This window comes from Erpetoichthys calabaricus, chromosome 17 (assembly GCF_900747795.2).
Source record: "Erpetoichthys calabaricus chromosome 17, fErpCal1.3, whole genome shotgun sequence".
NCBI classification, from domain to species: domain Eukaryota; kingdom Metazoa; phylum Chordata; class Cladistia; order Polypteriformes; family Polypteridae; genus Erpetoichthys; species Erpetoichthys calabaricus.
The window spans coordinates 97,866,785-97,938,873 of record NC_041410.2 but is presented as its reverse complement, the minus strand read 5'-3'; the positions used below and the strand labels follow the sequence as shown (position 1 = coordinate 97,938,873).

Below are 72,089 nucleotides of genomic sequence, written 5' to 3'. Positions count from 1 at the left end.
TATCTATCTATCTATCTATCTATCTATCTATCTAATCCTGCCAACTACACTATCTATCTAATCCTGCCAACTACTCTATCTATCTATCTATTATTATATAGTGCCTTTCAAATCTATCTATCTATCTATCTATTTTTATTATATAGTGCCTTTCAAATCTATCTATCTATCATATAGTGTCATTCATCTATCTATCTAATATCTGCCAACTACACTATCTATTATATAGTGCCTTTCATCTATCTATCTATCTATCTATCTATCTATCTATCTATCTATCTATCTATCTATCTATCTATCTATCTATCTATCTATTATTATATAGTGCCTTTCAAATCTATCTATCTATCTATCTATCTATCTATCTATCTATCTATCTATCTATCTATCTATCTATCTATCTATCTATTTTTATTATATAGTGCCTTTCAAATCTATCTATCTATTTTTATTATATAGTGCCTTTCAAATCTATCTATCTATCTATCTATCTATCTATCTATCTATCTATCTATCTATCTATCTATCTATCTATCTATCTATCTACTCCCAGGTTTTCTGTCTGTCTGTCTTTACCAGACTAAGGTGTGACAGACTTTTTGGACTTTAGAGTTCATCCTTAATTTTCAAGCCTCTGGTCCTTGCAGTTGCTTAGGGGGTCTTGACAGGTTGGCTTGAAGCTTCGATGGTCCTGTAGTGTACAGCCCTCACCCGGCTTAACCCTTGAATGACATGCCTTAAAGCGATGTCACATTACGTGACATTAGACTGTGTCACATTCAGCACTGAGTGACGCCTTTCAGAATGATTTGCTTTTTCTTATTTTCAGTTTTATCGACTCTCACCTTCATCATGCATCTCAGGCATTCTGTTATCTTGAAAAGCGTCGCTTTGTTATTAATTATTTCAGACGATGTTCCTCGGTTCTTGTTGGTTTTAAAGTTCACTTTTAAGTGGAGGACACAAAAGAGGAGCGTGTGGCTCTTGTCATTTTGAACTGAAATTTGTGTCCGCGTGTTGAGCTCATTACTTCGTCTCTAAATTTTTAATCTTACAGCCTCACATATCACACATGGCATAGAAGGCCACGGTTTCCTTCTCTGAGACTTTACTGCACATTTTAAACTGAAAAGCTTTTGCATTTAATGTTTTTGTTTTTTCATTCTTTTGACTTTTCGGCGTATTTTCATATTTTCATTTTGGTTCGCGTGATCACCTGTGGCCTCTGCTCTGTTTTTCCACTTTGTCTCGTCCCCTGATCTCATATTTTCCACGCAGCACAGGGTCTAAGGTTTCTGAATCTAACATTAGTTTTTGATTTTATGTCACAAAAGTTAGAAACTTTTAACATTATAACGCATCTTCATCTTTATTGTTTTGGGTTTTCATACCAAAAAATACTAAAAATTGCCAATCACAGCAAATGGTACGTTTGTAGATTCTGAACTTGTAAAAGGCTGCCCCTCAGTTTGGGCCTTTGACTTTGGGGCCAGGCCCTCCGGGTTGAGGCCTATTTTTATGGTCAGACTGAACAGCTGGTCCAATCATGGATGGATGAAAACACGCGAGGGATCTGACATACCTTCAATGATTACAAAGTGACCATTAATGAAGTGGGAGGTCGATGGATTCATTTTCATAAATAAGCGAGGAGGACTTTCCACAAGCAGACCTTGTCTGAGGGGCGCCTGATCGGCCCCTCACTTCTCGTCCTCGCGCTTTTCCACAGCATTTGTGTGTCATAGCAAGAGGAGCCACTAGGGGGCCGACGCTGTTATTATGCAAATGAGGCTTTTGTTTTGCAGCCCAATTAGTGGCTAACCGCTCTCCCCTCCACTTTACTACTTAATTATCGAATGATTGCTGTAAACAGCAGTGGGCCGAAGACACAGAGGGAGGACTCCTTCCCTGTCGTCCACTTGAAGGCAGCGACGGCACTTCATTAAAAGATAAACACTGCTGTCGTGAACCCCATAATATTAGGACAATATTTCCTACCTTAGTTCAATTATTAATGAGATTTTTTTTCCTCCTAGAGGTCTCTCATTATAAGGCTGAGCAGAGAGGAGCAGATGAAAGAAAGCAATAAGCTTGTAAGAACAACCGATGAGCTCATTAGCATCAAGAGACCTGCAATTCAGGGGGGACGCCGGGCAGCTTGTGATGGGGGGGGGGGGGGCAGGCTGCAGGTCTCTGCTCTTTGGTATTGAATTTAGACACACAGAAGTGTTCGGATATGCTGCATACGCGCAAATGCATACTGAACAGCCCCCTCAGTTTAGGACATGTGAGACCACCAATGGCTGTGACGTCATTTGGGGTCTATGGCTGGAGGTGTGAAGTCCAGAGTGGCGATGGCACAGGGCGATGTGGGCACATGAGGGCAGTTATGGATGGTGAGCGAAAGAAAGAAAGAAAGACATGAAGGCAGTTATGGATGGTGAGTGAAAGAAAGAAAGACAGACATTTAGGCAGTTATGGATGGTGAGTGAAAGAAAGAAAGAAAGAAAGAAAGAGAAAAAGAAAGAAAGAAAGACATTTAGGCAGTTATGGATGGTGAGTGAAAGAAAGAGAAAAAGAAAGAAAGAAAGAAAGACATGAAGGCAGTTATGGATCGTGAGTGAAAGAAAGAAAGAAAGAAAGACATTTAGGCAGTTATGGATGGTGAGTGAAAGAAAGAAAGACATGAAGGCAGTTATGGATGATGAGTGAAAGAAAGAAAGAAAAAAAGAAAAAGACATTTAGGCAGTTATGGATGGTGAAAAAAGAAAGAAAAAGAAATGTATGAGTTCAATAGCAAAAGAGAATGTACGACTTCAGTATGTGCTCCATAGCAGTAATCTTCTTGACACCGCGTGTGCATCTAACCAGCTGTCCTGGAGGATAAAGTCATCAGCTTGGAATTGCAGACATTAAGTTTTAAAGAAATACCAATAAGCTTCAATCTGTCTCCATTATCTCTGTCCATACAATGCATAAGGGTTGTCAGTCTGTCATGCGATTATTCACGGACCACTGGGACTAGAACCTTGATCTCGGTTTTAATCCACAGCTTATGATGTGATACGTGCTGGTGAAGTAAAAAAATAATGAGGCTAGCGTCAACCCCCCCACTCCACCATTTTTTTAAAGCAAATTGATTGAGAGGCTGACATGGCAGAGAGAAAACATGAAGAGCAGCAACATCTGCTGAGCATTAAGCAAATTGCAGAAGCTGATTATATGACACGAAGAAGAAAGAATAACTGCTCTGGTATTAGCTGTGTGTCAGGCACTTGGGGTGTGGCAGCTCGCTGGTATTTGCAAACTCCTCAAATGATTTGTTGCGCCAGCTTTGTACCAATGAAAAGGTGGCGAATGGTACAGCGCCCCCTGGTAACTGAGGCTGGCAACGGGGGTCCCAAAACAAATGTACCTAAAATGAGGTGTGAGAATGTAAAAATAATAACAAAAATAATGAATGCTATATCCAGAGGCAACATACAATTATTCTGAGCATCCAAGGAAAACCCTAACCCCCACATAGGGTTTTTGTATATGCTTTGAAATAATTTTTTAAAATGTGCTGCTCATGATAACCCAAGAACGAGGCTCATAATCCTCGCTCGTTTGATTTGCGACTGAATTATTACCCGAGAACGAGTCTCACGCCTGTTATTTGCTTCATGACCTTTATTTGATTTATGAATGAATCGTTATCTGAGAACGTGACTGATGATTTTCATTCATTTGCTTTGTGAAAGAATCATTACCCGAGAACGAGTCTCACGATTCTCATTCATTCGATTTGGTTGATGAATCATTTCCCCAGAAAACATTGCACAGTTCTCCTTTATTTGTTTTATGAATGACTTGTTATCTGAGAACGACTCTAATGGTTCTTATTCGTTTGATTTGTGAAAGAATCATTACCCAAGAACGAGTGTCACAATTCTCGTTTGTTTGACAGATGAATCATTTCCTGAGAAAATGTCGTACAATTCCCTTTTATTTGATTTATGAATGAGTCATTATATGAGAGCGAGTCTAATGGTTCTTGTGTATTTGATTTGTGAAAGCATCATTACCTGAGAACAAGTCTCACGATTCTTGTTCGTTTGACATGGCGGATGAAGCGTTTCCCAGGAAAATGTTGAATAATCCCCTTTTATTTGATTTATGAATGAGTCATTATCTTAGAACAAGCCTGACGACTCTCATTCATTTGACTCATGAACTGAATCATTACCCGAGAACGAGTAGCCCAGTACTCATTCACTTATTATTCTCTGGCTTATTTTAATTATGCATATCGAAAGGGTTGTGTCCTGACAATGTCATATGAATTATCAGCATATTAAATATAATATTGTACATATTATTAAAGTATCGATTTCCAATGTGATCAGAAGGGGACATCCCAAACCTTGAGTCCTACCAGATAGAATGAGTCAAAAGATTCGATTCACTTACACTGGAAGTGAGAAGGAATCCAATGACTAAAATGAACCCAACTGCCCCTCACTACTCCAGACCCCCGATCCCCCACAGGACGGCTCCCCCTATTTAAAGGCACCACAACCCCAAGGTTGAAGACCCTAAATGTTTAATTGTAGTCCCTTCCTTCTCAACACCCTGCCCGCTCTCTCTTTTTTGCGCCTGTGCACTTGGATGGTGGTCCTCGGTTTGTTTCTCGCTTTTGAGGATGTGTTTGATTTTTGCCCACCAATTCTAGTCACATCTCTCAGCCTGCTCTTTGACTTTCCTCTGAACCTTTCTGAAGTCTCATTTTTTAGGATGGCGCCCCCCCTCCCCCCCATTCCCGGCCCAGGGTCTCGAGGGCTCACCGTGGTGGATGTGCTGCAGTTCCTGCTGCAGCTGTCGCCCGCTCCTCCTTGACCCTGGCCACCTGTCGCACGCGGGTCTCGTCGATGGCACGCAGGTGGCGGTTCAGCTTCTCGTCTTCGCTCTTGTTGAGCCGCTCTGCGACTTCTAAACGCGGAGTGAAGATGAGCTCCCGCCGACTACACTTGAGGGCGTGCATTTCTGAATCTGGAAGAAAAAAAGAAAAAGCATAGAGTGGGGGGCCGTCATTCTGTGCTGCAGTGCAGACCACCAGGTCAGTCCGTTACGTTACTGTGAGACGGTCCATCTTGGTGGCTCCTTGTCTCTCTCTGTCTGCTCGCCAGCATGGCTTCCTCCTTTAAGGTCCGTGTTGCCAGCCTGATCCTACAACATCTCTTATCATTTGTTTTATTTTCTTGCCATTTGTGTACTCTGTGTGGATTTGGGGCAGTGGGTACCCTTGGAATGGAATGCCCGCTTGTTGTGGTTTGCAAATTTCTTTTGGTTAACTGTGCCTATAAAATGATTGGCCACCTTTTGACGTTTTCACATTTTATTGTTAATCAACTTTATTTGACTTTCTTGACTCTTTGATGTCAAAGTCAGTATCTCTGCCAAGTGGTCCGAACTGATTACAAATATAAAATACAAAACAACTGATATTTTTAATTATTCAAAGCAGACAGAAAATGGATGGACAGACAGAAGGAATAAATTCAGTGTGGCACCTAAGAAAGTGTTTGCTGAGAAAAATAATAGTTGGTCAAGGACGCCCAAGATTACCAGAAGGCTGATAAGATATTTTTATTTATCTTTGACTTTGACCAGTAGGGGGCATTGCAGCCCCCCCAAATACAACCACTACAACACAAATCCCAGTACAATAAAAAAAATGGTTCATTTTCACCACCAAAACCTTACAAAAGGCTTCACACACGTTGGGTATCCACAAATGTTCTTCTCCCTTTCTCTCTCTGATTCCTCCACATTGTTGTCCAGCTCCTCTCCCAACTCCGACTTGTCCAGATGAGGTTGAGTGGCTTCTTTTACCTTAGGCCTGGGAATACGTCTGTTGTTTGGGCAGCACTTCCAGGCTGAAAAGCAGGGACCTGAAATCCCTATGGCACAACAACAAGGCTGCCCCATGGGACTACAGCTCCCAGCATGCCTTGTGGGGTGTCCATACTGGTAGCACCATCCAGGGATGCTGCCACCTAACATGTAACCCTAATCAGTTGTCTCCTCTGGTACTTTTGAGCATACCCAGTTCCAAAGTGGCATCTTCTGCCAGCTTGCTGGCTAAAGCAGAGAACACCCTACCTTTCTTCTTGTTGGGTATCTTTAAAGAAAGAAAATCACGCCATGGTCTGAAGACGACATGAAGCGGAACGCATACGCAACCAGAGGAGGCCGCCTCTCATTCTCTTTCTCTCTCTGCTTCTCACTCTCACAAGTAAAGTCCGTCTCCAGTGATGACTTGCTGGCCACATAATCTTATCAAAAAGGCTGTTGGGTAAGAAGTGCAAATATTTGACAGCACAGCATATCAGCCCTGGGGTGTTGGAGACGACTCTCCTCTGAGAGCTCCTCCTGCCTTTAAATGCCAGTGGGGTCTTTAAAGGCAGGTGAAGGACAAAGCCAAGGGCATTTGATGGAGACAGAGGGACAGCTGCGTCACCCCAGTGCAGTCTCCAAGTTATTGGCTTTGGTCCGCTGTGACTCCTTCAGCACGGGAACAGTTCAGGAAAAGTCGCACTTCAAAAGAAGTTGGAAATCTATACTGTGGAGAACTGGTTTCTAATATTATTTCTTAAGAAAAGCAGCGGGGAAGCCACCAGAAGTAACTGGGGCCCAGAAACTGCTTATCAGACTGAGAAGTCAAAATCACTTCAACGTAAAATATTCACAAAAAGACACAGCTGTCTGAGCAATTTGGAGTCCTCCCCTCTGACAGCTTGTTCACTGTTTAATTTAATATGGCACTTCAGGTAGGTAGGTAGGTAGAGAAAGAGATAATTATGAAAGGCACTATATAAGTGACAGTCAGAGAGAGAGAGGACAAGTAATGAAAGGCAATGTAAAATTCCACCCAAAATAACATTATGCAAGAGAAAGAAAGATAGATATTCATTGTAATATAGTCGTCAGGATCACAAAATTACATAGATAGATAGAATAAAGCATTATATTAACCAACTGAGTGAATCTGAAGGACAATAGACAGGTATAAAGGGCATTATTAAATTCTAGATTTATAGATATTTGTTTTAGTATAGTTAGCAGGATAACAAAACTACATAGATACATATATAGATATTTTAGCGTAGTTGGCAGGATTAGATAGACAGATAGATAGGGCATTCTGTTAATCAACTGAATGAATATGAAGGACAATAGACAGATATGATGGGGATTATAAAATTATAGATAGATATTCATTTTAGTATAGTCAGCAAGATCACAACACTACATAGTAAAGTTGATATATTGCAGCAAATGTAATAAATGATACCTTTAATTAGAATGCCTTTTATTTATTTGACACAGACAGAGCAAGATTAAATAGATAATAGAAAAATTAGGATAGCTTTAACAGTTGCCTTTGTCTTACCAGAATTAGTACTCATAAAGACACATCCATGCTAGGTAAAAAAAAATGCGAAACAAGAATTTGGAATGTTTTAAGAAAAATCAATAGCTGGCATATGCTGCATGAGGCAATAATTTGTAAACCACAGCTCCAAAGCAGCGGGAGGCAAAATAAAGCATAGAATAATGCATTATATTAACCAACTGAGTGAATTTGAAGGACAATAGACAGGTATAAAGGGCATGATTAAATTCCAGATAGATAGATATTCATTTTAGTATAGTTGGCAGGATAACAAAACTACATAGATACATACATAGATATTTTAGCATAGTTGGCAGGATTAGATAGATAAATAAGGCATTCTGGTAATCAACTGAATGAATATGAAGGACAATAGACAGATATGATGGGGATTATAAAATTATAGATAGATATTCATTTTAGTATAGTCAGCAAGATCACAGCACTACATAGATAGATAAATAGAAAGGCACTATATAACACATAGATAGACATAATAGACAGATACATAGATATTAATTTTAGTTTAATCACCAGGATCACAAAACTATACAGATAGATAGATAGATAGAAAATATCTACATAATAGATATTTTTAAAAAAACATTTATTTGCAATTATATAACAGACCAACTGTTGTTTCTAACAAGTAAGCAATTACAGATTTGTTCTCAAAAGGTTTTGATATTTGTAATAAAAATGGTTTATCTTGAAAGGAATAAAAAGCATCTTTAATTCCCCATATCTATTTAAATTCTTCAAGATGATTTGTCATTTTATAATAAGCAATTTCCACTTACTGTACATGCTGCTGTGCTCTGCTGTGAATAAGAACTTTAAACATTAACCGACCATCAGTAGTTACCGTAGTTTGTTTTTCAATATTTTCAGCTTAACTTGGTCCAGCAAGAAGTTACATAGATACATTAATTACATATCAATTGCATTATTAATTAATTACATTAAGAGGCAGATATGAACGGCACCATACAATAGACAGACAGAGAGATAAATGAAAGGCACTATATAATAATAGATAACAGAAGATAGAGCGAGAGGGGGATATGAAAACTGGAGAAAGGCACAATAAACGTTTACTACATAACACCATTTATTTCTTCCTTTACAAATTCTTAGGTGAAATATTTATTTAGTTCATTTACTGTTTCTGTTTTCTTTGAGCTACAACAATCATTTCTGGGTTTCTATACTGAAGGGATTCGTGGTGATTAGACCCTGCCTGCATTTACAAGTTGACTGTTAGTAACTCGGTCAGCGGGCATTCTGAATTGCAGGTTATGCCCTGTGGGCTAACCAATGCACCTGCCCGTTTTCAGTCGTCTGTCAATGATCTCTTCAGAGATGTTCTTGGTCTCTTTGTCTTCGTATATACTGATGATACTTTGATCATACAACGTGTATAAGAACCCAAGAAAGACACTGAGATGATTTTTGTAGCTCAAGAGATGTCTGAGTAAATGTAAAAGAAATAGATAGATGGATGGATGAGAAAGACACGATATGATGTATAGATAGATAGATCAGTAGATAGATATGACACTATATAATGGATAGATAGAGAGATGTGTAAGGCACTAAATGATTGACTGATAGACAGATCGATAGAAATGGGAGGTTGTGTAAGGCACTATATATATTTCCGCTATACAATGGTATTTATTTGAGTTAAACTCATTCACCTCATTTTCCATCATTTCTCCTCCAGTATGTGTGAAGCTTTTCAATTCTCTTTTCCCCTTTTTGACTGGACAGGCGGTTTTCGTGTGTATCCCCGAGTCACACTGCTGCCCCAGATATTCTAAAGACTTTTACCTACACAGCACTTTTCAGTGCTGCGTGTTTTCACTTCAAAATGCGCCCGCCTTTACACAAATGAATGCTTTAACCGAAGGATGACCTGAAGACAGCCGATCGCCACGTAACGTACCATCTGACCTAAAGCACCTCAACACAGCCTGCGTACGCTGAGGCTCTGCACTCCCGCTGAAGCCTGTGAATAACACGAAGGCGAAGCCTGGCTGCCCGCGCCAACACGTACCTCACCAGGTGATTCCCCTCCGTCGTCTCAATCAGTGGCTCAGCTGTGAAGTGAGGAGCCCGAATGTGGCCAGCCTGCTCTTCCTCTTGCTCAAGTGGCGTGTGACAAGCGCAATCAGCCGATCAGTTGTATTCAAACATGGCCTGGCCCTTTGGCAAATATCTGGCCTTCCAGTGCAGAGGTTATCAGGCCATCCGTGAGACCAACTGCACGCAGGACGTTTGACTTTGTTGGTTTTTAACTCTTTTAAAGCTACGGTGTGGCACTTGGCATTCTGCCTTGTAACCTGATCTCTCCCAGTAAAGCGAATGCAATATGCAAACAACAATAAATGTGATTTATTGGACAGGGGGGCCATTTACGAGGTGCCAAAGGAGCACAAAAGTCTCACCTGGCCTGCACCTCATGTGATGCAATCCCAACAGGTACGCTCCATGGAGGCCACCTTACAAAATATAAAAGCATACAACAAGCGCCCCCCCCCCCCCCCAAAGCACACTTTATACTCTGAGGGTGCAAAGTTCACCCTCTCTCTGACCCCCTCACTCTGGAGCAGGGCCTGTCAAAGCCCATTAGGAGCCCGAGGCAGGCTATACAGACCTACATTGTTAGACCTTGATGACTTGTGGTGGTGGTGGGGGGTCTCCCCCTCGGTGTCAGGGGCACACACCCTTTCAGTAGCATGAACAGCACCCCACTGTGTACGTATCATGGACTTTAATGAATGTCCACCTTTTGGGGGTACAGAGTGCGCACACCAGTTACCGATGGGTAACGCCTTCCACTCAGAATCACCAGTGTTCAACGACCCCGGGGGTCCCCACTAGGTCACAAGTTCATAAATGGCGCCGCTCAGATGACAGCGTCCTAGGTGGCTGCCAATGTCGCCTAATGGTTTAACTGCATCTGCTCTGGCCATTGCAGAGTTGGTGCCAACAGCAGGAATCCATGGACCCCATGTGCTTTGTGCCAGTCGTCCAGGCTGCTGCTGCTGGTGGTTTAGGTTTTCGTGACTCACTTTTACCCCTCATTTACTGAGGCTCACTTGAGGCCACATGCATAACAACCTCCAGGTATGACCTCTGAATATCAAAAGGTGACACAAGACCCCGCAGATGAGCGGCAACACAACACGATGGGGAAATTGTTCTCTCACAGGACGTGGCACCGATCCGCTCTCTGTGTGGGTGTCCACTCTGCCGTCATTAATAAGAGATGTGTCTGTCTAATAAATCTTTAATTTGTGCACCAGACGAGGCCTTCCACAAAGGATAGGTGGCGCAAGTCCTTCTCTGGGCAGCCCTGACCCTTTAGTGGAATATTTACCTTATGGCGGGCAGCTGGAACCCTTACCCAGGCAGGACACCCATAGTGTGGAATGACCGGGGGGCAAAGTATTTTCAGGATAGAGTTGGGCCCCCCCTGGCTTCCAGGTCATGAGCATGGGAGCTCAACCCTGTTGGACCCCGTGGCCACCACCAGGGGGCGTATGAACCTTTCCAGGGCCTTATTTGGCTACACTTCTGCCACACCCGCAAGTCTGGTTGGAAGAAGCTTGTTGGGCACCTGGAGTCTTTCTGGGTGCCCTATAGAAAGGGGACCAGTCCCCCGGGAGGAAGAGGAGTGGAGGCGGATGGACTGGTGGCAGAGAAGAGAGGGATTGGGTTGTGAATTGGTGATTTGGGCACACTTTATTCTGTAAATAAGCCGGGTGTTGTGTTTGAACCCGTGTCCCGCCTGTGTGTGTGCGGGATGGCTTCACAACCTCTTGTCACAAAGGAAAGCAAAGCACAGAAACACTTCCTTGTTCATATGAGGACAAAACATGACATTCAAACAAAGGGGGGAACAAAAGACAGACTGAGATTCCGGGCCAACAAGCCTTCCGAAATTACGACACACACACACACAGCCAGTGCGGGCAAAGCTTGTCCTTTATCTTAAAAGTTACTATGACTTCACCCTACAAGATTAGTTCGGTGTTGTGTTTGACTGCTAGTCTTTACCTGTCAAGGTCCGAGTGGAAATTATGAATCTTATCTGCATGTTCATGGTATGGCATGTGGGCAAAGCGAGGCCAATAACTTGTTAGGGGCAACATTACATAAGACGTGTGTCTTGAATTTGAAAGCGCGTCCCTTTTCAGATATGTCGCTCAGCAGAAAGGAGTGCCAGTGCAGGGCAGCCGCTTAGAGAAGAATTCAGGCACGGACGGAGACTTCTGGAGGAGCCAATCATTCACTTGTGATGAAAGATGAGGGCCACTTGACGTGGCTTCAAGGAGAACAGGGGACCTCGGGTGTTGAGTCTGGTTAAGAATATCCCAGCTGTGTCCGGTGCTGGCACGCTGCCCTCAGAGGTTCACAGCAGACGCCCAGGGGTGACAAGTGGAGTAGCCAGGTGAGAGTGGCACATCCCAAGGTAGAATAGCAAGTAGTTGTGATGCTCAGAGAGAGAGAGAGAGACAGGTGCTGAGCACACACCGATAGTGCTTTGTAGCAAACCACCACATGACGAACCACCAGGACTGGGACCAGCGGGTGACACTTCAACACACCACATAACGGCTGGAGTGCCAATCCTGCCACCAACCCCCAAGTTCTCCCTGTAAGTTGAAGGACCTGCTTGCAGATTAACATCATACCCCGGACGGAGCAATTGCAGGTTAAGGGTCTTGGTGAAGGGCCCGACAGAGTAGAATCACTTCTGGCGTTTACGGGATTGGAACCATCTGGAGCAGATCCCTATAACCTCAGGGCCACCACTCCGAGTGCGCATAATTGCTTTGAGTGACAAAAGCATTCTGTTTATGATAGGCCAATGATATTTGTGTGACCAGAGGAGGCGCTCTTGAGCCATACTCGAACATAAGAGATTTGATAAACGAGTGAAGACCATTCAGTCCAAGCCCACGAGATTAGCTAATAGCTCTGCTGTCCCAATATCTCCTCCAGATACATCTTAGAGGTTGTCTGCTTCAGCTCCATGTCTTGGTAGTTTGTTCCGGGGTCCTACCACTCTTTCCTTCCTGGCTTCAGTTTTAAATACACTTGCCCTTAATTCCCCCCCGATGTCCTCGAGTACATGATTGACCCTTAAGCCAAACAGAATGTCACTGGATCTGCTTGATCAAAGCCTTGGAGGATTTTGAAGACCTGGATGAGGTCCCCACGCAGCTCCTCTGCTTGAGACTAAACAATTCTCAGAGTCTGCCACAGTGCGGCATGTCCTTACGTGGAGCCCAAATTAAGCCTAAAGAGACCAAAAATAAGCAAAAAGTGGGAGCTGAATAATAATAAAAGGGTTTTGGGGACAGGAGGGTACAAAACATTCAACAGTACAACAACGGGGCACAACAGTGATGGGCCTACCTACTGGGTATGGTGGCTGCAGTGGCTTAGCACAAAATTGGTGGGCCCTCTCCTGCAATAGCGAAATTTAATAAGCTTTAGCAATAAAGCACTTCCACAAGAGGAAAAGGTTTGGGGACTGTCCCCATATAAAGCACGTTGGACAAAAGAAAACACAAAGAGACTCTGGATTTGATCAAATAGCATGTATGGCAATTAACCATTGTAACGGACAAAAACGGCGTTTATATACAAGGACAAAATGGAGGACGGAAATGATTTGGCAAGCGACGACGTCGAAACTGTTGGACGGATATGCCGTCATCAAAGTGGGACCGGAAGTGAGGTAATGAAGGAAGTGATGTCACCATATGGAGCTGAAAGTATCGTCATCGGGAAAGTGACGTCTCGGTGGCCATCTTGGAAGCCGGAAGTAAAGTCTGTTTTTATTTTTCCTCTTTTTGTCTGACGAGAAAGAAAGAGAGAGGCGTTAGTACCGCACATCGACCCCTTGTCTGGCGATGTTTCGCTCACCTTTGGGCTTGTTGACTGCCTGCCTCCTAAGCGCACGTGTGTGACATCACATATTTAGTGTTGTTTTGTCATTTAAGGTCCCAGTTTTTCCCCTTTATTGTGTAGACCTTAACAAAATGTCTTACATTTCATACTTTTTGCCTTCCTTTGCTTCACTGCCTTTTGTTCCAATGCCCACAGGCAACAAGACAGAGCAATAGAACAAGCTGGAGAGAGACCTGCACGTTTAACTAAGTATTATAAATTGTAAATTACATTATAACTAGCACTATACAAGCAAACAGAATGTGGCTCTGCAAACCAAAACCATACAACCTGATAAGGCGAGACGTGTAGTTTCAGGTGGCACAATAAGTTGCAGTTGCATTCTGTTCTTCCTGGTGGGCTTATCATCTGCACAGGCCAAAGTAGCCTACCTGATTCAATATGGCTGCTGGGACAGAGTGGTCTTCTCTTTATGGATGGATGGTAAGAGAGAGAGAGTCTGACGTAGGGGGTAAGCCTTGTCTTATACAGACCCAACTTCTTTTGGTACACTTTTGGATTGATGGGTGCAGGCAATGACTCTCATCCTTCATCCAATCCTTATTCAACCCCAATCCAATTCCACTGAGCAATAGAATACGTCTACTTGTCCCTTCCTGGACCATTCATCAATGACAGCTCATGTGCAACCTCCTTCCCAGGTCAGCTACTGTGAACAGTGTGGGAGCAACAAACAAGCAGGAAAGGAAATTATCAAGCCCTAAAAACGCTCCAGATTGTTTTTGCCTCATTAGTGAAACTTTGGGGGTAGAAATTTGGTTTCTCCAGCTTCTCAACTCTTTTAAGACTACAAATAAAGACATACAAAGTATGGATCAGCTTACAGTTAGGTCCATAAATATTTGGACAGAGACAACTTTTTTCTCATTTTGGTTCTGTACATTACCACAATGAATTTTAAATGAAACAACTCCAATGCAGTTGAAGTGCAGACTTTCAGCTTTAATTCAGTGGGGTGAACAAAACGATTGCATAAAAATGTGAGGCAACTAAAGCATTTTGTGAACACAATCCCTTCATTTCAGACAGACCTCAATATGTGCGTCTCGGGAACTGCAGGTCTGACATTGTGGTCAGCGCCACAGGGGACTGTATTTTCTCCGGTCCTGTTCAGCCTATATACATCAGACTTCCAATACAACTCGGAGTCCTGCCACGTGCAAAAGTTCGCTGACAATACAGTACTGTTATCGTGGGCTGCATCAGGGGTGGGCAGGAGGAGGAGTATAGGGACCTAATCAAGGACTTTCTTAAATGGTGTGACTCAAACCACCTACACCTGAACACCAGCAAAACCAAGGAGCTGGTGGTGGATTTTAGGAGGACCAGACCCCTCATGGACCCCGTGATCATCAGAGGTGACTGTGTGCAGATGGTGCAGACCTATAAATATCTGGGAGTGCAGCTGGATGATAAATTGGACTGGACTGCCAATACTGATGCTCTGTGCAAGAAAGGACAGAGCCGGCTATACTTCCTTAGAAGGCTGGCGTCCTTCAACATCTGCAATAAGATGCTGCAGATGTTCTATCAGACGGTTGTGGCAAGCGCCCTCTTCTATGTGGTGGTGTGCTGGGGTGGCAGCAGAAAGAAGAGTGACGCCTCATACCTGGACAAACTGGTGAGGAAGGCAGGCTCTATTGTTGGCATGGAGCTGGACAGTTTGACATCTGTGGCAGAGCGACGGGCGCTCAGCAGGCTCCTATCAGTCATGGAGAATCCACTGCATCCACGGAACAGGATCATCTCCAGACAGAGGAGCAGCTTCAGCGACAGACTGCTGTCACCATCCTGCTCCACTGACAGACTGAGGAGATCGTTCCTCCCCCACACTATGCGACTCTTCAATTCCACCAGAGGGGGTAAACGTTAACATTATACGAAGTTATTGTCTGTCTGTATACCTGCATTGTTATCACTCTTTAATTTAATATTTTCTTTATCAGTATGCTGCTGCTGGAGTATGGGAATTTCCCCTTGGGATTAATAAAGTATCTATCTATCTTCTAATCTTCTTTATTTTAATTGACATGCTAAATTGTTTCATTTTCCCAAAACCTGCATCCAGTTAACAGTAACTCCGAGTTCTGAACAGCTCTGGGTCATTACGGTGATGCTCTGAATGGACCATCTTTGCTCCTCTTGAGTGTGACTGCGTGCGCATTCTTCTTTTGTAGAAATGTTATTTTTTGCAAATCTGCGCAGCAGCGAACTCTGATTCGTTATCTTTTTTACATTTCTTTCATTCATTGATCGACTTAGCCTCTGACGTCACAACTCACTGCAAGAACGCTGACAAGCGCACGTGTCAACGAAGGCGCGTGTTTCCGCTTTATAGACTTCCTACTTCCGTTTACCGCGTGCGTGTATCGGCGCCGGCGGGTTGCTGTGTTGTCGCGTTTGTTCATTCTGCTGCAGGATGGGTTCTCACACGGGGAGGACTTCGGCACTGGTTCTGCGCGTGGTGGCTGAGTGTCCCGTGAGCAAAGCGCGAGCCTGCGAGCTGTCGTTGCCCCACGGTCCTGTGCACACACCTGTGTTCATGCCCGTCGGTACGCAGGGCACGCTGAAGGGGATTACGGTGGACCAGTTAGAAGCGCTGGGCTGTGAGATTTGCTTGGGCAACACCTACCATCTGGGCATGAGACCGGTATGTGTCGGGGTCAGCGGTTTTAGCCGCTCGTTCTGTCGGACCCACGATTCCGGTGGTCTGGCGTTTTATACGGGGGGTGTTTAGTTATTTAAATGGTACAGATAGAAGACCCGCTTAGGTTAAGCTGTTGTTTGACGTTGTAGTTGGGCTAAAGTTACTCGGTATGACTTTATTTGGTTGTAGGGGGCTTTGTGTTCGGTTAAATTTGAGATGGAAATGGACTGAATACTTTATCTAGGGCGACCAGGTTTTATTTTATTTTTTTTTTAAAAAAAAAAGACGGTTAAATTTGAGATGGAAATGGACTGAATACTTTATCTAGGGCGACCAGGTTTTATTTTTATTTTTTTTTAAAAAAAGACGGTAGTGGGCTGGGGGCACACAAAACAAGACGTTTTCTGCTCTTTCTAATAATAAAAAAAAATCCCAGTTATGTTATTTCTTTTACACAATGGCAATCCCTGTTTTTTTTCTTAGTTTTGTGTTTAATTTTTTTAAGCAAAAAAAAAAAAAAACAGCTAATGAAATTACAGTTGGATTGGATTAGATACAATTTATTAATCGCAAGGGGAAATATAGATTGATACAGGGGCAGAAACGTAAAGCAAAGATAGAGACTAGCAGGGCAAGTAATACAATACATAAACAAGTAGTAAATGTATATTGTGCTGAATTTGGAAAATGAACTTTAAACAGTATCTGTATTTAGTTTGGGACATCAGAAGGAAGCCCCCAGAATTGCATGATAGCTGCAGGCAAAAAAGACCCCCAGCAGCTCTTCTTGGTACACTGTGGTGGAATGAGGCTTGTAAGTTAGGAGAGAGAATAGCTGATTGTAAACGTGAAGCATTTGGAGACCAGTTAAGTATTGTAATGCTCATGACCTTAAAAACATTCTTGTGTGCAGTCAGACCAGCAGTTGTCCATTCCATGGACCTGTCCTCACCGTCACCCTCACCTTCAGTTACAACTCCCTCTGTTTTACCAGGTCACACAAGATGGCCTCCTGATGTGCTCTTTTTTGTCAAAAGCTGTTTTCGTGTTTTGCTGAGGTGACATGAGTGTAAGTTGCATGCACCTTTATTTGCTGTTGACTTGTATGTGGTGGCCCTACAGAGTATTTTCAGCATCCTGTTCATTGCGTCCAAAGTCCAAAACAAATGTATTTTATTTTTCAACTCGTCTTTAAATTGCTTTCTTTGGAGCGCCTTTTGTAATTTGGTTTTGGTATTCAGTCGTAATGTGGCTTACTTAGCCCTGTCCTAGGAATGAAGGCATTACTACCATGCATGGCTTCCTCTGAATGAACCTCTTAGTGTTTTTTTTGGAACATCAAGTCGTGGTGTCTGTAAGTTCAGTGCGTCTATTTGAATTGCATGAAATGATTATTTTTTTTGTAATATTCATACCTGGTCTGTGTAATGAGCAATAAAAAATCCCAGGCAGTCTTAAGGATTTTATAAATTCCAGCCAGACCAGCATCTGAAAAGGGACATGTTTGGGTGGGGGAGCGAGGATGTCTGGTCACCCTAATTTTATCATAGTGTACGAGGTCCGCGTTGTTTCCCACCTTACATTCTCTGCTGCCAAGGTAAATTTCATCTTGTAAATTAGCCCAAATCACCTGTGGCACTTGGGTGGCAATCCAGGCGGGTGGTGGGTGCAGCAATGTGCTACCAGCACATGTCCCCAACCATGTTGGCATTATGTGTGACCGAGAGAGTCCTGAAGATTTGAGATCCTGGATGGCTGACAGTTTTCTTGATCTCGATCATAAAACAGAAGTGCTGTTAGATGGCCCTGCAGCCAAAGCTCCAGTTGGATTTGAAAGTTCTGTAAGCCTTAAGTTTGGAATCTTGGGATTATTTTTTGACAGTAAGCTCTTTTTTTGAGAAACAGATTCATTCTGTGGTCAAGAGTTGCTCTTTCTAGCTCTTTTTTTTGTTAATCTCCTGGGGCTCTTGAGAAAGTTACTCCTGCTTTTATCTTTTCTTGGCTCGATTACTGCAATTCTTTGTATTCTGAGATCAGCAAGTCCCCCCAATCTGCAGGTTGCAATTGGTCCAGAATGCTGCTGCTGGTGTTTTGGTTGAGCCAAGAAAGCTTGCCTCTGTGTCCCCACTGTTGGCTTGTTCACACAGGTTGCCAGTTAGTTTTAGAATTGGTTTTAATTTTGCTGCAGGATTTTATCGTGTTTCCCCAAAAATAAGACAGGATCTTATATAAATTTTTCCTCCAAAATATGCACTAGGGCTTATTTTCAGGGGATGTCTTGTTTTTCCATGAGCAAACATGTACATTTCTCTCTATTATAAAAAAAAAAAAAAAATCTTGGAAGGAGACGATACGTGATTTTCTCGGAGACACTTTAACGACCCGCAAGACAAGGCAGTGAGACAAAAGGACAGCTGCTACACAGACTTTTAAATGATCAACACGCAGCACGACGGTGACTGATCCGACCACATCTCTTTAGCGTGCGTTCAATGGCTGCCGTGCAGCACACCCCAGGGGGTGGGCGAGTGAAGCGAATCCATTTCCTTTAGAACAATTGCCCCCATCTGTCATGTCTAGCAATAGAGCTTTCCTTAAATGAGCACCTCTTGTCCATGTAGCCTGCTCGTAGTGCATTCGGATATCCAACTTCTTCTTTTTGCAGAAAGCAGTAAGATTTTTGCCCTGGGACTTCTCCACAATTCCTTTCTTGTACTCGACAGAATAGCTCTTTCTTTTTGCACTCATTTTGTCAGGGGGGGGTCAAAATTCCGGTATTATTTCCTGTTCATCTGTGTACATACGTTAGCGGTAGGCGTTTATCACTCATCCAAAGTCGCCTGTGCGGGATCGTAACTAGGGCTTATTTTCGGAGTAGGGCTTATATTACGAGCATCCTGAAAAATCATGCTAGGGCTTATTTTCGGTGAAACACGGTAAGTCATTTCATGGGCATATCCCTGTCTGTCGTATCTGAATTGGGTGTCTTACAGCAGCCATCCAGAGAGCTTAGATCTGATGGTGAGTTGTCTCTTATGGTCCCCCGTCCTAAGGGTGTCAGGACTTTTGCAGCCTCAGCACCACGTGTGTGTGGAATTCTTGACATTACTACATTAAGGAGGCACATTGAAATGAAATGTTTAAAACTAGAATGAATACTCATTTATTTTTTTCCTTTAGTTTTTCGTGATCTTCAGTGATACTGGTAATCGTCCCCTCTTAGTCAGTGGTTTGTTTCACTCTGCTGTGGGTTGTGTTTTACGTTTGATGTTTTTTATTTTTCGGTTTAATTGTTGGTTCTGTCGTATGCTTTTATTGTATGTTCTATGTCAGGGGTCTCCATCTCCGGTCCTGGAAAGAAACAGTGGCTGGCTGCAGGTTTTCTTTCTAACCCTTTCCTTAATTAGTGACCTGTTTTTGTTGCCAATTAACTCATTTTCTTTCCATTTTACTTGTTTGCTAGGATTTGTTTCCCAAGTCGTTCCTCTGAATCGCTTCTTTCCTTAAATGGCACCCAAACAGAAATCAAACGTGACGTGAGGGAGCCAACAGAAGACCAACTAAGTCAGGGCCTTTAACTCCACCCAGTAGCTTAATGAGGCACCGAGTCTCGTCGTTAATTAAACTCGTTCTTTAATTCCTTGGTTTGTTGCTGCTTTCATTGTGCCACAGCAGGCATTTCTGAAATTGTGGATTTTCTCTTTTCTATGAGCACTGGGGACCTGAGCAGATCGACATTCCTGAGACCTTCACCTTTCTTTATTTTCAGATCTTGCATGATGGACGCCAGTTGTTTTGGGCTTATTTTGCATCTCATTATTGTTTGGCTGCTAATTAAGGAAAAAGAAACACTTAAGGGGTCTGAGTCTTCAAGAACAAGTCAATTAAAATTAGAAGTTAATTAGCAGCAAAAACGGGTCACTCGTTAAGTAAAGGGTGAGTATGAAAACCTGCAGCCACTGTTGCCCTCCAGGACCAGAGTTGGGGACCCCTCTTCTTTGTAAAGCACTTTGGTTACAGAATCGCTGGTGGTGTTTTAATTGTGCTGTATAAATAAATCGACATTAACCGCGCCATAGTAGCTCATTGGGCCGACCAGGTAACACGCCAGTCCCTGCCTCTGTGCTTCAGTGCCAGTTAAGAGACGAGCCCCTGTAGATTCGTTGTAAATCAGGGGGTCCACAATCGCAGTACCACAGGATTTTGTGCTGGCCAGTTTCCTAATTAGAAGACGATCTTTGCTGATTATGAAGCTTTGTGTTTACCTCTCTGGCTGGTTAGTGCCTTCATTCACGCATGACACATTTTAATTACATTGTCGAGTTTCCTTTTCCGTGTCCATATGTTTGGCGGATATGTTTTCACTTCACAGCCCTTCTCTTTTCTCTCTCATTGGTTTCTAAACATTTTATTAGCACGGATACCTCGAGCCGCATACTCACTTTAGTAAAGGGGGCCCGTGTTAGCGGGAGAGCTGATGGGTTCTTTGTTATTTTGCATCTCCTTATTAAGTAGTGGCTGGGTAAGAAAAATGGGGAAACAATTAAAAGTGAATGCGGCTGAAATAGACAGTAAAGGCTTGTGAGTTGTCAAAAGTAAGTCAACATTTTGCTTTTGCGGAAATAATTGGTTTCTAATTAAGAAACTGGTTGAAGTGAAAACTTGCAGTTGTCTCCAGGACTGTAATTGAGGCCCCCTGCTCTACGGTTTTAATCCGTTTGTCTTGTGTGAATGAAAGCCGTGATGAGCCTTTTAGTTAAACAGCAAGTTTCAGTTTTGGCAGGGACTGCCTTTTCATTAGGAAACTGGCTGGAATGAAAACCTAGCAGCTGTACAGGACCATGAGTGAGGACCCTCTTGTAAAAAGGGGAGAATTGGGGGACTCCATTGACAGCGATAGCAAGTTGGAGTCTGTCAGCCGGACGGTGTGTACACGTCTAGAAATTCAACAGAAAAACAAGCGGGTCTTGGGCGCACCTGTGGTGCCTCGGTGTACCCTCTACATTCAGAAACATGCAAAGCAATTTCTCTTTTAAACGTTTTAGCATTTAGTCAGCCGTCATTGCTTTTAGCATTGCGTGTTGTTTTCCTTTTTTAATAGCAGTTGCCAGCTTATTTCGATTTCTAGGTTTTTGTTTATTTTTGACTTCTATAGTGGAACTCTTAGTTGCATGCACTGATGAACAGGCATCATGTCACCCTGCAGTTATAAAGGTGAGCGTGGGGACAGATCTTAGAGAGCCCCCTCTGCTTTGGTGGGGTTCAGACTTAATGTTTGTGCTGTGGCGGGTGGCCAGAATCCTAGAGTGTGGAAGGACCGGGGGGGAGAGAGTATTTGTGGGACAGTTTTCTCCCTCAGGCTGATAGAGCGCAGCCCCCTTGGTTTTCAGTGGGGCCACGGGTCGTGAGCGTGGGCGCTTCAACCCTGTTGGAACCCGTAGCCGCCACCAGGGGGGTGCGTGGACCTTTTCAGGGCCTTATTTGGCCGGAAGAAGCTTGTTAGGCACCTGGAGTCCTGTAAAAAGGGGCCAGTCCCACCATATTCAGGGGCTAGAGTCAGGAGGAAGGAGTGGACAATGCCTGAGGAAGTGTACTGGCGGCAAGGAAGGGAATGGACTGTGTATTGCAGTCTTGGTGATTGGTGCACAGACTGCAAATAAACACGGGTGTTGAGTTGAACCTGTGTTCTGCCTGTCTAGGGGGGTGGGGGTGGGGTCTTAGGGCGGCAGTACACGACCCTAGTGGCTTGCATTGCTTACAAAATAACAGCCAAAAAAAAGAGAACTTGTAAAGACTTGGAGAAAGTTGGCCATGTCAGCCTCCTTTTATATCAAAATGCAGTAAATGAGGATAACGTGTTTGATTAATGGCAAAAAAATAAATAAATTAAGAATCTGATCAGCAAAAAGAGCAGCAGCCACAGGTGTGTTCTGGGAGCCACTGCTTAGTCAATCGTGTTAATGCCTGCCATCCGTGTCTACACCCGGCATGCAGGCGGCCAGCCCTCGATTCTGCGGCTAAGTGCTTGGCATGTGTTCTGCATCTGGCAAGGCTTGGGAGCTTTCCGCCTGTCAAGGTGCTCAGACTTGGCTTCATTTCATGAATCGAAGAAGGAAGGAAATAATTACACGTCCGGGGACATAAAAAATAGGAAAGCAAAAAGTGGTACGGAATGATGCGGACAGGACTTCCATGTAAAGTACACTTTAGTGACACCACAGAAAATCACTGAGCTTCAGGTTTTACAAAGCAAGCAATTGTAATGGACAAAATACAGAATCGGGTCGATGAAATCTCTGTATATAAAATCCAGTGTCTGTTTGTCTGTCTGCTTTTCACGAGAGAACTACTTCACGGATTTAGATGTTTTTTTGTTTTCTAGAATTTGCTTGAACATTCCGGTTGATTTCCCGACTTCTCTCATCGTGCTAAGAATCATATTTTGCTTGTGGTTAACAATTTATTTGTACAAATCTGAGGGAGACGCAGCAGGCCGAGGGTAGAGGGTGAGGCCCTCCTTGCTCACTCGCTAGCTTCAGGGCATTCCTTACCTCCACTTTTCATAAGAGAACTACTTCATGGATTTAGATCTGTTTTTTTTTTTTTTTTTTTTCTTTCTAGAATTTGCTTGAACATTCCGGTTGATTTCCCAACTTCTCTCATCGTGCTAAGTATCATAGTTCACTTGTGGTCCCGATTTATTTGCGCAAATCCGAGAGAGGCAAGCAGCATCAAAGGGGAGGGAGCAGGACCCTCCTCGCTCACACACCAGCCTTGGGTCATGTCTTACATCCACTTAGCTAGCGAACGAGAGAACTACTTCACGGATTTAGACCAGGCTTTTTTTCTAGAATTTGCTTGAACCTTCCGGTTGATTTTGCGACTTCTCTCATCGAGCTAAGAATCATAGCTCGCTTGCAGGAGTGATATGTTCGTGCTAATCCAAGACAGACGCTGTGGGCCGAGGGGACAGGGAGGCGGGACCTCTGGGATAGGGAGCTGGGTGTTGCCCCCCCCTCACTGTCCTGTTTCACTACTGTGCGGGCGAAGCTGCAGGGGACGGCTAGTACAAATATAAAAATAACATTAGGTAATACTAAGTAACAAAGAATAAAGTGAGGTCCGATGGCCAGGGGGAAAACAAAAAAAAATGTGCAGGGGTTCGGAGGCCCCGAGACCACCCAGCTCCCCCTTGTGATTTCAGGTACACCATTCTTTTTAAATATTTATGGAGGCACACAAGGAAATGAACAAACATATAAGTGAACTGCGTGTTTGTCCTGCCAGAGCACATCCTGGATGGTGAGGAGAAACAAAGGAACGAACACAGCTCAACATGGACAGAAGCATAAACCCCCCCACCATGTATCAATTGCTTACGTCAGTTGACCCAAGTTGTTCATTTGATTCTCTTTGCTGTTCATTTTACTCTACATTTATTTTAATATGTCTTAAATATTATATTATTAGCCATCCCCCGTGTAGTAGGGAAACAGGACAGCGAGGAGGGTCCTGCCTGGCTCCCTACTCCTGATGTCGTGCTTCCTCCTCCTGTCAGCCCACAGCCTCTGTCTCGGATTAGCTTGAATACAGTACACTCCCTCTTAACCGGCCACCTCTGGACTGGACCCATGGCCGGTTGCCATTTTGGCCGGTTAATCCGACGCATACCTATTTTCATGTAGAAAAATATTTCTAAGGTATGTACTGTACCTCTTCGATGGTCCTGAAGAAACCATATCCACAAGGCTTCATCCACGATCTCGCACACAGGTTTTTTTCTTGCACAATGACTGGTCAGTGTGGTGTAGCGGGTCCACAGCTCAAGTCAAAAAGGCCACGTTTTAAATAAATAATCGCCGCACTCGCGGCTTAGTGAGTATGTGTGGCTGATCAGTTCCCGGGGAATTCGTGATGTGGGCGATCCCAGCTTAAGTGCACAGGTGAGGAGTCGTCCGCATCTGTAATTGTTCCTGGGAACTGCTAGTTGCCACATCTGATCCATGTCCCCATGATAAACAGAAGCATGAGGCAGCTAGGGGGAGAACAGGAAAGAACGGGATGTTAATGGAGAAGGAAGCAGATAGGTGCAGGAGCAATATAGCGAGTGAGAGCAGATTTGATGGAGCAAAGGCAGGCAGCTGGGAGGTGAGCCCCTGGAGAGGAGTGTTTGGCCGACACTCGATGGGGCTGAAGAAAGCGGTCGCTCCAGCTGAACGATCACGGAGCTGGAGTGACAAGTATTGATGATGACTGGGTGTCGAAAGGCAGCGGCAGTCGTGGAGGCTTTGGGCTGGTTTAGCCCCAGCGTGAGTGCCCTGGCCGCTGGGGAAAGAATCCAAGTCTCGGTCCGGATGGAGCCCGACGGGCCAGGGATCGGAGGGCTACCAGACTACTGTGTGGAAGGCAGCTGTACCTGCAGGTAGTGCAACTCCCCTGTTGTGAAGCCCGATGGGAGAAGCAGGGGAGCCGCCAGGTAGAAAGAAGAAGGCACCGTGGAAAATTTATAAAGGAATATGTAAACGGAAATCACTCTGAAAGTAGGAGCCAGGAAAGAAGGAAGTGCATACATATAATATAAAGAAGAACTCAGGATTAAAAAATAATTATTTTAACAGTCCGGTTAATGCGAGGCCAGTTAAGAGGGATTGTACTGTATATCACTCCTGCAAGCGAACTACAGTATGATGCTTAGTGCGATCAAAATCAACCAGAATGTTCAAGCAAATTCTAGAAAAAAAAAAAAAAACCCGAACAAACCCTCCTTGAACTTTGTAGAATCGAAATCTGAATTTTACTCAACAGTGATTTGTTTTTTTTCTTTTTTGACTTCATCTGCAAATGTCTGTTTACATGGAAGTAAAATCAAGGAGAGAATAGGCAAGTTCTAGTGGGTGGCAGTCTCGGCCAGGGCATATGTTTAGTGGGTACATCTTTACTGGGCACCCACAAGTGGTAAGGCCTCTGGTGGTTGTGAGGTTTTGTGTGGACATCTGGCAGCTCTTGGCATGCTGTGGAGTTCACTTAGTATTTTCATTTAATCTTTGAATAGGATATGAGATGAATTGGCTAAAATAAAGTACCAAATCAAGTTAAATAGCTTTGTATTTACTCATTTGATTAATTAATTTATCCCAATCCCAAGTTCTAAAGCTCTCCTAGCTTATCCCAGCAGGATCGGGTGCCATGTAGGGCTATAAACTATAATCGGGGCACCTCATGAACAAGTCAGCAGGTGAGTGCATCTCTTGTAGGTCTGTGGACAAATAGGGTTGGAGTGAAAAACGGCAACATGAGGTGACCAAAGCGGACAGTCAGGTGGTGATGTATTGTGTGCATGAAGGCTAGCACTGGGAAAACGTGCTGTGTGTGGTAGTGGGCTTGTATTCGGAGTTTTGAAAGAGAAGACAATTTACAGTGGATTGAAAATCAGTGCAGTCCATTGAGGCATAAAAATGTTTGGTTTGAGTGATGAGTCTGCTAGGAGCTTCTGAACACCATGTGCAGAAAAAAGGAAGTGGCGATCGGCTAATGAATGCTCTAGAAATTATGCTGATTTAGATGGCAGGCTCTGGTAATATTTAGCAGTTTTTCTAATTAGTTTTCAACTGTGGCCAACCTGAGGTTATGAATCCAGTAAGCTGATAAGGACAAGTTTAAGGGTGTCTGAAAGCGATGGATGAAAATCTTGGGCACGAACAGACAAGGTTGGCACGTTTTATGTAACAGGCACACATTAACAGATCAGCAGTAGCTGCAGAGCTCAATGTATGCTCGAGACGCATTGAGGGAACGGCAGCACTGACTTCGCTCCTGTGTTACACCCTGTTTTTAGGGAAGCCCTCTTCCACTCATATTATTTAAATATCCATTACGCAAGTGGGGTAACTTCTGTTAATTCATGCAGAGCCCAGTTGTGAACTAGAAATATGTTTTTTAATCTATTTTGTTTTCTCTATCTATAGCAGCAGTTCTCAAACTTCTTTAGAGTTGCTTGCGTGGCGGTCCCTTTAAAAATTGTTCGATGGTTCGCAGACCCTTTTATTAAAAATGTAAAAATGTATATTATTTCAAGAAAATTGGGGGCGCGAAATACTTTGCACAAGGGTGCCACATACCCACGGTGCGGCACTGCATAGGTACAGGCTGCTGTGAATAAAACATTTTTGACAATTATGTATTCAGAAAATATTACGTACATCTTAGTTATTAAATTTAAGTTAAACTTTTAGCTGATTTGTTAATTCCATTTGTGTGGAGGGATTCTGACTTGATGCAGTGGATATGGAAACTTGTTTTTTTTTTTTACCTCTTCTAGATTTTTTTATATTTAATCCTTAAAAACGTTTCTGAAGTCCACGAAATAAGGGTGAGGTAGGAACTCCGTCAAGTCTTTAATTTTTTTGGATTGCGCTATGCTATCTGGCGTTATCGTGATGGAGGAGGACATAATTTAATATTCGACATTCTTTATTTGTTGATTATTTAATTAATCGTTTTTTAATTAATCAAGGTTAATAATTATAAAAATATAAATAGTATAAATATGCAATCATTTGTCATGGTCCCACTGAAACCGATTCAGACCGCGGACCCCAGTTTGAGAACCGCTGATCTATAGTGATTATAGTGATAAAGTTATTGTTTGTTGTGCCCGCTGTATTGATGTAAACATCTTCTCTAGGAGGGTTAAAGGCCTAGAAGTAAAGGTTAAAGAAGAGTACTGTATTTAGACGTAATATGAAAAAGTCATTTTCTTAAACTGACTTGAAGTTACCCTTCTTCATTTTTTCTTTTAAGTTCTGACATCTAAATCTACACGCCAGTTTTATGGCCTGACAGTTCACATTCTCTCTTTTTTTTCTTCTTCCGTGTCTGTGCAGGGCCCAGAACTCATTAAGAAAGCCAACGGACTGCATGGATTTATGAACTGGAAGCGCAATCTCCTCACAGTACGTATTTAAAGAAGGTTTGATTTATATTTTTTATTTCAAAAGCAGTGAATTCTGTGAAGAAGAAAAGACTGCAAGCTCTCCTGAAGAAAGCAGGTGCATCAGTGGCAGTAATGCAGGAACTGAAACATTTGCCTGGCACCCCGCTGCTGCTGCTTTTGATGGTCTGCACTATTTTCTCATGCCAGGGGCATACTGGAAACGTAACATGACAAGGTCAAAAATCCAATGTTAACTTTTTAAGCTGATTTACACATTTTAGGTGTCCCCAACATTTGCCTGCTCTCTGAATGATTTCCGAGTGTCGGGATGCGTCTCTGAACACCATAACTCAGAAACGAACCACTCGAGCTGCATAAGACCTGGTATGGCCATTGGCATTGTGAAGTGCTACAAGCCTGTTGGTTTTGATCAGAATTGGTCCAGCGTGTTTTTCACTATTGAAATGCATTATACCAGGCAGTTGTGTATATGGGTGTGTTGGCAGATGGGTGATCCTTTAAAAGTGAAATTGGATTGAAGGGGTTCTCCTTTTGACCCCTGGCTATGTGGGGTCAGCTTATCTACTTTGCAGGACTCGATTGATAATAAATGTCGATAGCACATCGGTATTGGAGTGAGTACAGCAGAGACAAAGGAGTGAGAAGTAAACTTGTATGTACAGTGTAGCTGATCTGAAATGTGAAAGGCTGACGCAGCTTTTAGGGGCACTTTGAATGTGAGTAACATCAGAGTGACTCGGGCTTCAGAAGGTAGCAGCCACGTACTCCGTGCAGTCACCGCAAACACACACTCTGGAGTCTCGATGCGTCTTTCATTCTAATTTGAACACGGTGGTGGTGTTATACATTTCCTACATAGTTGAAAAACGGTGTGCTTGAACCAGGTGAGTGGGTGATATTTGGCATAAAAATGGCATGAATATGGAAATAATTGTAGAATTGTGATTTGTTAATTGCTTGGGGTTAATGCAAAAGCCGAATTTAAGAAAACGGGTGTGTTTTGCGTTAACGGTTTGTGTTCTGTCTTAAACTCAACTTTTACTGTCCTCCATGTTTTTCTCCCAGGACAGCGGTGGATTTCAGATGGTGTCGCTGATTGAGTTGTCTGAGGTCACTGAGGAGGGTGTGAAGTTCCGTTCGCCGTATGATGGCAAAGAAATCCTGCTTACCCCTGAAGAGTCCATCAACATCCAAAATGCTCTTGGTAGCCTACATTTATTACACGCTCCAGAAAGCCTGCAGTACGTTGGGGATGATGAGGCAGTGGGCAGATGAGAAAATAAGCCAAGTTAGCAATTGAAGTCACAAATCAGGTTTTCTCGTATGACATATTTTTAAAGCCAGTGGCCTGTGTGTATATATGTATGTACGTGTAGGGGTGTGTGTATGTATGTGCGTACGTACACACACGTTATATATATATATATAATTATGCACACACACACATACAGGGCTATTCAAAATGAAAGAGCAGATTTCAAAAATGTATTTCAAATAAACTGTAAGACAGAGATGCATTCTACACATCACTGGATAGAGGAAAGTTCAAAGTTTGGTCCTATGGTCCTTGAGGTTGCATGCACTCAACATGAAGCACCATGTGTAGCGCGACAAACATTAAAACGTTTGCCCGTGATGTGGATTTCTTAGAGCTCCATTCGAACACACCTCATAAATTTGCTTATGACAAGGCAGCTATTTGTTGAACCATCGACGGAATTCACGTTGGACTTGAACAGTGGACTCGCATTTGGCAAATGATTTCTCTTGTGGTGTTTTACTATAAACAAGAAACAGCTGGGTGGCATTCACTGGTACTTTTAAACTTTGAACTTTTCTCTATCCAGTGATGTGTTTCTGTCTTATACAGTTTGTTTGAAATACATTTTTGAAATCTGCTCTTTAATTTTGAATAGCCCTATATGTATGTGTGTGTATATATGTATGTATATATATAATATACACACACACACACACATACACATACATATATCTATTATATCTCTCTGTCTCTCTATATATATACACAGTGGAACCTCAGTTTACAAGTAGCTTGGTTTATGAGTGTTTTGCAAGACGAGGTAAAATTTTTAATAAATTTTGACTTGATAAACGAGTGAGGTCTTGCAGTACGAGTAGTATGTATACGCTTTGTCTGCTGAGCGTCTTGTGATCACAACTGAGCTGATGGTTCTCTCTCTCTCTGCGGGATTGTGGGCAGTCGTCTCCTATTCTCCAACTGAGTCGGCGTTACCTCATTCATATGGTCAACATCCGTACGAGCGTATACTGTTTACTACAGCATTGTGACTGTGCGTGTACACGCTGTGACGTGCGAGTCCCTGTCATGCGCCCCCAATACCTTCCAGTCCATCGTCCTTAAATGGTGTCGTTCAGGTAACGCTGGACCTTCATGCAAGATGGTGTCCCGCCTCATTTCCACTTGGAGGTCCGGCGTTACCTGAATGACACCATTCCATGAAAATGGATTAGAGGAGTTGGACAACAAGATCTGGCTCATCGTCTATGGCCTCCCAGGTCTCCAGACCCTTACGGCCTGCGATTTTTATCTATTGGAGTACATTAAAGAAAGAGTTTGTTCCACCTATGCCCGCTAATCTTCAAGATTTGTGACATCGAATTGAGGAAGCTGTGAATCAGTAACTAGGGACCAGTTGACTCGTGTATGGCAAGAAATGGCCTACCGTTTTGATGTCTGTCACGCTACACATGGTGCTCATGTTGAGTGTATGCAACCTCAAGGGCCACAGGACCAGACTTTGAACTTTCCTCTATCCAGTGATGTGTAGAATGCATCTTTGTCTTATACGGTTTGTTTGAAATACATTTTTGAAATATGCTCTTTCATGTTGAATAGCCCTGTATAAATGAGAGAGGTCATATAGGTTGGGGTCCCACCTGGAAAGTCTTATTTAATAAATGATGAAATTAAAAAGTGGAGAGAGTAGAAGGAGTTTCCTTCATGGAAAAAGAATGTGGCCACCTCAGGAGCCGTGTGGGTGCAAAGATTGAGGTCTGCTTCTGCTGCCAACTCTTTCATGCTGAACAAGGTGGAGGAGGAAGAACTGAAAGTGGTGCAGATGTGACCTCATTCATTCTTGAGGGCTGCAGAGACAGAGTTTGTGCCCGAGTTACACTCTTTCTATTGCCCCCTGTCATGGTAAGGCATCTCAGCGGGCTCACGTGTTTGACTGTCCATATACACAAACACACACACACACACACACAGACATGCGCATAGCACTGTCAGGTTGCTTAATGTCATGTGAAGAATTAAAGGCAGATATTGGGGCTTGCCGTCAAGTATTGTAATGATTAGCCCCCTTATTGCCTTATCCTTGCTCAGCCCAGTCATCTGTTTTTGTCCTCCTCTGAATTTCTCTTTGTTGCGATACTGAGCTGTGACGGTTTGCTCTGCAATTCTATAGCTTTCCTCTGATTTTTCTGGCATTGCTCAACGTTTCTTTGACGCCCAGCTGTCAAGCGCGTTCAGAGCTGTCACTTCAGAAACCACCTCAGCAGTACAGTTGAAAATTGCTTGTCAATCTTAACCTGATTCTTCTTTGTGCTCTTTGGTATGGATGCAGTCCACTAATTGAATACCTCATGTCTGTAATGAAATCTGTACCACCTTAATTCACATTTCCCTCATGCTGTTTTCAATATCCACCTTTCTGGTTTATGTGTAGAGATACTGGGCTTATGTTGTAAAAGATTCAGTATATAGTGTCACATTTTTCACTTCTGCTTTCAGCCTCGTTTTTTTTTCTTTGTCTTTTTAGGTTCAGATATTATGATGCAGTTGGATGATGTGGTGAGCAGCACGATTAGTGGGCCGCGCGTAGAGGAGGCGATGCACAGGTTGGATTTCCATCTTTTTAACAAGAGTCGAGTTTTAATTTTAAAAGTATGGGTGGTTTTTGCAGAACATCTATATTTGGAAGATTTCATAATAAGGAGACTTAATTACTGGCTTTAATTTAACTTGGAGTAGACCTTGTCTTTGGACTCTGAGCTTATTCATCAATTCATAATAAGCCTACAGCTACAGCTGCTTTTACTTATTATCTCAGATGATAATGGAACTTCAGTTATGGTCAATTTTTTTTTTTTCCCTCAAAACAATTTTCCTTTGTGCTTGTCAAGAGCTTTCTTAATGTCTAAATAATGTTTTTAAAAAAATGGAAATCAATTATGAAGTGCAAATACAGGTGCGAATAATTATGTATACTGTATATAGCAGCCACTAATTCTTTGCCATTCACTCATGAAGCTGCTGTATTAATATCCATTTGTCAGGTTTTTAAAAGCCACTTAAAAATAATGAGAACAATGCATTAAAGAGCTCTTCTGAGGCCCGAATGCACTCGTGTGTTCTAAACCCAGCAACAATAATATACATAGTTACTGAATTTCAACTTACTTTTCAATTCACGGTGCTCAGGAAAAGCCAAACAAAAGTCCATTTAAGCCAAGAGTTGAGCCGACAGCAGGAGTCGACCACCTTGCTAGCTGACGGCCCGCTACATATTGGTGAACTCAGACCTTTCTCGCCAATATCACGTGGATCCTTTGGGCCACAGCTTTGTAGTCTGCCCTTCCCTTTGGTGTGTGAGGTTACCGTGTGTGATTCCTTCTAGCGAGTCACTGCCACGTGGAACGTGACTCAGAGACTGAGCTGCGTATTCCATTTTTAATGAGTGTCTTGGGTAAATCACGAGTGGTCACGCAATTCCTACATGATTGAAACACTCTGCTTCATGTGCAGAGTAGTTTGGCTGTCAAAACAAATGTTAATCAAGTCCACTACCTCATTCTCTTTTCATTGGAATGCTGAGTTAGTATTGTCGTCCATATCTCTGCATTGAATATAAAGATGATAAAGGAGGCATAAATGAAGACGTAACATCAGTTGGGAATGTATATTCTGTTGGTCAAATTCAGGTTCCATTTCTGTTGCATATGGCTCTCTATTATGTTAAAAAAAAATCCCTAGATAAGACGTTTTCAGAAAGATAATTTCAAGTCCAGCGAGACGAGACTTTGTGCCAAGAGATTTAACGACGCCCGCGATCCACTCACCTCTCAGTCATAATAATAATAATAATTCATTACGTTTATATAGCGCTTTTCTCAGTACTCAAAGCGCTATCCACACAGGGAGGAACCGGGAAGCGAACCCACAATCTTCCACAGTCTCCTTACTGCAAATGTGAATGCTATTGTCAGACACAGTTCCTGTGCTCTTTTATAAATTTTTGCAGGGGTGGAAGTAAAAGACAAAGAGTAGAAGACAAAGTGGAATGTCGTAAACAGGTTCAAAAACGTTGGCAAACTTTGGCGCGATACACATGCGGAGCAGGTTAGAGATTATGAAAGTACTAAAATTCGAAAGTCTCAAAACACTGATAATAAAGATCACATTGGCGTTAACAAACGGAAATTGATACCAGAGTTACTCATATCTCTCTATTATAAAAAAAAAAAAAAAATCTTGCGACGATACAAGACTTTTTTTTTTTTCCTACAACGAGATTTTTGGAAGAGAGACACGTCCCACAAGACGGACAAGTCACGTCATACTTAAACCTTTGGAAGCATGTCTCGTGATGCACATGCAGAGCTGGTTAGAGATGATGGAAGTAGGAAAATTCGAAAGTCTCAAAAAACTGATAGTAAAGATCGCATTAGCGCTAACAAACGGAAATTATTACTCGGTGAAATAACGGAACTGTGAAAAGAGATTGAATATGTGGACACAGGGGATTTGACAGAAGTATGTAGATATTGTTCGGCTTTAGGATTTAAGTCGGAGACTTGTAGATCGTCTAATTTGTGTTGCCATCAGGGAAGAGTAGTGTTTCTTCCCAATGAAGATGCATATCCGGAAAAAATTATAGATTTATTTGGTGAAAGTGAAATCCACAAACACTACATGCAAAATATCCGAATCTACAATAATCTGTTCACGTTCGCATCATTCAATGCTCAAAACGTAGATTTATACGATTCAGGACCATACGTTAAGAGAATCTGTGGTCCCGCAACAATTAAAGCTACTACAAGTTTAATTTTAAAAAAAAACACAATTCGGTCAGGTTTATATTTATGAGAAGCGATGCAACATATTATCAAAAGAGTTAAACGATCAGACATATTAGAATTTCTACAGCCAGTAATGGATACAAATCGATATGTCCAAAAGTATCGCACTTTACATGAAATTTATCTGAAAAATCCGGACAAAGAAGTTTTCTTGGATTTCTATATGAATTGGAAAGATCACGCTCACATATATAATAAACCAACACGTGACGAATTGTCAGCAGTAATAGTTTTGAAATATGGAGATAACAATGACAGCGCTGATATTTGTGTTTATGCAAAAGCACAGCGCGATTCGTCGCAAGCGGCAGATCCGTGAAATGACTAAGCGCGTAGGGGGGAATGGCGAGCGAATCGAAGAAGAGGGGGCAGAGCCCCCCCCAGTCTGAATTTAATTTAGTAGCACATATAAAAATGGTCAAAAGTCCTGTCTGAAAAGATGTGATTCCATGTGTTGTTGTTCATACTCTTCTAAAAATAAGTGACACCGTAAGACCTGAGCTTCAGTATGAGCATAGCCATCACAAAACAATATACTGTAAGTAGTTTCTCCGATTGTATCATGGAGTTAAAGTGCTTTGGCTCTTTTCAAGGACTTTAATAAAGTCAGCGCTGCTAGTAAGTAAAACAGATGGCCACACGCAGGCAGGCAGTCTTGATCAGGAAGCCCGACATGGCTCTGTCAGGCACACAAGTGCAGCTGTGGGCTCCACGTCCTGTCATTTCAATGTGGATCTCTGTTTATATTTCAACGGTACATTTTGGGTAAACGTTGTATTTCACTTTTCATATATTTTAAATTACTGTGTGGCAACCGGGGTCTTCAGTAGAACTGCGTTTAACATGCTGACTGCCATCTGTGAGAATTCCCTGTTCCATGTGGCAACTCTTAAGTATTTTTTTAAGGGAAATTATGAGTTTTGCTCCACTAGAAAATGTGTTTAATTAGAATCTTGTGTGCTTGACCTCAAGGGGGCGTTGTAGCACCACAAACCCCCATCACAACTCCTTGTGTAATATAAAGGTTTACTTTCTCAAATACCTTTCAGTACCAGAGTGTTGTACCCTGTTAGCCATTATGGGTGTAGTGAGAAGTCGAGCAGAATGGCTCCTTTTATTGGCTAACTAGAAAGATTACAATATGCAAGCTTTCAAGGCAACTCAGGGCCCTTCTTCTGGCAAGATGTAATCAATTATGATTGACTCTTATCAATTATTATCAATTCTGAATGATTACATCTTGCCTGAAGAAGAGGCCCGAGTTGCCTTGAAAGCTTCCATACTGTAATCTTTCTTAGTTAGCCAATAAAAGGGGTCATTCTGCTTGACTTCTCAAATATCCTTTTGAAAAGGCTTCAGCAGTGGCATCAAATTCAATTCTTTCCTCTCCTTCTCCTCTCCTCCCAGATGAGCTTTGTCCATCCTCCACATCCTACTTGGCAGGATGAAGTCACACATCGCAAGTAACATGTTGTTTAGTTTGGGTTACTTTTGAAGCCATTGTACCAGGAATTTTTGTTTTCCTCCTAATGCGAGTTTAACGCTTTCCTCAGCCATCACTAAAAACAAAGCAGTGTGGGTAACTGATTGACAGTCGTTCATGTTTGGGTGGAATATCTCTTTGGACACCACTCCCCTCGCCCCTCTTTCTCAAACCCATTTAACAGTTTGTCTTGACGCACACTTGCAGTGCACCATCACAAATTGCTTATATATTGCTTGTTACCAGAGAACATCCATCTATCTGCAGATAATGGCAGGGAGCGACTGAGACTTGATACGCTTCCACCTCTTTCTGACCTTGTAATAGCTTGGTCCTTGACTAACTGCATTCTCATTTAATACGGCTAAGGCACTGGGCTTTAAATTCCCCCTTTTACCTCACTGTGTCGATCCCAAGCAAACTCTTCTCCTGCCTGTGCTGTGGCTGTACGAAACAACATAAAAATGACATCTGAACACGTGCCATGTATGCTGGTTTTTCTAGGTCAGCTTAAGCCGATGTCACTTTACACAGCTTTTAGTTGGACAGAATGTCAACCTTCTCGTCACCGGACCACGTCCGTTTACATGAATAGAAGTTTGCCGGGTGTGTCAAATGATGCGCCTACATGACGACTTTCTGGGACAGGGTCGCGTGATTGCCCCTTTCTCTTGACACAGAATACCATGCCATCTGTACAAAGGGTTTACAGATACAGCAAATTCAGCTTACGGTCTTGGCCCATTTTTGTTTTCTGCTTTTTCTCCATTCTGTTGCAGTACAAAAGAGACACTTTTCTGTTTGCGAGGTCTAAGTCGCCTGCGGGCCTCCTCCATCATCGCTGCAGTTTACTTCGTGTAAAAGCACTCGCTGACTGTCTGCGGTCACACACACACAAGCTCACCACTATGACTTAAGACAACATCAGACCTGTTTTGGTTTAGTGTCAGAGTTTAAACCATTAAATAAATGGACTTTGTGTATGAGTCATACTTATGAACAGCAGACGTGAAGAATGTAAGCAGCATTGTCATTTTTTTTGTTTTATATATAGATCTATTCGATGGTTGGATCGATGCATCAAAGCCAATAAAAACCCAGAAAGGCAAAATCTCTTTGCTATTATTCAAGGAGGATTAAATCCAGAACTCCGGAAAAAATGTTTAGAAGGTACGTGTTTATCTTTGTTTTTCATAGCTTGGATTATTAGTCAAGCACTTAAGTCCAGAAGCAACATCAAATTGAAATCAATTCAGCAGAGTGGAAGTGCAGTCCGCCATAAATATGACGTCAGTCGTGACACACTCACTCATCAGTGTCCCAAACTTGGGGAGGCCAGCATGTCCTTTTATAGATAGATCGATACTTTATTAATCCCAAGGGGAAATTCACATACTCCAGCAGCAGCATACTGATAAAGAAAATATTAAATTAAAGAGTGATAACAATGCAGGTATACAGACAGACAATAACTTTTTTTATAGCTGCTTATATAATTTGGTATTTATTTACATAATTTATTCCTGTTCTCATTTTTCTATATTAATGAGAGCAGAACACCAGAATGTTGAATGGACATGAAGGAGATTAGTAGAGATTAGTATTTTTTATTAAGTCATAGTGTCAGTTTGTTTGTTTGCTTAGTTATATGGCATTTGCTGTAGGAATCTCAACAGTAGTGCTGATGCGTTTGGTGCACCATCTGTTGAAATGTATTTATTACTACATGCATTGCAAAATACCTTCGTATAGTACTTTTAGGGCTATTTTTTTTTCTTTTGTCCAGCTTTCTAAAAAGCAATGGCTTAACACACAAACCAGCATAAAATACTTGTTTATGACCAATGTCACTTTCTTTTATGTTCCACGAGCCCTTACAGTGTGTAAATTCACATTATGTACCAGTTTGTCTCATCACTCACAAGCCAAAAGGCACAAAAAAAAAAAAAAAACCACGTTGAAGCAGTGGGGTGGCTGGTAATCCGTAGTGTCCATTGGCATGCTGTCTTGTTTGAAGTCCAGTTGCCAGCTTGCCTCCAACGGATCGGTCTGTGTAGTCATCCCAGGGTGAACTTTGCAGTAGTCGTGTCAGCTGCACAAACAGCTGATGCAGGTACCTGACTTTTTCATTTTCGATCTCCAGATCACTTGCATCAAAATTGGAGTTCGATTCAGCAATAATATGCAATAAATAAATAACACGCACCGAGTATTTTGCCTTGCGCTTTGTCATTACTCTCTCGCCCAATGTCTGCTGTTCTAGATGTTGTTTACTCTGTGCTACTCACGTATCTCAAGATACATTATATTCGCATGAGATTACTACTCCCTCTACCACTTTATTTCCTATATGTTTCTTTTTCCATTTTTCTTTATTAAGTTATGTTGACAGTCTCACTTTTTTCTGTTTTATGGCATTTGGTTTAGGATTCTCAAGAGCAGTGCTAATGTTTGGAATGTACCACATTTTGTAATGCATTAAATAATTGATTTTATTACTGCATGCATTCCAACAGTCGGTATATCACAACTTGTTAACGGTGAGTAGAGAATCCAAACATGACCACATTAACCACGGCATCCCTGGTACCCAAGATCCACTTCAGTTTGCATGCTGGAGTAACAAATCAACCAATGAAGATGTCTCCTCCATCTTGCACTGTCCTCCAGGACATCTGGATAAGAAAACCACCTGTGCCAGGAGGCTGTTCATCGACAGCAGCTCTGACTTTAACACCATTGTGCCCACCAGTCTGGTGCTGAAGCTCGGAGACCTCGGTCTGAGTAGCTCTGTGTACAATTTCTATGTCCGCATTGTTCTGTTTTGCACAACATAAATATACTATTTGAATACTGTCATCCATATTGTTAACTGTTACAAAAGAATTACTGTGCTGTTGCTGTGCATATGACAGAGAGAAGGGACAGAAATCGGCTTGGATTATTGGGCTGATGTCTGTTAGTCTGTTGCCTCAGTTATACTCACTTTGCAATATGATTCTCAAAAGCAGTGCTAATGTTTCAAATGTGCCATCAGTTGGAATGAAAGACAAAAATTGGCTTATCTTCTGTCCATTATCGATTTAATCTGTATACCGTAGTACACAGAAGACTGGAGGGAGATGATGCCAGCCTCTGTTAATACTACATCTTGTTACTAAGAGAATTTTGCCCAAGAGCTCTTGCCCTGCCCTCTGCACACACAAATCATAAGATGAATCTCATCTGGTACAGTATGTGTAAGTCCGGGGTGGGGTTAGAAATGGCTAAGAAAATAATAACACATCTCATTCAAAACACTCGTTAAAAATTTGTCAGGTGTTAATCTGAAGTGTTAGCGGTATTTTTAAAACATTTGCTCAGGTCAGCCTCTGTTTAATATATGAGCCTGCTGATATTTTCAAGTCATGTTTCTTTTATTAACCTTTCTTGCCTGCAGCGACTGTTGCATTGATTATCTTGTGCTAGTGGATTACAAGATTTTTCTCAATTGCCAGCTCTTTTGTTTTGAACGGTGTGTAGATGAAATGTCACTTCGGTTTGCTGCTGCTTATACCGGGGTTACCTATATGGAACTAACACTGTGTGTGTGTCCTTTGGGCCTTTTGGGCACGATACAAAGAACATTCAGAATTAATAGAAATAAATCTGCTTTAATATTGCATTTCATTTTTAACATTTCAGTTACATTTCAAGAATTTTCTTATCACTTAGCGAAACACCTTGAATGTATGATGTATTACAATTCACAACATCGTTATGATCACCGTATGTTAAAACAGCAATATTTTGTTTCTCATATATGATTATTGTATCCTAAAGGTTAGAAAAATGTGAATCGTCAAATGTTTTTTTTTTTGTGGCTGTGTCCTAAAGTGACCCCATTTTGTCATCCTAGAGTTTTGTTATGTTAATTATTGCCGTTGTTGCCTATGTTTCAGGCTATAATGGACGGCGTTGTTGTGATGTGTAGCTTTGCAGTAGTCCCTGACAGAACTGTAAACTCCAGCTTCATTTATCACTGGATTGCCATGTTAGTGTAGTTCATATGTTGTTGCCCAGTTTGTGTAGGTTTCATTCTGCAGTACAAAGACAATGTGATAGGTTAATTAATCAATCAGATCTGTGCTACTCTTTGCTTTCTGCCTGCCTTCCTTGCTCCAGATTTTGCAGTGATGGTCTCTGCTCCCCTGTTTTGTCGTATTGGGGTTCTAGCGTGACCGTATTTTCCATTTTACTATGTTGATTTTAACAGAATCCCATCTGTAGCCCTGGTCAATGTCAGGATTGACAGCCATTGTAGCTCAATACGTTCCCCTGTCTTTTACATTTATTAATTTATATAGAGTACCAGAACAAGCAGGACAGAAATGTACACATCTGTTCATGTATTATAGATAATATGGCCAAAATCTAAGCAGAGTACAATGAGTGACAAAATAATACAACCTGGAGAATCGGCTTCCAGGTGGCTCTCTATCTTGGTATGCTTACTGGTCTCTGGTCCAGCATCACCGTAGGACAGAGCGGCCTACATAAATGGAGACGTTTTGTCTTTCACTCTCGGTCCTTCATTTAAGTCCAGTCTTGTGCTTGACACGCCTCAAGGCCTAATGGAGGTATCCATGAGCCAGCGCTTTAGCACGACTTTGCCGGAAGCAGGGGGTCCATTCAACTTGGCCTCCTGTATTCCCCCAGGCTAGCTGGCTAGTCAGTTCCTGCTTTTGAATCCCAGTTAGGGTCCACCTGCAAGTTGAAGTCATGGACAGGCTTTATTTATTACATTTAAAACAACTGAAAGTTGCTTTACATAGAATAACAGCTAATAGTAAGGAATACAAGCAAGATACAGAATTATAAAGTGTGTGTGTGTGTATATAAATAGAAACGTTGCACATAAGCACACATGCAGTAACATGCAAGCATAAATAACTTATACATACATGAACGAGAATAAACTGAACACAGTATAAACGATATAAGATTTAAATATTGAAACTCATAAGCTATAAAGCAGGTGCATAAGTGTTTTTTAGTAAAATCTTGTTACTAATCTTTTAAAAAAAAAAAAACCCATTAATTTATAGATACAATTTTACAATTATAGGCAGTCTATGAAGTATTTGTCACCGTACATGTTAAGCATTGCCAATTTTTGCTCTCAACTGTCTCACCCCATTTCCCAGCTCTTTTCATTTTTTGTCAATTAATTACACAACTACCCACATCTGAAGTTTATATGAAAGTGCAGTCTATCAAGGCAGAAGAAGTTCACAGAATTGATGACATTTGATAATTACAAGGTGAACAGGTAAACTATTTTTTTTAACAAATACTCTCCCACAAATTTTATATAAATTTTTATCTGTTTTGTACCTTGTGGTGTTTGTAGAGATGGGCCAGAAAACATTTTTTATCTTGTATTTTGAAGAAAAATGGCTGTAACTTGAGTGGAGACCCCATCTGGACAACAACAAGCAATACCAAACCATTTATGGAAAAAGTCCCAGATCACTTGTGTCGCATAATCCAAATGTCAGCTATCCAGTCCTGTGCTCATGATATGTTAAACACATGTAGGTTTGGCCTAAGTATTCTTAAAGAAACCATTTTGTGTACAACAGAGTTCTGTTAAAGCTGGATTGAGCTTTTAAGAATTGAAGGTCCACCTCCCACTCTTTAATTGGTCAGGAGTCTGTTTCTGTCATAGCTCTATTAATTGGTTACCATTGTGTTTCATGTGATACCATCATGGCCTTCAGCGATTTAAGAGATTGAAAGTTAGTGAAGGGCAAGTGAAAACATCGGGTGGAAGGCACACTTTGTATTTGTGCAGACCTGAGGAGTTTCCACAGGCAGAAGGTCAAGTCAGTGGTGCAGCTTCACAAAGTGCTGATGAATAAACCGGAAGTACTGCAGGGGTGGCTAAAAGACCAGCTTAATCCCATTTGTTTAGCTTTTCTGTTGTTCATGAGCATTTCCCATCAGTAGTTTGTTTGGCAGTTTTTGAGTCCAAATGCAAGTGTTGGGGTGTTACTAGCATGTGACTGGATACCTGACGTTTGGATTATTTGACACAAGTATTTTGAGAATTTTTTAGGGACAGTTTGTTGCTGTTTTAGCTGAGTCTCTGTTCCGTCCCAATTTCTGTTGATTTCCTGATCCATCAATATAAAGAACACAAGGTAAGTAATTAACATAGAGATGATCGTATTGATGGAGCATTTCTAAAATTGTCATGAAGTTCCCATGTCACGTATATATAAATAAAGTCACACATTATGTTAGTTAAGCTGCTGTTTGTGATCCGCTTCACCAATTCAGTTGTTTATTCAGTGGAGGCATATGGCTAATCCGATCTTGAGCACAGCAAGTCAGTTCTTTATTCTAATGCATATGTACGGAGTGATCCGAGTACACCGGCCTTTCAAATGTCAACCCAATTTCAATGAAAACAAAGCTGTTGCAATTAGCTTTATGCAGTACAGAGAAAAAAAAATCACACTCTCTCACGAAGGATAGCAGAAGCCAAGCCAAGGCCATAATGAATCAAAAACAACAATCCGTGCAGCTTCACTCACAGCTACAAGTAATTACAGCCTACAAAGTCCAATTAGGTTTACAGCAGAGCCAGGTGTATGGGTAATCCCATTGTTTAGTGTGTCTTAATACAAAAATAATCTCAAGATACATTATATTCATAATGAGGTCCCACAGTTCTCTTGGTTTCCACAGAGGATCTATGCAAGAAAGGACAGAGTAGACTTTTTTTTTTTTTCTCTCAGGAGATTGTGTTCCATTAATGTGAGCAGCGACATCCTGTTCATGTTCTATAACTCTTATTGTAGCCAGTCTGTGGAGGTGTGATTGACGCATAACATCATTTCAAGAGCAGCACACTGAGTTGGAAAGCTCGATTAAGAAGGCAGGCTCAGTTATGGGTCGCCTTCTGGACCTGCTGGAGGTGGTAGTGGACCAGAGAAACAATGCAGAATTAACAGCCATTATGAACAAAGCTGCACATCCTCTCTGTGACTTGCTAATATTGAGAAATTTTAGCCAACATATTATTCAGCACAGATGGGTCAAGAAATGCTCCTGGGACTTCTTCATACATACACTATGCCTTTATAATGCCTCACTAGGACTGCCATCTTGTGTTTCGCCGAGTCCAAAGTTTTCTTATTTTTTACAACTCTGTGTGTGTTTCAGTGTGGTGGTGGTGGCAGCTGTTATTGATTGTTATATTTCTTGAGCTTTGGTAAAAAAAAAAAAAAAACTTAGGTAAAACAGAAGGTTACTTATTCCATCAGTTGGTAAACTAATTGATTGAGCCCAGTGGTTTGTAGGTTCAGTAAAGACAGAACACCATTTGCTGCAGGTTTTTATTTTTAATCCAAATAATTTTAGAAACAATATGTCATTCTTCTTCTTTACCTGATCTGTTTTAGGTTATATGCCATATATATATATAAAATCTCCAAGACGTTTTTAAATGTGTGTATTTTTCCATATCCTTGAAAGCTTTTCTTTCTTTTGCCTGTTCTTTTTCAAATAAACTTTTCTGTGTAGTAAATGGTGATGACTAGCAATTGTCACTATCAGGAGTTCTAAACATGGTGAAAGGGTGCAAAGCTTCCAAGATAAGCCACAGTGGTTTGCCAGGAACCTTCACTGGCCTGCCCTGAAGATGCTCATCCCAAGGCAACCTGACCTCCCAGCACAACCGGCAGGCCTTGGCTTTGTCTTAACCAGGCCCAAAAAATGAGAACAGGTTGTATCTAAATAACTTGAATGTACCAAATACACAAAAATAACTCACAAGGGAGAGAAACTGTAAAACCTCTGGCTTGTAAAGTCAATCTAAACAAAAAATCTTTAAAAAAGAAAATATTTATTACACATGAAAAAAAAAATATAACAAAAATAATCAAAATAGCTAAAAGGGATTTTCTAAAAGAGAGTTCAAATCAAACAAGTCCCAAAGCACAATCAATTAGCAAAAAATCCAAAGTGTGATGGTGCTCACAGGAGCCTCTCAATCTCACAACTGTCAGTAGCGTTACCGGGATGAGCCCGACAAATGAGGACATACATAGCCAGGGGTAGGAAGAAAAGTGCCACAGTGCTTTCATTATAAAAAAAAATAATCAAAACAGTGTCCACAGGTGCAATAATACTCAAAAGTTTAATAAACAAAAAAATAAAAATTCATCCTTAGAATGAGAAATGAAAAGCAGGAACAACACAGCCATCATGTCCTTAGTGTACAGTCAGACGAACCCGACACAACTCCAGCCCCGTCTCCCCAGCTCACCCATTCCTCTTTCAGCTGGGGAGTTCACTGCCATGGTCTTCATCACCCGACCCCTGTCTTAGTTACCTTACATGGCTCTGGCCCAACCATCCGGGGTCGATCATCCTCAATGCTCCTACAGTCGTAGCTCGGATCCATGGGTAGGACTCCACCATGCTCGTACCCACTCTTCCAGCCCCTGGAATGCCACTGTGTCGCTCCTTTGTGTGGCCCACGATCATCGTGCTGCCTTTCCCCCACTAGCTGTCTGGCCCATCTCATCTCTCCATAAAATGATGTTCTCTCTCCCCATTGTTTCTGGTCTCTCTCCCCATTCCCCCACCCCTTTCTCTCTCTACTGTGCCTGCTCCTTTTAAATTGACACTCCCACTGGCCCTGAGTTGGGCATGTGCCGCTTCCTACAAGGAACTATTGATGCACCTGCCCTGACATACACACTCGCACTCGCCTTCTCAATTTGGCAAGCAAACCCCCAAATCAGTTCCTGGAGTGAAGTGTGTTCACACACTCGCCCACGTCCGATTAGAGCCAGCACTTTGAGGGGCACACTTATTCAAAATCAACACATCGCCATGGACCCCTCTTCACACACAGATACAGCAGAAAATAATCAGAAAAACCAGTAAATTCAAATGAAAAGCAATTCTTACGCACAAACACTCGGTGCACCGCTGCTGAATCCTCCTTCCTGGCTGATTTATAAAGGCAGAGGCAGGGCCCACAAGCAGTGATTTCTTGGGGTTCCACTCACAAAACACAAGGAATTGTTGTACAGCTAATGACATGGTATATAATAAACAAAAATAAGAGAAATAACAGCACAACATGAAGAGCAGAATTCAAAAATGAGGAAAACAACTAAAAAAAAAAGTAAACATCATGGCTGTAACACAATGACGGGTACCACAGACACTGGCGCAAACAGCTTGGCATGCTGAGTGGGAGCCATGACTTTAATGCCATACTGTGTTTATTCCCTTGTATGCTCATTAAGAACCATTTGTTACTAGTGAGCCGACAAGTAAATATGCCATTGAAGTCCTTGCCCCCCTTTCGCATTTGGTGGTGTTGACATTTAGATACAATTAAGGGGGTAACTCTCTTAAGCATTTACTGTTTTGGCCAAATCATTTTCAGAATAAGAAAATAAAAATGGACAGCTCGCTAAGTGAGAATGACACAGTGATGGTGAGGTGGTTGTCCCCCCCCACACTGTATCAGTGTATTGCTTAAACACCATGCACATTTTCTTTTTTGCCGGTTGTCTTTACCGGGCCATCGCCACCTTCTTCCTTGCGTCGCCATTTTCCTTTCTAATGTCTAAACGTTGGCCGTTTTCGTTCACCCTTCCGTATTATTAGTGTTGTAAAGTCATTTTGTGCCCCTCTGTGAATTTGCAAATTCTGAATGTTGACTCTTTATGTGGTGGTGTCAACAGAGATGACAAAGCGAGATGTCCCAGGCTTTGCCATTGGTGGACTCAGTGGTGGAGAGGAAAAAGACCACTTCTGGAAAATGGTCACACTCAGTACAGATGACCTGCCAAGGGACAAACCACGATATCTTATGGGTGTGGGGTAAGTAAATGAAGGAAACTGTAGGTAATAAATATAGTGACTAAAGTGTGCATATTGTCATCATTGTTTTGTTATTTATAGGCTTTGTCATTCACAACTTCATTATGATCACCGTATGTTGAACGGCATATTTTATTTATTTCTCGGTTACAATTATTGTATCCTATAGGTTAGAAAAATGTGAGTCGTCCAGTGTTTTTTGTCATAATAAAGTTTTATGTTAATTATAACTTTTGTTTCTGTTGTTGATGTTTCAAGCTCTAATGGACAGCTTTGTTAAGATGTGTAGCTTTATGGTACTCATTGACAGCGCTTTAGACACCAGTCTGATTCATTACTGTGGTGCCATGTTGGTGTACTTCATACGCTGTTGCCCATTCTGTGTGGGTTTTACTCTTCATTCCAAAGGCAGTTATTTGATTGGTTAATTAATAAATCAGAACTATGCTAATTTGCTTCCTTTCTTGCTCTAGATTCCGCAGTGATGGCCTTTCCTTCCCCGTTTTGTCCAAGTAGGGTGACCATCCTTTCCATTTTAGGCTCCTCATTGTGTAAAGCCCCCAATCCTAAGTATAGCCCTTGTTTGTTTATTCTTACCAGCCTGGCCAATGTTAAGGTTAAATCCTGTTGTAGTTAAATTCATCCCTTATTCTTTTACATCAGTAACCTCGGGTAATGAAATGGAGTACTAGAACAGAGAGGAGAGAAAGTTACACATTTATTCCTGGATTATTACGCTGAAAGTATAAACAGAGAGCAGTGAGTGTGGAAAATGAATACAACTTGCATAATGGATGACTTGGTGGCTGTCTGTCTTAGTGTGTTGATTGATCTCTATTGAGAGAGAGAGAGTGCTTCTTTTTTCAACCCAGATTTATGTTGGTCTGAATTTCTTGATGTCAAAAGTGCAGGCTCGAATCCCCCGCTTCATTCCAGTCCTGTTTAGACGAGGCTCAGCCCCTATTCCATCACGTGCTTTCTTCCGGGTGTTCGGGGGAATGAAAGACTTATAAGATCTGAAGTGTCCCTGTCTCTGATATTCAAGCTAATGGAAACTAAAACGATGGCTTGTGACGTGTCAGCACAGGGTTGTGGCAAAGCGCCCTTGTGAAAGTAGACCTCTCACTCAATGGGAGGACTGCAGTGAATGCCTGCAGAAGCATAAAGTGTAACAACAGGTCTATCTAGTTACGTTTAGAAGGCAATTCAGAGTCCCTGTTAATTAACATTGTAATATTAAATTATCCTAATGCTAGATATTACAAATACACAGCAAAGGGAGATAACAGAAAAAGAACATTGTTTCAGAAACCAAATGTAATTTTATGTAGTCCTTTAACTCTGTTCTTTTTTTTCCCCCCATGAATTTTTTTATTTCTGAACGTATTTTTGCCCCCAATACATACCTTCTTTATCTTCTATATAAACATCTACGTGTGTGTCTGTCTGTCTGTCTGGCCTGGAAGTGAGAGGTAGAGTCGGGGTAAGGGCTCTGCCTCCGAGGAAACAGAAAACTCGCTTAGCTGCTAATAACACTAGTGGGGCCAGCACGTCAGCAAAACGAAACCTCCGAAGAAAGACAAAGACGCCTAGCCGTTAATACACAAGCGAGGCTAGCACAACGGCAAAACTAAACCTCTGAAGAAAGGCAAAATCGCTTAGCTGCTAATACACAAGCGAGGTGAGCCTGTCAGCAAAACGAATCCTCCTAGGAGAGAGAGACGCCCAGAATAGTTCCTTTCAATTATCTGACATCTCTACATTTCTGTTTTTCTAACGAGTTCAATAGTTTCTAGGACCCTAGGAATTTTACAGCAGGGGCTTACACAGCTAGTACTAAATAATCATTTTAGTAAAAGAGTGGAATTGGTGACTCACTACGTGTTAAGCTGAATGAATTTTCCTTTTATTCTTTATGTTTCAGATACGCCACAGATTTGGTGGTGTGTGTAGCCCTGGGCTGTGACATGTTTGACTGTGTGTTTCCAACAAGGACGGCCGTGAGTGTCCACTAGAGTTTTTTTCTTTTTCCTCCTCTCTTTGTTGGGATTGGCTCAAAACAAGCAGCAATTAACTGGGACTTTTTCTTGTTGCAGAGGTTTGGCACGGCCTTGGTGCCTTGGGGATCCTTACAGCTCCGGCACAAGCAATTTGCAAAGGACTTCCAACCTATAGACCCCGATTGTGAGTGCGCAACTTGTAAGAGGTAGGCATTGAAGTGTAATGGGGGGCAATCAAAATATGACAAACAATTGTCTGCTCTTACATTCAGGTGTTCAAAACTGCTGTGAGATTTAGTAATTCAAAATGTCAAAGTAAAAACTGTAGGGTTTTGTTACTGTCAAACCCTTAAGTTTTCACCTACTTGGAAGTCTGATCATTTTGTTTTATTTTACATTGAATCACAATGGATTTAATTTGGCTTTTTTCACACTGGTCAACAGAAAAAGACTCTCGGATGTCAAAGGTAACGCAGATCTGTGCAAAGTTGTGTCATTTTCTAACTCACTTAATCCAGCCGTGGGTTGGGGGTGCTGGTGCCTCTCCCAGCTAGCATAGGGCACAAGTCAGGAACAATCCTTTGGACAAAAGCGTGCCAGTCCATCACAGGGTAAGCACCCACACACACCTGCACACCAAACACACACTGGAGCCAATTTAGCGTCACCAGTTCACTTCACGTGTTTTTGGACAGTGGGAGGAAACCCAAAGAACACGGGGAGAACATGCAAACTCCACACAGGGAGGACCCTGGATGTGAACTGTGGTCTCCTTATTGCTGCGCCACCGTCCCACCCTTTGTGCAAAGTCGTCATTGTCGTTGTTGTTATCTTCTTTCAGCTGCACCAGTTATGCCAAAAGTGACTCTACTTCGTTGGGCCCTAGTGCAAGGCCCTTAACCTGCAATTGCTTTGTCCTGGGTATGATGTTAATCTGCATCCAGATCTGTATGTAGGCCCTCCAACCTACAGGGAAAAACCTGCACTCCAGCCACCATAAAAAAAACAAAAACTTCACACTGGTTCTATTCTATCTGAACTGGTGTGGTGCTGAGGTGTCACCCGTTGCATGGCTGCACTTGGGTCCTAATCTGGGATCCTGAGTTGGTTTGTCATGTGGTGGATGTAGCAATGCCCTGTATCAGCGCCTGCTCCTAACTTCTCTCTCTCTCTCTTTTTCTCCCATTAGCGGTCGCCACAGCGGATCATCTTGTTCCATATCTTCCTGTCCTCCTCATCTTTTGTCACACCCATCACCTGCATGTCCTCACTCACCACATATATAAACTTCCTCTTAGGCCTTCCTCTTCTCCTCTTACCTGGCAGCTCTGTCCTTAGCACCCTTCTCTCAATATACCCAGCATCTCTCCAAACCAACGCCTTCTCACCTGTATGACTTTGTCTCCCAACTGTCCCACGTGAGGTGACCCTCTAATGTCCACATTTCTAATCCTGTCCATCCTTGTCACACCCAATGCACATTTTAGCATCTTCAACTCTGCCACCTCCAGCTCTGTGCAAAGACATCTAAATTAAGAAATATGACATTAAGTAAAGTTTATTTGTCCCCAAGATGAATTTGGCGATTACAAATTAAACTGTAAGTAGAAAGCACAGATAATTGTTGGCACAAGTATTCACCTCCCTTTAATAATTTTATAGGCACTGTAAAAGATGCCCGGACACAGATAGAGACACCGAGACAGCCAGATGTCCAAAACACACACACTTTGTATTTTCTGTTAATGCACAAATCACCAGTAAACTTGGTCCTTATCTCTTTCTTCTGCCGCCTCCACTCTTCTCTCGCAGTCTCCGTCCTCTTCCACCTGACTCCGGCTCTCCGAGTGGAGTGAGGCGGCCTCCTTTTTACTGTTCCAGGTTCTTCCTTATTAACATCCGGCAGCACTTCCAGATGTGGTGGAGGTGTTGCATGCCAAGGCTCCGGAGCTGTCCAGGCGCCCACAGGGTCCGTATCCGTGGCTGTAATGCAATCCAGGGGTGGCGCCCTCTCCCGGTTCTTCCCTTTCCCAGGCATCTCAGTGGGGCAAGGTCCCTGGTTGTCTGCCACAGCACTATAATGTGTATATAATAGAAAGTAAGGAGTTGGCGCATTTTTTTTTTTAATATTAAAAGATGTATTGAACAATGTTGTAAGTAATAATTAATAATAATTCTTTGCATTTATATAGCGCTTTTCTCACTACTCAAAGCGCTCAGCAATTGCAGGTTAAGGGCCCAACAAAGCAGAGTCCCTTTTGGCATTTACGGGATTGGAACTGGCAACCTTCCGATTGCCAGTGCAGATCCCTAGCCTCAGAGCCACCACTACCACTAGCAATAATCAGGGGCCCTGCAAGCACAACACATTTGCCGACTCCGTTTCATGTTCTTACTTTCCACTTATTTTTGATTTTTCTTTCTTTCCATGGGGTGAGCATTGTGTATGGTGGAACCAAACTTGTCACTTGTGTAGATTCCTCTGAGATGGTGATAATACGAATAACTAAAAAGTTTAAGGCTCTTACAGGGCGTTTGCCGTTTATGAAAACTTGATAAATGTATGCATCATTTCATTTCAAGTCTCAAGGTGCGGACTCTGAAATAAAGGACTGTTCAACCATTTTTTTTTTTTGATGTGCTACATGGCAATTTGATTTGTATTGTTATAACCGTTCTAGGAAATAAATGTCCCTCTTTAAAGAACAAAGTGTTTAAAGCTTGGGGTTTTGTCTGTGAGGCAAGTCTGCTTTTTCAACGCTCGATTTTTTTTTTTACAAGTTGAACACGGTGGACATTTTTGCCTGTTGCTTGCAGCATAAAAGCACTTTGTGCCAAATTGATCCTAATTGTGGTTGAACAAATGGATGGTGTCTTGAGAATGCTCTGTTTGGGGATGGGGTTTGCTCCCCCCAAACTGTTAATCAGGTTTCCTAAATGACAGGCAATGCATAAACCCCAAATAAATCGCGTATGTTCCTCCTCTCCCCCACGCTGAGATGCATAAGGCGCCTTTATGACTCCAATTCACGATGTCCACATTCATTTGTATGTTATTCTGTGTGAGTAATGCAGTCTGACAAGTACCAGTCAAATGTGAATGTCTAAATTACATTGAGAAATGAATACAATTACTCTGTGAGAAAGATGAAGAATAACATTAGCACAGGCTGCACAGAAGCCCAGTACAAAGTGATTAAGTCCTCTCCTTTCTCTCCGTTTGCAAAAACAGCCATTTGTAAACATTGCCGCATGATTCATATTCTTACCAGTATGGCATCTGACTGTGGCTGTTTGTGTGATTTGCCTTTTTCTGCCTTTGCACAGCTGCTTTGTGCTTGCCTGCAGGCAAGTGTGGTGTGCCAGTTTTGTTTTAGGCCTAATCCACACCAACATGGATCTATCTGAGAGTGCTGCTCTCATTTCAAACGTCGTCTGTCCAACGTTATAGGTTGTTTTCTGTCGGTGCACAGGAATGTCACAAATGTGGAAGTCTTTCTAATTGGGTATGCGCCGTTCGTTTATGGGACAAACCGAGTCAATCACAGTGCAGAAAGAAAACCAAGAACATTTGAGGAGAACGCCAAGCCAGAGTTCGTCTGAACAGACAAAATACAGTTGCTTTTACAACTCTGAGGTAGCCAGTGCCATGACACATACTGTACAGAGTGGGAGAGCTACAGGGGCAAACATGGTGAAATATTCAGGTGGGTGCGAAGTGTGACTGATGCTGAAAAGCATGAGATCACAAAGGGTATTGCAGCAAGAGGTTGGAAGTCCACAATCGATTACTTGACAGCATTTTTTTTTTTTTTGTAAAGCTCCGTTTTTTTTTTTCTCATCCATGTTACTACATGACAACATTTATTTCTAGAGCACGTTTTCATAAAAAAAATGGTGTAGCTCAAAGTGCTTTACAAGATGAAGAAAGAAAAAATGAAAATAAGATTAGGCAATACTAAGTGGCAAAGAATAAAGTATGCTCTGACGGCCAGGAGGACAGAAAAAAACAGCAACAAAAAAAAAAACCCAGAGGGCTGGAGAAATAAAAAATCTGCAGGGTTCCAAGGCTATGAGACCACCCAGCCCCCCTAACATAAATGATCTCAATCAGTCCTCATGGTTTTCAGGCTTCACGTGGAAGACTTTGATGATGCTGGTCATGTGCACCTGTGGCCTTCAATCCATCAATGGAGGGACTGCACGGTGCCCTGGTCGGGTGGTGGTGGCGCATATCACGACTACAGTAAACTGGAAAAAGAACAGCAGAGAAAGTAGGGGATTGTGGAGCCATAATAAAAATAATTAGATGCATACACAGAATATCAGGATTATACTGAAATTAAGCAATGAGAAAGCCATCTTAAAATAACGGGTTCTTAGCAGTTTTTTTTTTTAAAGTGCTCCACCTTATCAGCTTGGCGAGTTTCTATCGGTCAGCTAATTCCAGATTTGAGGTTCATCACAGCAGAAGGCCGCCCACCTCACCACTTCTTTTAAGTTTAGCTCTTGGAATTCTAAGCATATACAGAATATCAGGGTTACACTAAAATGAAGCTCTGAGAAAGCCATGTTACACTAATAGGTTTTTAGCAGTTTTCTAGCTCCAACGTATCAGCCTGGCAAATTTCTACCGGTAAACTCGTATTCCAGATTTGAGGTGCATCACAGCAGAAGGCCGCCTCACCACTTTTTTTAAGTTTAGCTCTTGGAATTCTAAGCAGACACTCATTTGAAGATCTGAGGTTACGATTTGGAGTGTAAGGTTACAGGCATTCCGAAAGACAGGATGCAGCGAGATGATTTAAAAAGTATTTTAAAGTTAATTGTAAATGGCACAGGTAACCAGTGTAGTGACGCTCATACTGGTGTGATGTGCTCAGATTTTCTTTTCCTAGTGAATTTGAATTTCCCCTTGGGGATTAATGAAGTCTGTCTATCTATCTATCTGTCTATCTATCTAGATTCTGGCAGCTCCATTCTGTACTAACTGTAACTGATTGATGTCTTTTTTTTTTTTTTGGGTGGTCTTAAGAGGAGTGCGTTACAGTAATGTAGTCGACGAAAAACAAAAGCGTGAACTCATTTTTCAGCATCTTGCAAAGTTATAAGGGATCTCATTTTTCTATATTTTGTATGTTAAAAATATGTGATACCTGGTCCTTTCAAATTTATAAATGTAGGAGAGGGTTTTAAAACAATATAATTTTCCTTTTTTCAGTGTGGACGGAAGGCCAAAATGAAAATCTCTGTATTTTATAACATCTTGGGACAAGACTTTTTCAGAGAGATAATTTAAAGTCCTGCGAGATGAGACTTTGTGCCAAGAGATGAAGTGAAAACCTAACGGGTCCAAGCGAGGGCGGAAATAAAAGACAAACAGTAGAAGAAGAAAAGACAAAGTAGAACGTCGTTAATGAAAGTACTAAAATTAGATAGTCTCAAAAAAATTAGAGTAAAGATCACTTTACTGCTAACAAATGGAAATTATGACTCGGTGAAATAACAGATCTGCAAAAATAGATTGAATATATGGACACAGGTGGTATGACCGAAGTATGTACGTAGATATTGTTCAGCTTTAAAGTTTAAGTCGGAGAGTTGTAGATCGTCTAATTCGTGTTGCCATCAGGGAAAAGTAGCGTTGCCTCCCAATGAAGAGGCGTATCTGCGAGAATTAAAAGATATGGTGTTTGGTGAAAGTGAAATCCACATACGCGAGCGGCAGAGACATGTAGTGGCTGGCACGCTCACGGTCCACTCACTTCTCATTTGTGTGAATGCTATTGTCAGACACCGGTCCTGCGCTCTCAGCTCCAAGTGAGGTCAGAAATAAAAGACAAAGAGTAGAAGAGAAAGTAGAATGTCGTAAGGTTTGAAAATGTTAGTGCAATACAAATTTAGAGCAGGTTAGAGATTATAAAAGTACTAACATTCGAAAGTCTCAAAAAACAGATAATAAAGATCGTGAAAGTGAAATCCACATACGTGAACGGCAGACACTCGAAGTGGCTGGCGTGTAGTGCAGGCCGGGGGGTTTGCGAGTGAAGCCCCCTAGTAAAGAAAGAAAAAAAAAATGTGCTTCCAAATTTACCTGAAAGTGTGGAGCCGCATCTTATGACCGCCTCGAGGAACGTCACAAACTTGACCAATGAGAGGAGACCATGCAGTCCATTTGTCACTCGTTTGTTTAGCTTAATAGCTAATCTGCTACAAGGTTGTCAGGGTTTCTGCTTCAACTCCATGCCTCGGTGGTTTGTTCCTGATTCTCACGGCTCTTTGCAGTCTTTAATTTCCACTGGTATCCTTGAGTATGCGATTCACCATCTAGGCCAGACGGATTCTGCCGGATCTCCTTTATCGACCTAAATTAGTTTCTCACGTGGTGGTCTCTGCTCACGGCTTAACAGGTTTTTCTTCAAGCATGTCAGAGTGGGCCACGTCCTCGAGTCCTCATCTCCTTTCTCTAAACTGCAGCCATTCATTTGTCACCTGAATTTCACCCGAGTGGCAGTCCTTGATAAAGAGTTATAAATGACATTGAGGATGTGGCCAATAAATGACATAACACTTTTTTCTTTTAGGTTCCTGTCGAAAATGAGGCTTTTATTTGAATCTAGCACAGTCTGGCATTCTTTTCCCTAGCATTCTGAATAAAGTGCATTAACATGTGAGATTTTTTTCCAACATTTCAAGTCTGCTAGTTTTCACAATATGAGCTTTTAAGTAAAGTGATAATGGCTTCAGGATATGGTGAGCTATTATGAGTTGTAGGATTATTAATGCTGGCATATTCATTCTTTGGAAAACTGGCAATACTTTTTTTAGCTGTAGGCAGTTGAGTTCTGCTTGAGTTATTGTTGTTATTGTTCGTGAGCTGTCTTTTTATATTGGAACATAAATCAGTTTTATGCTTGTAATTTTCTTAAAGAGCCACAATGCACAGGCCTGAAGAACAGAAGTTGGAATTCTCCTTCAAACTTCGCCTCGCTGACGTCTTCATTTGTACTTGTCTTGTCCCCAACGAGACCTTTCAGTACTCACGAGAGATAAAGCATTGGGTGTAGATTGGGACAGAGAAGAGAATATAAGGACCCCTCCCTAGACATTTGAGACGTTTGGTTGGATCGCTGACTTGAACTTAATTACCACCACCAAGAGCAACATGCTCGTTGCTCACTCTATCCAACACTGGGCACTGTGACATAGCGGGCTTGTGGCTCCGAACAAATGGCCAGTTTTTAATAAATAATCCGTTTGGCCATGTCAGTGTCTAGTTGAGGTAATTGGGGCGAGACGCACCTGCACATGAAGGCCCAATCATTCTCAATTACGTCATCGGCTTCCTGCGGTGCGTGATTGAGACACTGCACCCACAAAGTCGTTTAAGTACGGACTGACACAGGAGATTGAAAGGAAAGTGAGGAAAAAGAAACGAGTGAGAGAGAGAGAGGCTTGTAGAACGAGAGTATGGCATTGAGGCAGAGAGAGAGGATGAGCCAGCCGGCTGGCTAGAGAAAGAGAGAAGGCAGCGCAGTTACGAGGGATTGGCACGCTAGGAACGGGTAGTGCCCACTGAGTGTTCTGAGGAGTGGGAGCAATCAAAGGGGCATCCTCTCCAGGGATCTGAGGAACGAATGCGTGAGTGTGAAAGATGACGAGAGGACGACAAACCCGACAGAGGCAGCCAAGACGGGGGTCTGGGATGGAGAAGACCCACAGCTGATGAAGTCTCCCCAGCTGAACGAGCAATGGGTGATCTGGAAGACATGGAAGGAGTTGGGCTCGGCTCATTTGACCCGGTGTCTGGACGGTTTTCATTTTTGTTTTTAGCCTGGTTTTAAACGTTTGGATTTTTCACTGTGTTTATGGGCTATTTATGAACTTTGAGAGCTGCACTTTTGGATACAAACTGTTTTGATATTTTTTTTAATTGTTAATAAAAGCACTTTGCACCATCCCGTTGCTTAGCCTATGTTTTGTCCCCATCTGTCAGCTCATTTGGTTACGTTCTCGATGGCGTCGGGTTCAAGAGGCCCCCAAAACAGGAAGATGGGAGCAGGAGCTGCACGTCACAGGCACGTGCTGCTGCTTTTTACAGTGACTGCTCATACTGTACTTTGAACCTGTAGCCAGGTGGAGATATTAAGACGCGAGAAATATGGTTTAAAATGAAGGATATGTTTAACTTGCTTTCAACTGCGGGTTTCACTTCTAATATACATTGCAGTGTAATCATTTTTAGACATACATTCAGATGTAGAGAGGCCTTTGGAACAATGCAGTTGTCTTAGTGTTCTTCCACTGGGGCTTTTGACGATTTTCCATCTTTCGTCCAAATTCTGAGACGTTTTTCTTAGCATGGAGTCAATGTTGGGGCTGTGACTCTTCCTACCCTCATCTTCCACTGACCAATACTAACTGTGGTTTAGTACTCATTTAGCTTTTTCCGTGAGCTGTTTGCAGGTTCTGTCAACCGATGCCTTTTATAGTTTAGCCTTACTTACTCCATCATGCCGCCTCCTGTCCAATTTCCTAACGATGCCCTTCATGTTGTGGACGGGTGGATAATTGCAGGGAGAGTCCCAAAAGTGTTAGGGTGCCAGTGGGTTCGCCCATTTTAACTTTCACGTATTATAATTCGGACTCGGTGCTCGAGGGAACGAGATGGAAACAAAATAAAGCAGCCCACCTGGCTTCATGGAAAGGTTTGTGCTCTTGAGAGCAGGTCAGTCACAGAAAGCTCCATTCTTTCACCAATTCCAGGCGTCGAAGAAAATCCGAGCACATCACACCAGTCTTAGTGTCACTACACTGGTTACCCGTGCCATTTAGAATTGACTTTAAAATACTGCTGATGGTTTACAAAGCCTTCAATAATCGGCTCCATCCTATATCTCGGGGTGTCTGTCACCTTACCCTCCAAATCGTAACCTTACATCTTCAAATGAGGGTCTGCGTAGAATTCCAAAAGCTAAACTTAAAAGAAGTGGTGAGGCAGCCTTCTGCTATTCTGCAACTCAGACCTGGCATACAAGTTTACCGATAGAAATTTGCCAGGCTGATATGTTGGAGCTGGAAAACAGCTAACAACCTATTAGTGTAACATGGCTTTCTCAGAGCTTCATTTTTGTGTAACCCTGATATTCTGTATATGCATTTAATTCACAATTTTATCATATCACTGTAATCATTACTAACCCCTACTTTCTCTGCTGTTCTTTTTCCGGTTTTTTTTTTTTGGGTGGCGATCTGTGCCCCCACCACCTAATCAATCACCATTGCAGACCCTACATTGATGGTTTGAAGGCCAGAGGTCCACATGATCATCATCATCTAATTCTTCCACATGAAGCCTGAAAACCATGTGGACTGATTAAGATCACTGATGTTAGGTAGAATGCCTAGAGGGGACTGGGTGGTCTCGTGGCCTTGGAACCCCTGCAGATTTTTTTTTCTTCTCCAGCCTTTTGGAGGTTTTTTTTTTCCTTCTGTTTTTTTTTCTGTCTTCCCTGACCATCGGACCTTACTTTATTCTATGTTAATTAGTGTTGCCTAATTATATTTTTTCTTTCTTCATCTTGCAAAGCACTTTGAGTTCCATCATTTACATGAACACATGCTGTAGAAATAAATGTTGTTGTTGATGTCAGGAGGCATTGGACCTTTATTGCGCTACACCTGAAAGGGGGCGGGGTTTATTGTCCCACATGGGGTGTCTTCTCGCTGCTGCAGAGGAGAGAAAAATAAAAAGATGAAGCTGTTGATGACATCGCCCCCTCTCTCTGCAGCGGGGAATTGCGTACATGTGATTTGCTGGAACAGTGTTACTCTGACGCAGCCCTTGGATTGTTACAGTGGCCTGTGCTTTCTTTAGTCAGAAAATGTTCGTATGCTAAACGTGAGTATTTAAAAGAAGAGCTGTGCTTACAAATCAGTTACTTTTTGGCTCTGGTTACACTCGCATAGCGCACATTAAAGTGATACCCCCTCATTCAGCTCTAAATGATATGAACTAACTAAGAAATATAAATGTCACCTTAGTTTTTAAATTGTTCCTTCATGGTAAACGAAACTAAAAAGTATCGACCCCTAAGACACCTTTGGTCATTTTATATTGTGCCTTTCTGTGTATTTCTTTTACCCCCAGTTTTTACTGTCAGATGAAGATTTGGGGTGACACCGCCACCCTGTATATCGTAAATGAAAAACAAAGTGCCTTTCAGCAAAATGAACATCTCTCAAGCCGCGAGTCTCAAATGAGATTTTCTAAGATGGCGTTGCTTCCGATTAAACACAGGCCAGGCAGGAAGAGGCGGGTCCAGATGGATGGACACAGGAAGTGACATCAGAGGTGGTAAGGCTGTCAATCATCCAGTCTGTAGTGTTAGGAAGAGAAGGGGCGTTAGAGTACAGCGCCTCCCTGTGAATCAGCGTTGCCCCTTCAGAGCTTATAAGTTGTCTCGAAGGCGCCCAATGGTGACATTGTCTACATTTCCCAAGCCAGGTGGGCGCACCTGTAGTCACAGGGGTCCTCAATCACGATCCTGGAGGGCAGCAGTGGCTGCAGGTTTTTCCTCCTACCCAATTGTTTAATAAGAAACCCTTATTGCACAACTAACACTTTGGCTTCACTTTAGTGGTCTCGCTCATTAGGATTTTTAACCCTGATTGCTTATTTTAGTATTCTTGGTTTTTAATGGCTCCTAATTAGCAATAACATGCAAATGAGAAAAAAAGACCATCATTTCTTCATTTAGCTTGTTACCATTTACACCTGTGTGTATTTATCAATCACTATTGGCTTTAATTAAATACTCTGAAGGAAGGTGAAGGACTGAGAATGACTCCTCCATGTTAGCTTTCAAATCATTTGGATGATATCATTAGAAAGGGGAAGAAAATTGAGGATATGAGAATGAGATGACATAGCAGAGTTAAAGTACAAACAAGCCATGAAATTAAATTATTGGTGAGAATTGTTTTCTAATTAAGCAACCGAGTTAGAACAAAAGCCTGCAGGAATATGACTTGAGGACCCCTGGCCTAGAGTTTGCTCTTGTAGGTCTACACTAGTATTTTATGTAAATACACACGGGTTGCAAAATTTGAGTCAGAAAATAAAAATGGCTTTGTAACAAAGTGGAATTGACTTAATTTAATCCTTATGCAATGGCACAAAAGCAAAATATACAAAAAAACGAGAAGGTGTTTAGCTCGGTGCCTTCTGAAATTCGGGTTCTGCTTCTGTTGATGATTTTCTGTTTGGTTTATCACTATTGTTATTTATTTTATCGGTCACGAGAGAGAGAGAGCGCCCACCATCCCGGATCAGCAACCAACTCCGCACACTAATAAAAGCATTTTTGGAGGAAACGCTGAAAATTTGTGATTTCTGAATTTTTTTATTCCTACCTTAATTATACTCTCCCTAAACCCAAGACATTTTATGCACAAATTAAAGTTAGAGGCTTGTTTATTGAAAGGTCCGCTTTAAATGTACCAAAATAACTACACGCCTTTCTTATATCACATTCAAGTGAAAAGCTTGCCCTAACCTCCTTCATTCTTCCTCCGTTATCTAGCTGTGCAGGTTTTATCACACATTGTCATTATGTCCAAACTATAGGAATGTTTTCAACGTAATTTTCCTTACGGGAATATGCCATCTAACCGTCCACTGGAAGCAGGACCTCACAGTCCAGTAATGAATAGAGGTCAACCCAAGACGGAGTACGTTGGCCTTCAATTTTTCTGAGATGTGGTCTAATTCAGTTTGAAATTGTACATCGTGTGTCTCTTGATTTAGACCACCCAAAACGTACTGTGTATTAGACCCCCTGTTTTCAAGCGACCACCTCCCTTAGCCGCATGTTGTGGTCTGCCCTTGGCTTAGAGCTGCCGAGCTGTCCTATTGACTTGTAAATCACGCAGTGTGCAGGTTACACTGGATGGGAGCGTCTGTGCTTATTTAGCACCCCGTTATGTTAACCTTCATTACAGGATGTTTTTTAAGCAGTTGAGTTAAGTGCATCTTTTTTCTTTTCCACCTTATGCTGAGCTTTAAAACTACGCATGTCTGTTGCTATACTGTAGATTGAGTTTCTTTTTAACATAAGTGTTTCCCATCATTATGTGAAAGGCTTCTCTCCTGTTCTGACTCCTCTCAACTCATTCATTGCTTGTATCGCAATGTCACTCTTGGTCTAAAGTGAGACGGAGCACAAAACAGAGTGCCACTCCAAACCTTGTAATAATGGGGCAGCAGCACAAAATGAAACGGCGAGCCATTTTTATTCAGTTGGCACTTTTGAATCGAGGATCCACGTAAAGTACCTCTAACTGCCCCCTTGACGGTCACTGACTACAGTGGATTTTCTGTCTAATGTTTTGTATCACATGAACTGAAACATTAGTACAGTATGATTATCTCGCAGCATCAATTGGCACTTTGGAGAGGACCACTGGCATCCGAGAGCAGCCACACAGGTGCTTTGGCCTACAAAATTGTGTTTTGGCAGTTTGAAGATCACTGGGGTCTAATAAAAGTGGGTTCAGCTTTATGGGTTCTTCCATTCTGCATGATTTCTTAGCCATCCTGCGGTGATATGCTTGATGTACTTACGCTATATTGCCAAAAGTATTGGGACCCCCCACCTTTACACTCACCTGAACTTTAATGACATCATCTTTTTAATATGCAGGCTTTAATATGAAGTTGGCCCACCAGTTGCTGCTCTAACAGCTTCAGCTCTTCTGGGAAGGCTTTCCACGAGGCCTAGGAGTGTGTTTAGGGGACTTTGTGACCAGGAGAGCATTAGTGAGGTCAGGCACTGATGTTGGACGAGAAGGCCTGGCTCGCTCACAGTCTCTGCTTGAATTCATCGCAGAGGTGTTCTGTCGGGTGGAGGTCAGGGCTCTGTCCAGCCACACTAAACTCGCTCCTCCGTTTCTTTATAGACCTTGCTTTGTGCCCTGGGGTGTGCGCAGTTCATGTTGCCATCCTCAAAGTGTCCCCACAAAATTGGGAGCATGAAATTGTCTAAAATTGCTTTGTGTGTTGAAGAAATAAGAGTTCCTTTCACTGAAACTAAGGGGCCAACCCCACACCATAATCCCCCCTCCACCAAACTTTACAATGCAGTCCGGCGAGTCCCGTTCTCCTGGCAAGCGCCAAAGCCAGACTCGTCCATCGTGATTTGTCACTCCAGATATCACGTCTGCACTGCTCGAGAGTCCAATGGTGGTGCATCCGACACTTTACATTGCACTTGGTGAAGTGAGCTGCTCGGCCATGGAGACCCATTCATTCCATGAAACTCTCTCTACGCTGCACTGTTCTTGAGCTTTCGGAGGTCTGTAGCTACTGACTCTGCAGAAAGCTGGCGACTTTTGCCCACCTCAGCGTGCGCTGTCACCGCTTTGTGTTTTGATGTGGCCTACCACTTCGTGGAGGAGTCGCTGTTGTTCCCAATTGCTTGCACTTTGTTATAACACCACTAACAGCTGGCTGCGGAATATTTTTAGTAGCCAGGAAATTTCACGATTTGACTTACTGCACAGGTGCCATCCTATCACGGTGCCACGCTTGAATCCACTGAGCTGCTGAGAGCGACCCATGTCACAAATGTTTGTAGTGGCCAGCAGTCTGCATGCCGAGGGGCTCGATGTTCTACACCTGTGCCCATGGAAGTGATTGGGACACCTGAATTCAATGATTTGGAGGGGGGTCCCAATACTTAGCTGTGACTGTTGACCATTGTGCATTGTAGCTGGTCATTTTATTATTTTTTTTTTTTTTTTTAAACTGATGTATGCTTTTGTTTCACAGGTACAGTCGGGCCTTCATACACGCCATCTTCAAGACCAACACGGCAGCCATGCACCACATTACCATCCATAACATAGCCTATCAGGTAAGTGCGCACCTCATGCCAGCCCTCTGCCTAGTTTGCCTTCATGGGGTCTCCCCGTGGAGTTTTTGCTATGACATATCGGTATTCTGTCGTCTTGCTCACTGATCTCAAAATATTTGAAGTGGGTACACATTCTTTACTTCTCACTCCTGCACATTTCTTAACAGTGTTCCTCATGACTGTCCCAGTTTTAATGTGTATGTTCAACGGCCAGATTATGCAAAATGAGATTCTAGCATGTTCTGTGTGGCATTCGAATGTTCTCTCCAAGCTCACTTGGGATTACTCTTTAAACGCTTTGCTCACCGAGAGTGCAATTGGAAAGAGAAGTCACCATTATTATACATTAACAGTATAAACTGCAAGGCACATGTGGATTTGCTTCATAGTGTAGTCGGCATGATCAGCACTCAAAGTAGGGGTGTGGGGTTTCACTTTATGCGCAGCCTGCCTTGACTTCTTGATCTTCTTCCCTTATATGTTCACTGTTAAGTGATTGTGAGTGTGTAGAGCAGGTGCAGTGCTGCCCCCCCCATGAAAGTTTTCCCATTTTGTTCTTAGACAACATTAAATCACAGACTGATCAGCAGGAAAAGAAACCAATTTCTGCAAAATGAATGACAAATATTAAAGGCAAAGTAATTGACTGACTGGAGTAATTTAATAAAACGTGAAAACTTCAAAGAGGGTGAGGACTTTTTCTGGGCACTCTGAATGTTCACATACAGGAAGTTGCCTGACTTGTGATAGAATGCAAACAGTACAGATGTGGCAGCTGGGGGGTTCCCCTGGGGGTCCGTGACGATACCTCAGTGCAGGCCAAAGATTTTTTGTTTTCTTTTCCTGTAGTTATTTTTTTTTACGAGAATGGTGACTTCTAGTTTGTCATCGGATATGGAGTGTGGCAGTAAACACTCAGTACATGTGACAGACAACATTTGACCCGTTTGACACAATACATAAATTTATCCGAAAGATGTTTTGCTTCTCCGTTCTAGAATAGTCATCAGTATTAGCTTCAAAACTGTGGAATAAAGCATTTGACAGCCGTGAGGTAATGGATTGTAAGTCGTAAATATTTAAACATTATTTTATTTTTCGTAGTGGTAGGTTGGCACACTGCTGCCTCACACCACATGAATGCTTAGTTAAACCCCACCTGTGCGCAATTGGTGTGGAGCTGGCATGGTCTTCCAGTGTCCAGGTAGGTGTTACTTTGACAACCTTAATTTGCCTTCCATATCCACGCATCTTAGGTAACAGATGACTCTGAGTGAGTGCCACCCCTGCCAGGGATACCTGTGGTGTTGCACCCATTGATGCCAGTTGACTCTGAGCTGGATAAGTTGGTTTCAAAAATCCATGGCTGTGTTTAATAGGAAGATCTCAAAAATAAAAATACATAATTGTGTCGGTTAGATTGTGGAATTTGAGAGTGGTGGCCCGACAGAATGGTTTACTGTGCCACAGTGGAGATGGTGCAGCGCAGCCCTGGGCTCAACAATACATTCGAGATAAGTTACCATTGTTGAAAGCCTTTTGGTGTTTTGCTTTATTGGCTGTCTGTGGGAAATGAATTTGTCAAAGCCGTCAATAATCGTAGACACGTTAAAGAAGGTGAATACAATCAAATGCGTCGACAGCTCCTCTCACTGCTTGGTGATTTAGTGGCACGCAAAACATTTTGTAAACCCGTGGATCCCAGCTTTAGTTCCACCAGGAAGACCAAGTGTTCTTGTCCACCTCAGTCCCTGTCTTTGAGGGGAGGAAGATACTGTGCGTCCTTCACACTCATCACGCAAGTTCCCAAACACAACGCCAATTACAGGTGTGGATGGATTCCTGCCTCCAGGGTTTGAAATTAGTGGGTGGGTGGGCTGCTGCCCAGTAATCCATAGGCTGCCAGTTCTGAGATGGCGTTAAGGCGTTGCAGCATATCCAAAGTAAGAACGCTAGGTGCCCCGCTAAACCCAACAGACAGATACGCAGACACAGGGTGAAAGCACGAAGGAGTTTTTAATTATTTTTCCTTCTTCGCTGGGCCTTTTAAGCACTACAGCCACCATAAGCAATTAAACCAACAATAAATTAACTCCATGCTCTCCTCCACACCTCCCAGCAAGCTCTGTCCCACTACTCCCAACTCCAGCTCGCTTGCTGGGTCTCCAGCAGTTCCTGACCCGGAAGTGCTTCTCTTCTTCCTCCCATGTGACTTGCCAGCACTTCCGGGTCAGATTGAGAATCCCAACTCTTTCATTAGCCCGGAAGTACTTTGGGGCTTCCGTCCTCATGACTTCCTAGTACTGCAAGGGAACAGGGCTGAGAAACCGGACTCCATGTCCCAGGATGCCCTGCGGGAATCCGGGCCACCGCTGCACTCCAGGGGAGTTGCCATCTAGCGTTTTGGGGGAAGCAGTGTCCTGGAAAAGCTGCCTTTCCCCGCCATCCTTCCATCCTTTTGGTGCCCGCGGCCGGGTTAAGCTGCCGTCCATCCCTCCCACCAGTCAGATTGAATTCATTTATTAGCCTTCTGAGGGGGCTGTGAGCGGTGTGTGCCATTCCTGTTAAGTTTATGTCGATTGGCTGCCAAACTGGCACTGACCTTCTGCTACACACGTGGTGTGTGTGTGTATGCGACCACAGACAAGTGAAGTTTGCCGTGTGCTGTCACTTACAATGAAGTCTTTATGTGGGCATCTCCCAAAAACTGTTGACTGATGAAATGCCAACAATGGGCACAATTCTTGTATTTAGTCACGCACGGCAACTCACTTATAAGGTGACACCTCCAATGACTGGCATCTTAGGTAGTGCAGTCCTTCAGTGTCGCTTGCCATCTCCGAGTTGTTTTGAGACGATGTCACGTTAACACAACTTCTAATCAGAGGGGCTGTCAAACTTGTGGCTGCAGTTCCTGGACGTCTTCAGACCCCTTTGCCGTTGAACCTGACCACCATTTAGAGTGCATCCTGTTTGCTTTAATTCACCTTTTTATTTATTAATTTATTTATTTATAAAGTACTATACAAACAGCATCTAGGCTGACCAAAGTGCTGTACGATAAAACCCAACATATCAGACGCACAATAACCAAAGCGTTAAAGAAACAGAAACACATGCGAGCTGAAGAAATTCATAATTAAAAGTACCCAGATACCCAACTTATCATACTGGGTTAAAGGCCAGGGAGTAAAAGCGTCTTTTTAAATAAGATTTAAAGACAACAAGTGAGCCTTATTAGGAGCCTGCCTAACATGCAACGGCAAATCGTTCCAGCATTTTGGAGCTGCAGCTTAAAAAGCTCGATCACCTCAGAGTTTGCATCGTGTCTTAGGAACAAGTGAAAGCTTCTGGTCTGCTGACCTGAGAGAGCGTGACGGTACAGAAGGGGGCAGCGGTTCCGACAAATAAAATGAGGCACAACCATTAAAGGGTTTAAAATTAAATACAAGGATCTTAAAATGGATTCGAAAACGAACTGGAAGTCAGTGAAGGGAAGCCACAATTGGGGTAACGTGCTCATGCTTGCTTGTGCCAGTTAAAAATCGAGCAGTGGCATTCTGCACCAGCTGTAGGCGAGCAATGGAGGCCCGGCTAATTCCAAAAAGAAGCGCATTGCAGTCATCTAGACCCGGGGTCACCAACTCCAGTCCTGGAGGACCACCATGGATGCAGGTTTCTTATTCTAACTCTTTTCTTAACGAGTGACCTGTTTTTGCTGCTAATTAACTTCTTTTGAACTAATTTTAATTGACTTGTTCTTAAAGACTCAAACCCCTTAATTTGTTTCTTTTTCCTTAATTAGCACCCAAACAATAATGAGATAGAAAATGAGCCAAAACAACTGGTGTCCATCATACAGTATCTGAAAATAAAGAACAATGAAGGTCTCAGGAATGTCGATCTGCTCAGGTCCTCAAAACACTTGAACAGCGCTCTCAGGAAGAGAAAATCAACAGTTTAGGAAATGTCTGCTAATGCACCAAGAGAGCAGCAACAGGCCATGGAATTAAAGAACAAGTTTAATTAGCGACAAGAAACAGCTCCTAATTAAGTAACTGGTTAGAGTTTGAGGCCCTGACTTAGTTGGTCTTCTGTTGGCTCACTCGCTTTACATTTCATTTCTGTTTGGGTGCCATTTAAGGAAAGAAATGAAGCAATTCAGGGGAACAAATCTTTAAAAAGCAATTCAATTAAAATTGAAAGTTAATTAGCAGCACAAACACGGCACTTATTAAAAAAAGGATTAGAATGAAAACCTGCAACAATGGTGGTCCTCCAGGACTCGATTTGGCGACCCCTGGTCTAGACGAGAGGTGTTAAAAGCAGGCATCACCGTTTCAAGGCTGCGTTTAGAGTAAAACAGGCTTGATTTTGGACAACCGCCTCAATTGGAAAAAGCGAGATTTTACCACATGGCTATCAAGTTTTAAAGTCGAATCCATTTTCACACCTAAATTTGGGAGCATGGATTTCTCATATTGAGCCACAGTGGAAAGGTCGATGCAGGGGGTCTCGTTGGTGCCATTGGGTCTAAATAATGCGACTTCTGTCTTGTTCTCATTAACATTTAGACAATGTAATGCCATCCGACTCCTTATGTCAAGGAGGGGCTGGACAGAGCATGGACCAGATGGGTTAAGACCTTGACTGGTATCCACCAGAACTGATTGGGTATCATTTAGACGGGCGCAGGTGTAACTGGGTGTAGGAGGTCCCTCAATTCACACTACATGTCCAATGAACTCTCTGCAGACCTCAAATTGTGGTAAGGCGTGGATCAGGGCCAAGGGTTCATACCATTTCTAAAGCTTTGAGTTGCTCCCCAGGAGCACGGTGGCCTCATTTATTGTGAAGCGGAAGACGTCTGGAACCACCTGGAGTTGCCCATCTGGTGAAGCTGAGTTAACCAGGCAAGATGGGCCTTGGTTAAGGAGGTGGCCAAGCACCCTGTGGTGAGTCTAACAGAGCTTCAGAAGATCTCTGCTGAGATGAGAGAACCTGTCGGAAGGACAGCCATTCTCAGTAGCCCCCCATCATCCATCATCGATATGAGAGCTACTCGTGAGTAAAGCATATAAGATCAATGATGGCCCCCTTGGACTCTAAAAGGATGAGGAAAAATATCTAATGTGACATAAATGTAACTCTTTGGGCAGAACTCCAAGCACTACCTCTGGATGAAGACCCCACGCACTGCTCATCTGGTGCCTAATACATCACATGGTGGTGGAAGCAGCATCAAGCCATGGGGGTTCAGGGACAGTGAGACTCGTCAGACTTGTGGGAAGGATGAATGCAGCCAAGGACAGAGAAAGCCTTGAAGAAATTAGCTTCAGTGTGCACGCCACCTCCGACTGGGACAAAGGGTCACCTTTCAGCATGACAATGACATGGAGAACACAGCCAAGACATTGATTGGGTGGCTTCAGGACAAGTCTTGAGGGGGGAGGGGGGGATTGGGGGGGTCGTCCTTGAGTGGCCCCAGACTTCCACCCCACAGTACATGTGTAGAGAGACCTGCTTTCCGTCCAGTCTAAGAGAACCCAGGCTGTCCAAATTCGGGTGTGCAAAGCTTGTAGAGATTTCGCCAAGAATACTCGAAGCTGGTATTGCAGCCAAAGAAATGACCACAAAGTACTGCATGAAGGGCCTGAATGCTTCTGTGAATGACAGATTTCAGATTTTGAGTTTTTAATAAATTTGACAATCTCCCTGAAGACGTGTTTTCAGTTTATTATGTATTAATCAATGTTGATTGGTGGGCAGAAATGGCACATGTATCCAGTTAAAATTTAAGTTTACAAAAGAAAGTGTAGGGGTCGGAATACTTACTGAATTTACTGTGGGTGGGCAGGCAGGACAAGTGCTGTGTATGCCCACTTTTCGTCTGTAATATAACAACAAACATCTAGCTCTGTAATTTCTTTACAAACGGGACACACGCGGGTTGCCTCGCATCTCCCTTGAAACCGTCTTCCATCTTCATCAGCTTTTCTTTTATTGGATGTTGCAGCGAGTTAGAAAAACTACCAGTTGGCTATGTGACCAATATCGGCACGGGGTCCGCTTTGGGACCCTGTAGCTGGGATTGATTTCCCACTGTTAATGGTAAGAATCCTTGGAGTCTTTAGTGCGTTGAACCCCCCTGTTGGATTCACACCCTTTGCTGGCGTGAAGGCTTCTCTTGAAACTTCTCCCCTGCTAGCGTAGCCACAGCTTCACAGGGATTCAGGATGCCATGCAGGAGACTTTGACACATAAATGGTACTGTATAGCCGTGGGTTTATTTTATTTATTTATTTATTTCACTCTTTTCACTAATCCTTCTGTGTGTCTCCTTTTAGCTCACTCTGATGCGTTCGGTGCGGCAGAGCATTGTGGAAAAGCGATTCCCCGACTTCGTGCGCAGCTTTATGAGCAGGATGTACAGCGGCAAAGGCGGCTACCCAGAATGGGCAGTGGAGGCCCTGGCGTCGGTCAACATTGCCCTCGAGTGACGCTCTTCATCTGGGGCGGCCATCACGGTTGAAGACTTCTTATCAAACACAAGCAGGCAGGTTGGACCTGAAAGTGGGAGCAGCAGACGCGAGTTTAAAGTCCGGGGTGTGATTTTAACTTGCAGGCCACTCTGGGTGTGCCATTTTAATGACACTCTTTTTATAATCGAGTTATATAATTGGACCTTTTTAAAGTCTCGGGCCGCAAAGCCACTTATTCAAGTTATCATTTAATTCCGAGTTCTTGCTTTTAAATTATTTTTTCCTTTTGACTAAAATGTTCATCCGTTTAATTTTTAATTGGCTAATTTTCGTTGTCCCCTTCACCCCAATTAAACGATGTACTTTTTTTTTTTTTAGTTTATTAGTTTTCCAAATTACACTTCAAATTATGTGATTATAGTTTTTCATTATTTTATGAAATTTAATTAAGAATTCATGTAGCGAGTGATTTTTTTTAATTGCTGCTGCTCACTCAGTTGAAAGTGAAACGGACGGCTTTTACAAAAACTAAACCGGTAAAGTGAGGGAAGTTGCTGCACGGTTGCTTTTTATATTTTTATTGTTTGGTTACTGGCACATTTTGTTTTGAAATAAAACTTTTTTTTTTTTTTTTTTAATTTTTTTGGTGACCTTTGTTTTCCGTTCCAAAGGCTCCGGCTGTTCAAGTCTGTACTTTCTCAGGCTGTTTCAGTGTTGGACCCTCTAAGGTGGTCATTAGAAAACAAAGGGGAGCGGAGACCCTCGTGATGAAGGTGAATCTGAAAAACCACTAAATTATAATCTCCAGGTAACACCTTGTAGTGTTCAGACCCCAAACAGTTCTAACGTTGGATTGTCTCAAAATTTAAAGCAGAAAGCATTCAGACCCCTTCACTTTCTGCCCACTTCACTGTGTTGTAGATTTAATTTTAAATTGATACGTTTGCCATTTTTACCCATAATGACAAAGTGATGTGTTTTTTAGAAAGGTTTGCAAATGTTTTAAAAACCAAACAATTGAAATCTCCCCTTTGTAGAAGTATTCAGACCCTTCATTCAGTACTTTTATAGAAGCTCCCTTGGCAGCAGTTCCAGCTTTGAATATTCTTAGCTAAGACTCGACAAGCTTTGCACCCCCAGATTTGAGCCGTTGATCCCATTCTTGCTGTGGTAGATTGGATGGGAAGCTTCTGTAAATGGCCATCTTCAGGTGTCGCTATGAGGTTTAGGTCTGGGCCACTCCAGGACACTCGGCAACTTGTCCCAAAGTCACTCGGGCCTCATCTTGACTGTGTGCTGGGGGTCATTCAAGTGTCCTCCCACTCTGAGGTGGTGTGCACTCAGGAAGGACTTCTCTGCCTGCATTCATCCTTCCCTCAGTTCTGTCCAGTTTCCTTGTCCTTACCTCTGAAGAAGCCTCGCCAGTAGTATGATACTGGCACCACCATACATCACTGTAGGGATGGTTTGAGTGCCAGAGCTTTACTAGACGTAGTCGTTGGAGTTCAGTTTTTGTCAGGTTGGACCAGACCTCATGTTCTCTGCGTCATTTAAACTTCAAGTGGGACAGCCATATGAAAAAGTTTGGGAACCCCCTCTTAATTCTTTGGATGTTTGTTTCTCATTGGCTGAACTTCCTTCTAATATCTGACATGCCTTATGGAAACAGTAGGGTTTCAGCAGTGACATTAAGTTTATTGGATTAACAGAAAATATGCAATATGCATCATAACAAAATTAGACGGGTGCATAAATGTGGGCACCGCAACAGAGATATGACATCAATACTTAGTTGAGCCTCCTTTTGTCCTCTAGACGCTGTCCTCCTATAGCCTTTGAGGAGTGTCTGATTCTGGATGGAGGTATTGTTGACTATTCTTCATACCAAATCTCTCCAGTTCAGTTCAATTTGATGGACAGCCTGCTTCAAATCATCCCACAGATTTTCGATGATATTCAAGTCAGGGGACTGTGACGGCCATTCCAGAACATTGTACTTCTCCCTCTGCATGAATGCCTTTGTAGATTTCCAGCTGTGTTTTGGGTCATTGTCTTGTTGGAATATCCAACCCCTGCATAAGTAACTTCAACTTTGTGACTGACGCTTGAACATTATCCTGAAGAATTTGTTGATATTGGGTTGAATTCATCTGACCCTCGACTTTAACAAGGGCCCCAGTCCCTGAACTAGCCACACAGCCCCACAGCATGATGGAACCTCCACCAAATTTGACAGTAGGTAGCAGGTGTTTGTCTTGGAATGCGGTGGTGTTCTTCCGCCATGCAAAGCACTTTTTGTTCTGACCAAATAACTCAATTTGTGTCTCATCAGTCCAAAGCACTTTGTTCCCAAATGAATCTGGCTTGTCTAAGGTGGTGCAGTGGTAGTGCCGCTGCTTAGCAGTAAGGAGACTGTGGAAGATTGTGGGTTCACTTCCTGGTTCTTCCCTGTGTGGATAGCGCTTTGAGTATGGAGAGAAGCGCTATATAAATGTAATTTATTATTATTATTATTATTATTATTGGCATACAACAAGCAACTCTGTTTATGGCGTGAGTGCAGAAAGGGCTTCTTATCACCCTGCCATACAGATGTTTGAATTGTAGAACGATGTACAGATACACCATCTGCAGCCAGATGTTCTCGCAGGTCTTTGGAGGTGACCTGTGGGTTGTCTCACAATCCTGCTCATATGTCGCTCCTGTATTTTTCTTGGCCTGCCAGACCTGCTGTGTTTAACAGCAACTGTGCCTGTGGCCTTCCATTTCCTGATTCCATTCCTTAGTTACAGAAACTGACAGTTTAAACCTCTGAGATGGCTTTGTTTTCAGATCTTTGGAGAGTTGCTTTGAGGATCCCATGCTGTCGCTCTTCAGAGGAGAGGAAGGAAGCACAACTTGCAATTGACCACCTCAAATACCTTTATATCTCCTGATTGGACACACCTGTCTATGAAGTTCAAGGCTTAATGAGCTCATCAACCAATCAGCATTGAGCAGTGACAGGCATTCAAATCAGCACAATGACAAGGGGACTCACATTTGTGCACAGCCAGTTTTTCACATTTGATTTAATTTCATACAACTAAATACTGCGTCACTAAAAATCTTTGTTCAGAAAACACCGCAGTACTCCTAGGAAATGAAAGTCCTACCACTGTTATCTTTATTGTTGAAAGAAGAGTCAGTTATTACGCAGGCTGAGAAGGGTTCCCAAACTTTGTCATATGACTATATGTGCCTGATTGGTGGTCATCCTTCCCACAGGGTCTGCCGTCTCGGCAGAGGATCTCTGGAGCTTTGTTGCTTGAGTGACCATTGGGTTTTTGCTCATTTTTGGTCAAACAACTGGAGCTCCTGGGAACTCTCAAATCTTTAGAGGGGGTTTGAACTCGTTGCCTCACCCCCATTTCATCACGGAGGTCTTCAGAGGGTTTAGCGGACATCGTAGCTCGACTATAGACCTGTCATGCTGTGTGAATTGTGGGACCCCTCTATACATAGGCCCACGAGTGCCATTCTAAATGCTGTCCAATCGATTCAGGGTGCCACAGGTGGACTCCACTCGCGTTCCTGGCACATCTCAAAGAGACTTGAAGCCAACAGAAGGCACCTGAGCACCATGTGGGGGTCCACAGCAAAGACTCTGAATAGGAGTGAGAGATGTCAGGTTTTCATTCTTAATAAATGTGCAGACATTACTGAAATGATGTTGTCACTTTGTCATTGTGGGTTTTTGAGAGTATTTTGATGGGCACTAATTGCAAATTTAAACATTAAAGTTTAATCTGTAAAGTGGGCAGGAAGTGAAGGGGTCCGAGTACGTTGTGAATCCACCATGAGGTTAGCATTCTTTGAAGTGGTGAGATTTAAAATTCTTCCTCGCATTCCTAACTTGCTGGTGGTCTCCACCTGCTGGGCTCACATTTCATTGATGAGGTTCAACACCAAAGTGAAGATCAGAGCATTCGGAAAATGTCAGGAGCAGAATGATAGAAAAACACAGGCCTGGGGAAAAGGACAAGACCACCGCAAAGGCACTGGACAGACCTCGGGGATCAGGGCAGCCCATCATACAGAAGGGGAACACAAAAAAAGGGAACTCCGGTCAGGCCACCGTCAAGACTGGCACTTGTCCAGAAGGCTGCTGTGACGCCAGTGCTTCCTCAACTACGTGGCTGTGACTGGATGGGACATTTCGTGGTGCCAGAATCTCCAAGGTGTTGCCCAAAAAGGGTCTTTATGGAAGAGTGGCAGGGTGGGGAAAATATAAAGAATTTGCAAAATGTCAAAAATGTGGCCTTGTGGTCTGATGCGATTGAAGGCAGACACCCTTTGTCTTGAACTCTTCGGTGGTTTGTGTTGCACATCAGCAGCATGGCCCTGTCATGCTGTGTAACGGGTAGTCTGGTCAGGACTGATGTGGCAGTGGTTACCACCCTTGGAGAGGAACGCCTGCTGCCCATGGCGAAGAGGCACAAACTGGGGAGGAAGTTTGTTGGTTAAGAGGATAATCTACCAGAGCGTCAATGGAGTGAATGAAACGGAAGGAAATGGACGCCTTTGAGTGGCACGGCCTGAGCAAGACTGGGCAGCTTAGCCAGTCAAGATGGCCACATGGGCAGAGCACACTGAAATGCTTCCTGGCACGTGGAGATCACCATGTCTGACTTGACCTTCACAATGTGGAGTAGACGGCTGTGCTCCTCACCGTTTATGTGCTTTCCTTCATTTTATAAGCCTGTTGACTTCCATGGTGGTACCTCGGACCAGATGACAGTCTTAACCCGAGGTGCTCCCTTACCCGGTCCCAGTGGCACTCACTTCATTTTAACTTTCCCTGAGAGTCCTGGGTGAGATTGGGACATTGGTGGTGGGCTGAATGTTCTCCCCTTGTTTGTCACGTTCCTTATCTTCTGTTACGTGTTGAATGTGTGACTTGTAACAGGTGGGATCTTCATGCAGTGATTATTATTTTTTTTTCTTCCTTGGTACTCTTCTTAGCTATTCGAGGAGCCCACCCTTTCATTTCTTCAGGTTACTGAACTACGTTTGCCTCTCTTTCTGACTGAAGAAGGCAGCAGCTGCGGCCGCCAGGCTCGGGGGTCTCTCAGCGGGCAAGTAGGCAGCGGTGACCCCTGCAGACATGAAAGTCATGGCT

The 72,089-nt window shown here is 42.7% G+C and overlaps 2 protein-coding genes across 3 annotated transcripts in view; both read left to right on the top strand.

The window, feature by feature from the left end:
* Positions 1 to 15,772: 15,772 nt before the first annotated feature.
* On the top strand, positions 15,773 to 67,560 carry qtrt1 (queuine tRNA-ribosyltransferase 1). 2 transcript variants are annotated; one of them, XM_028823091.2, is made up of 10 exons: positions 15,774 to 16,076; positions 26,957 to 27,025; positions 28,093 to 28,231; positions 30,831 to 30,909; positions 35,691 to 35,806; positions 44,392 to 44,530; positions 46,455 to 46,530; positions 46,627 to 46,736; positions 60,362 to 60,446; positions 66,794 to 67,560. In XM_028823091.2, the coding sequence occupies exons 1-10, from the start codon at positions 15,846 to 15,848 to the stop codon at positions 66,944 to 66,946; spliced, it is 1,197 nt and encodes a 398-aa protein (XP_028678924.2). In that variant the 5' UTR covers positions 15,774 to 15,845; the 3' UTR covers positions 66,947 to 67,560. The 2 variants fall into 2 exon arrangements, with proteins under 2 accessions (XP_051776509.1, XP_028678924.2); XM_051920549.1 differs by lacking the exons at positions 60,362 to 60,446; positions 66,794 to 67,560 and adding an exon at positions 47,720 to 47,869 and having other exon boundaries at positions 15,773 to 16,076.
* A 4,491-nt stretch (positions 67,561 to 72,051) lies between these two features.
* Positions 72,052 to 72,089, top strand: part of LOC114667844 (potassium channel subfamily T member 2) — a 191,458-nt gene continuing 191,420 nt past the window's right edge. Inside the window, exon 1 of the mRNA XM_051920531.1 lies at positions 72,052 to 72,089. This exon is cut by the window's right edge and continues 48 nt beyond it. The gene's annotated coding sequence lies outside the window, so the exon portion shown is untranslated.

Excerpts from the sequence above, each read along its gene's own strand:
- qtrt1 (XM_028823091.2), top strand. The coding sequence starts at position 15,846 with ATGGGTTCTCACACGGGGAGGACTTCGGCACTGGTTCTGCGCGTGGTG. Across the intron at positions 27,026-28,092 it reads GGAAGCGCAATCTCCTCACA|GACAGCGGTGGATTTCAGAT; the intron begins GTACGTATTTAA and ends TTTTTCTCCCAG. Across the intron at positions 35,807-44,391 it reads CCGGAAAAAATGTTTAGAAG|AGATGACAAAGCGAGATGTC; the intron begins GTACGTGTTTAT and ends TGGTGTCAACAG.